Below are 71,795 nucleotides of genomic sequence, written 5' to 3' on the forward strand. Positions count from 1 at the left end.
AACCACCAAGGCATCCACTATCACCTCCGCCATTTCTTTCAGAACCCTCGGATGCATTCCATCCGGTCCTGGGGACTTGTCCACAATCAGCCCCTCCAGTCTGTCGAGCACCACCTCTCTAGTAACAGTAATGTCATCGAGACCCTCCAGTCCTACCACCTTTCCATCTCTAACACCCGGCAAATTATTCACGTCCTCCTCTGTGAAGACCAAAACAAAAAAGTTATTCAAGACCTCAGCCATTTCCCCATCCCCTACCACTAAGTCCCCCTTCTCATCCTCTAAGGGTCCAACGTTCACCCTAGCCAGCCTCTTCCTTTTTATATACTTATAAAAACTCTTGCTATCCTTTTTTATATTAAGCGCTAGCCCAGCTTCATAGTTTATCCTACCCTTCCTTATCAATTTCTCACCCTTATTACATGCTTTTTAAATGGAAAAGCGATTTTCGTTTAGCACCATTTTTGTAGGAATGCATTAGATATGCTAAACGAAGGATTGCTGTTATCTGTTTTTGATGGGAAGAGTTTAATAATCTACTGTTTTGATCTTTGAACAGCTGTGTAAGATGTTCAAGTGGCTTGTTGAACTTTGTGAGAAGTACCTCATGTCCTTTTTCTTCATGAATGTGGATGAAGATGAGGAGTCTACATACGAAGACAACCCCCAGCTCAGACAGATCGTCAGTTTGGGCAGCTCGCTCCGGAAAACTCATCTGCCATTGAGTAGCAGGCTCCAAGCTGCATTATACATGAGCATAATATGTTTTACAGGTCTGTCAGTACCCTGCTACTGTCATTCTTGTCATACTAACTAAATAGATTTCTAATTCTTTTTAATGTTTCTTTTTAATGTTTCCTTGTTCTGAAGTGAATGCGTTTGGCCAAGCTTTCTTATCTGAAGATGATTATTCTCCAGGATCCACATATTACCTGGTCATTGAGTAGAGACCGAAATTGCAAAGGTTCACATGTAGACAGGGGAAAGGACAATCAAGTTGTGTTGTTCGTTCTAGAACCCACAACACACAAGATCATTTTGCACATATTGTCGTTTTGGGTTTCACTTTTCAAATGCAGTTAATGATCCTATGTGACCTATGTATCTAGAACTGGGGTGAGTCAAGCAATAATTTTACATTTAAAAGGATAGAACATTTACAATAGATGGTTAAGTCTGTCAACTGTGAAGAGAGGCAGGTTAGGCTGAGGTTGTTTCTGTGCTGTAAAACTTGATGACCAGGACTTTCCTAGTCCTTTCCCTCATAGGTCAGTTATCAGTGGTTTACATTCACTACTGCAGCTTTCACCATGACACCAAAGGGCAAAGTCACAAACCTTAGTAAGTTTTAAGTTTATTTATTGGCATCACAAGTAGGCTTACATTAACACTGCAATGAAGTTACTATGAAAATCCCCGAGTTGCCACACTCTGGCGCCTGTTCTGAGGTAGAATTTAGCATGACCAATGCACCTGACCAGCACATCTTTCGGACTATGTGACGAAACTGGAGCACGTGGAGGAAACCCATGCAGACACAGACAGTGACCCAAGCCAGGAATCGAACCCAGATCACTGGCGCTGTGAGGCAGCAGTGCTAACCATTGTCCCAACTGTTGATATCATTAAGCAGAGAACAGTTGTCTTTACTATTTCTACAACACTGATGGGTGAAGCATTTTACTGACTGCTTTCTATCAATAGTAACATTTCTATCCATTACATGCATGGGATTCAATTCCAATGGGGTTATATGGCTCCCTTCAGAATAGAGAGGAGTTTCATTTAAGAATGTTAAAGAGGCGAATCTTTCAGATGAGCTTCACTTCTATTTCCTAACATTCAGTTAATTCAGCACGTTACCAAATCTTTTAGAAACAATTGTCCAGCACAAGATTAACAGTCACTTGGAAAAACTCAAAATCAATTAAGGAAAGTTGCATAGATTTCTGAGGCACATGGCGTTTAACTTAAGTTGAGTTTTTTTGATGAGGAAATGAGGTTGATGAGTACAAAGTTAATTTATTTATTAGAGTCATAACTGGCATTAACACTGCAATGAAGTTACTGTGAAAATCCCCTAGTCGCCACACTCTGGCACCTGTTCAGGTACACTGAGGGAAAAGTTAGCATGGCCAATGCACCTAACCAGCACATCTGTCAGACTGTGGGAGGAAACCAGAGGATTTGAGAGAAACTCGCATAGACATGGGCTGGACATGCACACTTCACTGGAAATTGGGATGAGAATTGATAGCTGCTTGATAAAGCAGACATGATGGGCTGAAGGGCCTCTTTCTGTGCTGTTAGGTTTTGTGATTGTTTGTGACTTTGATCTTTGGAATGAAAGCTGTGGTAGTTCAATAAGCAGTGAACATAAACCACTGATGACTATAATTTTCGTAGCAAAGCAGTCATCAGTGGTTTATTTTCACAGCTTATTGAACTGCCACAGCTTTCATTCCAAAGATCAAATTTACAAGCAATCACAAAACCTAAGTGACCCAAGCTGGGAATTGAACCCAGGTCCCTAGTGCTGTTAGGCAGTAGTGTTAACCACTGTGTCATCCTAATCATGGAGTGTAATATTATTGATATTTGTGGTATACATAAACTTTAAAAAGGCATTTGAAAATGTGCCACATAATAAGCTTGCCAGCAAAATGGAAGTCATTGAAACAAAAAGGGAAGCAAGAATATAAAATTGGCTGAATAACAGGAAACAGAAGGGAGGGCTTTTTGGACTGGAATAAGTGGGGAATCTCCAGGGTACTGGACCACTGCTTTCCTTGATACATATTAATGATTTATCTTGGATACTCAGTGCACAATCTCAGAATTTGCAGATGACACAAAACGTGGAAGTATTTTGAATTGTGAGGAAGATAACTGCAACAGACAGGTGGCAGACGAAGGGTGAAGTTGTACATTTTAGTGGAAGGATTATGTTGAGGCTATAGGAATAAATGAGTATGATTCAAAAAGATGTGTGAGACCAGAGTCCTGGGAGTAGATGTGCACAAATCATAGAAAGTAATAGGGCAAGTTGGGAATTTGGTTAAAAAAAAGCTTACAGATCCTGGCGCTTTATAAATGGAGGCATAGACTACAAAAGGAAGAAACTCATAATGAGCCCTTATAAAACTTGGTTTGGGATATCCAAAATCATGAAGAGTCTGGACAGAGTAAATCGAGAAAAACTGTTCCCCATAATGGAACAAGATTTCAAGTAAGTTGCAAAAAAAGACATGAGGAGAAACTGTTTTTTGCAGCAAGTGGTTAGGATATGGTATGTGCTGTCTGAGAGCATGGTGGATACAGTTTCAATTAAGGCCTTCGAGAGGGAATTGGATTATTATCGGAAAAGGAAAAATGCACAGAGTTACGGGGAGAAGGTGGGCGAAAGCCCTGAGGTGCATTACTCTTTCAAGATTGATGACACAGACATGACAGGCTGAATGGCCTCCTCTGCTGCAACAGTTGTTATTCTGTGAATTTTCTTTGGACTCAATTAGTATACCGTGCCCAATGTGGGACACTGCGCTTCAGGAGAAATGTGAAGGCTTTAGTGAGGCAAGACAGGTTGAGAGATTGCTTAACTGAGCATACTATATCCTAGGCTTTATTAATAGAGTAAAGAGTACAAGAGAAAGGAGATTATATTGAATTTGCATAAGGCACTAGTTCAGCCTCAGCTGGAGCATTTCATCTGGGCTCTGTGCTTTACGATGTGGAAGTATTGGAGAGGGGACAGAAAAAGTTTATTAGGCTGATTACAGGGATGAGGCGTTTAAGCTATGGAGGTAGAAAGGAGATTGTGTAACTGCTTTTCTTGGAGAAGGGGAGGTTGAGAGGAGATTTGATAGAGGTGTTCAATGTTATGAGGGGCTTGGACAGAGTAGATAGAGGAGTGCTGGAAAGATTCAACAGAATGACTCCTGCATTTCAGTTGCTTGGAATAGATTGGAGAAACAGGGATTGTTCTGCTTCGAGACGAGAAGGCTGGGAGGAAATGAATGTTCCAGGTAGAGTAAAGAGAAATAGTCCCCACTGGCAGATGGGACATAAACCATATACAACATAAAACAGCATCAAGGGGAAATAATGTTCTGCCCAGTGAGTGCTTAGGATATGGAATTCACCACTTGATGCGATGGGAGGCAGATATATAATTGAGGGAGGGAATCGGATAAGCATCAGAGAGAATTTGTAGAGCTAAGCATAAAGGGCGGGAATTTTGCAGGGGGCACACATGGATATGGTGGGCCAGATGGTCTGCTCCAGTATGCTACCCATTCCGTTTCATAGAGATAGAAGAAAGGACCACCCCCAGTGTGCCAAGCATTCCTTATTTACTTTCCAACATGGCACTAATAGAGGGAGGAATGATTTAGATTGGACCAATTATTCTTTCTAACAGGTGGACCTGAGGCAGCAGTTTTCGCGCAAGACTACATTGAAGATCTCATCCGCTTCCTGAATCGAACATTGTTTCTGGATAAGGATAGAATCATAGTCCTGCAAAGCTTGGCTGGAATTTGCTACAATAATACCGCCAACCAAAACCTTGCAATAGATTTGCATATTCTGATCACGTTGGTTGCTATCCTTAACGCTCGAACCACCACCCAAATGAAAATAAAGGTGAAATATTGGACGTGCTACTTGTTGAATATATTGTGTTGCAACAATATTCCTGTAGCTCGCCGCCTCAATAGAGCCAAGCATCTACAAACCAGCCTCATATATTTAGCAGAGAGCACTTGGTTTGGGTGGCCGAAGAATTATGCTCAAGTTCTGATTTACCTATTAGGGTTTGAAAAGTTAAACAGAGCTTTGTAACCAAAGGTGTCTTTGCGATCACTAAAATTTTATTTAAAGTAATGCAATGTTTATGATAAATAAAATTATTTGTCAGCTATGAGCAATTGCTGTTGTTTTGTGGAATCGTTTCAGCATCCCATCTGAACACTCCATTGAGGAATAGATTGCTGGATTACTTTGACATCCTTTGCATAGGGTTTTCCAGAGTCTGCTGGGGCAGGCACCGATCAGCTCCATGGCATCTGCTCCTTTTACATGAATCACACCAGCTTCAGGATTTATCCATTTAGTAGCAACTTAGGAAAAGTGTAGTTGAATTGTTGATCTGAATTTTTAAGAGAAGAATGATGCATAGCACGTAAATTCAATGAGGCATCAATTTAAGAACAGATTATTCTTCCTTCCCCTAGGAGCGTCCATACAAATGGTATTATACATTAATTTTACAGCCTAAAATGGAAAAATATTAAATAAACAACCACAACAGCATAAGTGATACCCACACTCCACGACATCCTAATCTCCTCTTCCAAGCCCCCCACCTCTCCAAATGCACCCCCCATCAATCCAATCTCCCTAACACCGCAAACCTCCAATACCCTCCAGTCTCCCATGGCCTCTTCAACACCCCACAACTTCCCCTAACCCTACACCCCTCCAATTATCAGAATGATCAGTGGTCAGTCCTACTGACCATCCTCCATGTTCTGTGGCACCTCCACCAAGCAACCATAATGCATTGGGGGTCATCAGCAGCAGCATAATTGCACTCGACCATCTACGAGGCACAAATCAGGAGTGCGATGAAAAATTCTCCATTTGCCTGGATAAGTGCATTTCTAATATCACAAGCTTCATACCATCAAGGACAAAGCAGCTGCTTGATTGGCACGCCATTTATTCTTTCTATCCTGATGCAAAATGGCGGCAGTGTGCGACATCTACAAGATGTGCTGCAGGAACTCACAAAGGCTCCTTGGACAACACCTTCCAAATTCACGATCACAGCCATCTAGGAGAATAAGGGCAGTAGTCACATGAGTACACAACCACCTGGAATTTATCCCTCCAAGCCACTTGCTATCCTGACTTGGGAATACATCACCATTCTTTCACTATCAGTGCTGGGTCCACAGTTATTTGTCAGTTATATTGATTATTTGGATGAGAATATAGGGGGCATGGTTAGTAAGTTTGCAGATGACACCAAGATTGGTAGCATAATGGTCAGTGAAGAAAGTTATCTCCAATTGCAATGGGATCTTGATCAATTGGGCCAGTGGGCTGACAATTGGCAGATGGAGTTTAGTTTTGACAAATGCGAGGTGATGCATTTTGGTAGATTTAACCCGGGGGGGGGGCAGAACTTACTCAGTTAATGGTAGGGCCTTGGGGTTTGTTTCGGTCTTCATGGAGGAGGACGTGAATAATTTGCCGGGTGTTAGAGATGGAAAGGTGGTAGGACTGGAGGGTCTCGATGACATTACTGTTACTTGAGAGGTGGTGCTCGACGGACTGGAGGGGCTGATTGTGGACAAGTCCCCAGGACCGGATGGAATGCATCCGAGGGTCCTGAAAGAAATGGCGGAGGTGATAGTGGATGCCTTGGTGGTTATTTTCCAGACGTCGCTGGATTCCGGGGAAGTGCCGGAAGATTGGAAAACGGCTAATGTTACGCCGTTGTTTAAGAAGGGTGCCAGGCAAAAGGCGGGGAATTATAGGCCTGTTAGTTTGACGTCTGTTGTAGGTAAAATGTTAGAATCCGTCATCGAGGAGGAAATAGCGAGGCATCTTGAGGGGAATTGCTTGATAGAGCAGACGCAACACGGTTTCCTTAAAGGGAAGTCGTGTCTGACAAATTTACTGGAATTCTATGAGGATGTGTCTAGGGCGGTGGATAGAGGAGAGCCGGTGGATGTGGTCTTTCTGGATTTTCAGAAGGCGTTTGACAAGGTACCTCACAAGAGGTTATTACAGAAGGTCAAGGGACATGGAGTTGGGGGTAGGGTGTTAGCGTGGTTAGAGGACTGGTTGTCAAATAGGAGGCAGAGAGTGGGGGTCAATGGGTGCTATTCGGATTGGCGGATGGTGACTAGTGGAGTGCCCCAGGGGTCGGTGCTGGGGCCTCAGCTATTTACCATTTATATAGATGATCTGGAGGAGGGAACCGAGCGTAGGGTGTCGAAATTTGCTGATGACACCAAGATTGGTGGAAAGGCAAATTGTGCAGAGGGTGGGGAGAGTCTACAGAAGGATCTAGATAGGCTGGGCGAATGGGCCAGGAAATGGCAAATGGAATTTAATGTTGGCAAGTGCGAGGTGGTCCACTTTGGTAGGAATAATGGTAGGAAGGATTATTACTTACGTGGAGAAAAACTGCAGCAGGTGACGGTGCAGAGGGACCTTGGGGTCCTTGTGCATGAGTCGCAAAAACCCAGCTTGCAGGTGCAGCAAGTGGTCAGGAAGGCGAATGGGATGCTGGCCTTCATAGTGAGGGGGATTGAATATAAAAGTAGGGAGGTTTTGCTGCGGCTGTATAGGGCATTGGTGAGGCCGCAGCTGGAGTACTGTGTGCAGTTTTGGGCGCCGTACTTACGCAAGGATATTTTGGCCTTGGAGGGAGTGCAGAGGAGGTTTACTAGGCTGATGCCGGAGTTGAGGGGGTTGAGCTATGAGGAGAGGCTGAATAGATTAGGCTTGTACTCGTTAGAGTTTAGAAGAATGAGGGGAGATCTCATTGAGACGTATAACATGATGAATGGGATGGATAGGATAGAGGTGGAGAGACTCTTCCTGCTCAGAAAGGATAGTAGGACTAGGGGGCACAGCCTCAAGATAAAGGGGGGGCAGTTTAGAACAGAGTTGAGGAGGAACTTCTTCACTCAAAGGGTGGTGAATCTCTGGAATTCTCTGCCCGTTGAAGTGGTGGAGGCTGCCTCGCTAAATATTTTTAAGACGCGGGTTGATGGGTTTTTGATAAGCGAGGGGATTAAGGGTTATGGGGAGAGGGCGGGAATGTGGAACTGAGCCACGACAGATCAGCCATGATCTTATTGAATGGCGGGGCAGGCTCGAAGGGCTAGTTGGCCTACTCCTGCTCCTATTTCTTATGTTCTTATGAAAGTTACAGAACAAAGATCTAGGGGTACATGTTCAGAGCTCCTTGAAAACGGAGTCACAGGTGGACAGAGTGGTGAAGGCGGCATTGGGCATGCTTGGTTTCATTGGTCAGAACACTGAATACAGAAATTAGAACGTCTTGTTGAAGTTGTACAAGATATTGGTAAGGCCACATTTGGAATACTGTGTGCAATTCTGGTCACTCTTTATGGAAAGGATATTATTGAACTAGAAAGAGTGCAGAAAAGATTTATTAGGATGCTAGCAGGACTTGATGGTTTGAGCTATAAGGGAGGGGCCTTTATAGCTTCCTCCAGTTGCTGTTCTTAAAATAACTTTTTTGATTCAGAATTTTGCTTTTGTGGTAGCTTTACAAAAAACTGTTCAAATGTTGACAGCAGCCCAGCAACAGGAACTGTTCCTCTTACACAATAGTAAGTTCTATTTGAATGTCAACTGGATGGGGAGGGTGCACGAGGAGAGGGAGTTTGGTATGGTGTGGGGGCGTGGGGTGGGGGGGGGAACAAGGGGAGGGGCGGAGGGGGTGGTTAGGTGTGGGGGCAGGGGGGGGAAGGTACTGGGACTTTTTCTCTGGAGCATAGGAGGCTGAGGGGTGATCTTATAGAGATCTATAAAATAATAAGAGACACAGATCAGCTAATCAATATTTTTTCCCCAAAGGTAGGGGAGTCTAAAACCAGAGGGCATAAGTTTAAGTTGAAAGAGGAGAGATACAAAAGTCCAGAAGGGCAATTTCTTCACACAGAGGGTGGTGAGTGCCTGGAACAAGTTGCCAGAGATAGCAGTGGAGGTGGGTACAATTTTGTTTTTTAAAAAACATTTAGACAGGTACATGGATAAGATGCAAATAGGGGCCAAATGCGAGTAATTGGGATTAGAGGTTCAAAGAAAAAGGGCGGCTTGGACAAATTGGGCCAAAGGGCTTGTTTCCATGCTGTAAACATCTACAATTATATCATTGGGTCTACACCACATGGACTGCAGTTGTTCAATAAGGAAGCTCTCTCCCACATTCTTAAGGGAATTTAGGGATAGGCAATAAATATTGTTCAAACAGCAATACCCAGTTCCCATGAATGGATCAAAAACACCCCCCCTCAACGTAACTGTCCCTCCAAAACCCTGAATGTACCCAACTCCCTCTAATCTCTCCCCAATCCTCTACCCATCCAACACCACACAAAACCAACACGCCAACATCCCACTTTCGCACTCTTCCCAAAAGTCCCCAACCTCCCCTGACCAACTTTCCTCCACCCCCTGCCCCCCCAGCACACCACCCCTCCATGCACCCACCCCCATGCACCTAACCCCCTCCCAAACCCACCCCCGCACCTAACCCCCTCCCCTTCCCCCCTCTCCTTCTCCCCACCGTACCTAACTCCCTCTCCTCGTGCACCCTCACCGTCCTGTTGACATTCAAATAGAACTTACTATTGTGTAAGAGGAACAGTTCCTGTTGCTGGGCTGCTGTCAACATTTGAACAGTTTTTGGTAAAGCTACCACAAAAGCAAATTTCAGAATCAAAAAAGTTATTTTAAGAACAGCAACTGGAGGAAGACCTGAAAGACAGTCTTTTAAAAATTAGCACTCTCAAATTGATAGTTGCAATTTTTTAAAACTTTGTCTTTCAGCTCTGAAGTTATGCCTCTGACTGCTCAGGTTGGGGAGAAGAAACTCTTTAAAAAAACAAATCCAACCCACCCCTAAATCCCTGACCCTACTGATTGCTATTATCTGCATCCCTCCCCTGGTAAATAGTGGGATGTCAATCATCTCAGTTCTATAACATCCTTAGGGTAGTGTCCTAGGCCCAAAATCTTCAGCTCTTTTTTTAAAAGTTTATTTACTAGTGTCACAAGTAGGCTTACATTAATCACTGCAATGAAGTTACTATCAAAATCCTCTAGTTGCCACCTGTTTGGGTACACTGAGGGGAAAATTTAGCATGGCTAATGAATCTAACCAGCATGTCTTTTTGGACTGTGGGAGGAAACCAGAGCTCCTGGAGGAATTCCACGCAGACACAAGGAGAACATGCAGACACTGCACAGACAGACAGTGACCCAAGCTGGGAATTGAACCCAGATCCCTGGCACGGTGAAGCAGCAATGCTAACCACTGTGCCAATTTCATCAATGACATTCCTTCTATCATAAAGTTGGAAGTGAGGATGTTTGCACCATGTTCAGTACCGTTCAAGACTCCTCAGATACTGAAGCAATCTGTCTCCTTGTGGAACAAGATCTGGGCAATATCCAGACATGGGCTAAGTGGCAAGTAACCTTCAAACCGCACAAGTGCCAAACAAGGAGGGTCTCCAACAAGAAAGAATCTACCCATCCATCGCCTCCTGACATTCAATGACATGACCATTGCTGAATCCCTCTCCACCAACGTCCTGGTGATTATTATCGACTGGAAACTGTGCTACAAAAGCAGGCTGGAGGCTAAGAATTCTGTAGCGAGTAACCCACCTACTTACTTCCTAAAACCTGTCCACCATTTACAAGGCTTAAGCAAGGAGATTGGTGGAATAATCTCCACTTGCCTGGATGTGTGCCGCTCCAGCGGCTTGAGAACACTTTGAACAAAGCATCCTGTCTGATTGGCACTCCAGCTAGTACCTTGAGCATTCACTTCCTTGGCAGCAGTATGTAACATCTACAAGATGTACTGCAGCAACTCACCAACAGTCTTTTGGCAACACCTTCAAACACCTAAAGGAACAAGGGCAGCAGATGCACGGGCATACCACAGTCTGCAAGTTGCCCCTCAAGTCACTCACCATCTGGACCTGAAACTACCTTGCTATTTCTTCACTAATGTTGGGTCAGAATTCTGGATCACTTTGCCAAACAGCATTGTAGGTGTGCCTACACTGCATGGACCACAGTAGTTTAAGACAGCAGCATGGGGAAATTAGGGATGGGCAAGAAATATTGCCCTTGCTAGCAGTGTCCACATCACATGGAATTAAAGAGGCCTGAGGTTTAATAAATTCTAAAATTATGAAGGACTTCAATGGGCACAAAGGAATGGCAATATGTTCTGGTCAAGGAGTAATCAGTATGGGATTGTCACCAAGAGTGAGAAAAGGGGTGAGGAGAGTTTTAACAATAGTCCTCCCAAACAGCCAACCTGTATCCAGCAGGTTTAGAACCCCAGCCTACACAGGGCCATGGGAAAAGGGAAAAAAAAATGAGAGAGACATGGATAACTGGCTTAGTTTTTTACTGCTGTCACAATCCAATATAGACTAAAGGCCATTTTGTGCTGGAAACTTAGATGGGGTTTTCCAGCTGCCCTCAGCCCAAAATCCCATTCGAGGTCAGACCTTGGCATGGTCTGTCCCCCAACCCCCCACCTGCTACGATTCCCTTTGCAGACAGGAAAATCCACCCCCACCCCCCCACCACCTCTCTTGTCCAAGACACTCTGGAGCAAGTTACATTAAGGAGTTAGACTAGGCCCCCAACAATTTTCCTTTTTTGGTAGACATGTGCAGATAAGATATTTCTTTTCAGGCATGATTCCACTGACAAAGTATGGATCTTTTATAGTGAAAGAAAATTTATTTAATAACAGAAGTTTAAATATAACTTTGACAAATGAAGCAGCTTAACAGTTGAACACTGTTTAAAAGGTGACAGACAGACAGGAACAGTCTGCACATGCCATTGACATTGGCAAACCTGCAATTCATGAGTTTTTCCCTGCTATAGACCCAAATCCACTCATCACATCAGCACCTGATTTGAAAGGTCATGACCTTTCAATCAGCCTAATCAAAAACCCCATGAAAAATCTCCATCTATAAGCAAAAACCCATTAAGTCTATCCTAAATAGGCAAGTGACTAAAATGAATAATTATTCTGCTCTCCCAGCATCTGAGCTGCATTCCTACCAGACATACCAACTGCCTGTAGAATAAAGCTGAATTTTTAAATATTCCCCTTAAATAAAACATATCAATTGCACTACTATCATAATATGCTTTTTAATCTTTCGTAAATATTCCAAAAAAAAGTTGGACTTCAACCTTGTGTTGAGAGACTTCTTACTATAGTATTCAACATTGTGCAGAAGAAAACAACTCCGAATGTAAATATTTCTTGTGCTATTTCAAACAAATTCAACTCTTCTCTTGTCACGTATCTTCATGTTCTCTGATAGATCCAAGAAAGACAAAACAAACAGGATATAGTTGCATTTTATTTAAGGATTTTCTTAGACCTGTGAAACCATCAATTTTGCAAGGTTTTACAAGGATTTAATTATAATATGCATGGCTGATCCTTGGCCTGGGTTTGTCATTACATAGTGTCATTAGCAACACAGGTTAGAAAGTTCCTCTTGTCATTCAAATCACTGAAGCCTGTTTTATTTGTTCCAACATAATGGTTTAGGAAATAGATTGTGCTCCACCATTTTATAGGCAACAAACTTTTCAGATTCATGTCCCAAATGGCTACAACCATTAGGTGGCAGAATGGTTAGCGCTGCTGTCTGATAGTGCCAGGGACACTATTTCGATTCCGGCCTCGTGTGACTGTGAAAAGAGGAGGATTCTCTGTTAGCAACATACAATGAATTGAATGAAATAAAATCACATGCCTGGTGAGGAGTCACTGGAAGGCATCCAAGGAATTCCAATGCTGCACCCCACAAATTTTGTTCAAAATGACTAGCTAGAAACTCACGGAGCAAAATGGACTCTTCAGTTCCAGATACTAAGTTTTCATGTTCTCTCCATGTCTACGTGGATTGCCTCTAGGTGTTCTGGTTTCCTCCAGTGTGCAAAGATGAGCCGGTTAGGTGGATTGGCCTTGCTAAATTGTCACAAGATGTGTCGGTTAGGCAAATGAGCAATGGTAAACACACGCAGCCACAGTGATAGAGTATGATGTTCTTTTGGAGAATTGATGCAGACTTGATGGTCAAATGGCCTCCTTCTGCACTGTAGGGATTTATTGGAACAGGGTGTTAAGCTTGAAAATAAGAGGGCCTAATATGGGCATCCGGTTTATTTTGAAACTTGACATTCCTGGCACAATGCCAACAGCTTCTCCAGGCAGAGTGTTCTGGATCAAGCTCAGGTTTGGGCCTAGTCTGAATTTTAGGCCAGTGTACCTGTCATTTTCAAATTTTATCCCCAATTTGTTTCATTCCTTGGTTAATGACCCTCAGATGCGTGGTAACCTACTGGTTATAGACGTAGACCTGTAATCATAAGAATCACCACAGTACAGGAGACCATTTGGCCCTCTGTACCACCCACAATTCCACCTAGGCCCTATACCTGTAACCCTTCCATAATTAATCTGCTGGTCCCACTGACGCTAGGGTCGATTGAACATGGTCAATCAACCCAACCCACGCATCTTTGGACTGGAGGAAACCCATGCAGACACAGGGAGAAAGTGCAAACTCTGCCCTTGTCTAGTAATCATAGGATTAAATGCATCTAGAGACATTGAGTTATTCTGCAATGGCCTGATTTGCATTTCCTGTGGCCAGACAATTTGCTACTATTCACCAACTTGCTGGTGAATTTCAAATAAAGTAGTGAATAGAGGAGAATTGAATGAAATAATAAAAAAAAAATCACAGGTAAGTCTCTCTGGAAGACATCCCAGGAATTCCAAAGCTACAGCCCACAATTTTGTCCAAACTGACTGGCTAGAAACTTATGGAGAAAGTGGACATGTCCCCACATTTGATCATCCCTACTAGGATGGAGATATTATCAAAACTGTTTTTCTACCAGTCTGAACTGGTTATTCATAGTATTGGTCATTAGCACAGAATTAAATGTCTGAAATTATCTGTTTTTGAAACACTTTAGATAAAGAAAATGTCAAGGCTCAAGATTAAGTCAAACTCACCAATGTATGCAGATAACCAGAATTATTAAAAATGCTAAAACCCCAAAGGACATGGCACTACCTAAAAAAGGTAAAGAATGAAAGATTAGAATAAAACAAGCCATTTGTTCTTGTGCCACACAATCTCTTCATCTACATGTGTCCCTTCTCTCATATACACAAGCAAAGAAACATGATGGCACCAAAGAACTCACTCAGTATCTTTATCTTTCAAACCCATTTTTTTGGAGTGATATCACTGTCATGGCACTAAATAACCTTCAAGTAGAAAGCTATTATACTGACTAAATCTGGCATACACATGACCCCAGTTAAATCAATTTCATGTTTTCAGAACAAGAATAGGGGGACTGTCTTATACTTAATATTGTCTTATCGATAGCGCTTGTCTCAAGAGCAAAAAGGCAGCCAAATCCTATAAGGCATTTTTAACTGATTGTTTTAATATAACATTGAAGTGAACCTAAGTTGTTCGTGTGGTAGCCCTGGAAAAATTGATATAAAATCCATAGAATCCCTACAGTGCACATGGAGGCCATTCAGCCCATTGAGCCTGCACAGTCAGCAATCTTACCCAGGTCCTATTGCTGTAACCCCACTAATCCCCCTAACCTACACACCTTGGGACACTAAAGGGCAATTTAGCAAGGCCAATTCACCTAACCCACACATCTAAAGTTAAAAAGTAGTTTATTTATTAATCACAGGTAGGATTACATTAATACTGCAATGAAGTTACTGCGAAAATTCCCTAGGTGCCACACTCCAGTGCCTGTAATGGCACAAGAGAATTTAGCATGGCAATGTACCTATCCAGCATGTCTTTCAGACAGTGGGTGAAAACCCATGCAGACACAGACAGTGACCCAAGCTGGGAATTTGAACCCAAGTCCCTGGTGCTGTGAGGCAGCAGTGCTAACTACGATGCCACCATGCTGCCCATTGCAGCTCTTTTATTGCTAACATCAAACTGTCTTATACAGGCATTGATATGACAATTAGTAATAACACAGAACACCTTCATTTGCCTTCTTTTATTACTTACATATATGATTCCGCCCCTCCATTTTTGGTGTTTGTTGTCTATTGTGACACAGAACCACAAAGAAAAGTGCATGATTAAACATGAATGGAGATCACACTATGGAAGCATAAAAAGGAATTCAGTTGTTTGTCCAGAAATAATTATAAAGAGCTTACCTGTTGTCTGGTTTGGAAACGAAAGTACCTGCTCCATTAGAAAGAAGATAAACATTGAGAATTAATAATGAGAATTAATAATTAATAAATTAATGACCAATTAAGGAATTCAGAAGAAACTAATTATTTCTTTGTAGATGCACATTAAGTATTTTACTTGACTCAACGGGAGGGATGTTCTGCTGCACTGCACCCCCATTCCATCCCCCCCCCACCTCCAACAGGTTTTATGGGGATGGAAGCAACTCACTGTCAACAGCTTTTCTCATTATTTGGGAGGGAGCCCACAGGCAGGATGGAGAGGGTCCTGTCTTCCTTCTCAGGTGGGTATCAAAGATCCCGCAGCAATATTCTGAAAGGAACATGGAACTTCTCCTAGTGTCTGACCAACATCTCAAACAGATCGTCTGCCCATGATTAACTTACTGTTTTAGGACTTGCTAGTTTATTAGTAGAATATATGCTCAATATTAAACAGTCCTGCATGCCCAAAGTATGCAATTGTTGAGCAGGCTATGCAAGTGCCAGGCATACAATTTTCTTTTAAATACACCTCCAGGTTCTCCTCATTAAATAAATGATTTCTGAAGTGAAGTGCATTTAATATTGATACAGGTACACAGCAAGATCCCAAAATAGTGGACTTGAATGGTCACGCAACTCCTGAATTGGTTCTAGAATATATTCAGATCTAATTTAGGTGCTACAACAAAGTCATCCTAAAACTATAGAAAGGGCAAAAGCAATAATTGAGCCTTTAAATAAGTAGGATGGTTAACTAATTCCAACTGGCATTCAGCAGCGAAGTAAAGACATTAAGTTTTAGCAGATGAGGAGAGAGATGCTTTGCTTGTGGTGACAGTAAGAAGTCTCACAACACCAGGTTAAGGTCCAGCTTTATTTGGAATCACGAGCTTTTGGAGTGCTGCTCCTTCATCAGGTGCGGTCAGTCATCGCTCACCTGATGAAGGAGCAGCACTCCAAAAGCTTGTGATTCTAACCAAACTTGTTGGACCTTAACCTGGTGTTGAGAGACTTCTTACAGTGCCCACCCAAGTCCAACACCAGCATCTCCACATCATTGCTTGTGGTGGACTGCACACACCTGCCATTACTCACACAGCCTGTTTATCCAGAAATGGCTGAGGCGAAGCTTCACTTCTGGTGCCACCAGTTAACAGTCTCTATCACAGTCCCTGCACAGCACTGCCAGTGACAGTCAAGACCAGGACACTACCCACTCAATAGTTTCCACGTCACTGAAATGATATTTGCAGTATTAGCCGTACACAGGCCTACTTGATGTATCTGTGCCTTATTTAGCAGAGAACCCAAGTTTATCACTTTCCTGACAGTAACGGCATTAACAGAACACGAGGGAATTACAATCTTTTCCTGTCAGGGAATTGCAAAGGATTCCAATCTATCAATATCCAAGAGGTCAGTGAAGAGCAAGTTCAGATCCTGCAGCTTAATAGACACTTCCCAAATGCCAATCAGAACGTATTTATTTTACTGCAACCCCTGTGTCGGGTTTATCTGAAGGGGAAAATAGACTGGATAAAAAGTCACAGAGAACTCTCGTAAATGCCTTGCAATAACCACAGTAAAAGGATCATGCATTCATGATATAGCAATATAGAAGAGAGTATTAGTATCTTCAGATGTTTGTACATTATTCCATGGACGAGCAGCACAGCATCACCAGGTCTCTGCAGCATTTTATAGATGTTTGCTAAAAACATTAATTATGGATGTCAAGGTTCACCAACGGCAAATAAGGACTATGAGAACACCATTACAGCTTGAAGAGCTACCTGCCAAAGGAGAGATTCACTTGTGTACCTCAAATCACTCAATGAGTTAACCACCCTGATTCACCGATTACACCATCCCCATTGTTCCTGTGATTCCTTTGTTACTTGTTTTGCAACAAAAAGAAATCTTTCTAGACAAAAAGAACTTACAAAAGCAAAATACTGCAGATGCTGGGAACCTGAAATTGAAAAAAACAAAGTGCTGGAAATAGTCAGCAGATTTGGCAGTATCTGTGGAGGGAAGGAGAGATAACATCTTAGGTCAATGACCTGATTTTCTAAGGAATGTTAATGGTATTTTATCTCTCTATAGGTGACTGACTGATGCCAAATGAATGCATTTGCCTATACGTATAATCTGCACACTATTCCTTTTCCTGCAATCTTCCAGTGACAATGTGCCTCTTCTAGAATCCATTCTGCTACTTGTCCTACATGCTTTCCTTCAAGAAAGTGCATACAGTTTCACTAAATTTACTGGGATGAAAGGACTGTCCTCTCAAAAGGATCGCATAGCCCTGTTGTCCTCGGGTGGGGAGGTTAGTTGTTCTTGGGAGGTTCTTCCCCATGCCCCTCACAGAAGTCCCCACTGAAGGGCAACTGTTCAGTACGTTCAAACATCTGATGCCCTGCAACAAAAACAGAAGATTTTGTCCGACCTGCTGAGACTTTCCAGCATTTTCTGTTTCTGTTTCAGATTCCAGCATCTGCAGTATTTTGCTTTTAATCTGATTCCTTGCACTGAGGTACTCCCAGGTACAAGATCAAAAAAGTGTCCAACATTTAGTACTATGCTATTTAAAATGGTTAGTAATGTAAATCCAAACAGATACTTGCTGTTGAAGTAAGTGATGAATTCATACACCTAGATTTAGAAATAAAAGAATACAAATTAGAACAAAGGAAATTAGTGAATTTTTAAACTTATATTTTTTTCCTCTTCTTTAATCTTACCTTGTTACTTTTTGTGCATCTGCATATATATTTTACCAATGTATAATTTATTGCAGTACAATTAAGCCATATCTCCTGGTCTTGTACCTTTATACAAGGCTCAATACAATTTAATGGTTTGCCTTTTTCCAAAATAGCAATGGGACTATTCTGTGAAAAGAAAAAAATCCATTACCAGGTTACATTTCCTTTTATTGCAGCAAAGTAGAAATAGAATTCAAATTTGCTACAAAAATGGCAACAGTATCACATGTTAGAGAGCCAAAAAAAGGGAAGTTATGAATGCAATAATGTCTACAATTCCTTGCAACTAGAGAGAAGAGGACTGAGGGAGAATAAACGAGAAGAGGCGGCCACAACGTAGCAGGGTGAGAAAGATCATTAGGACAGCAAGGTACAGGATAGAAATGATTGTGGAAGACAGAACAAGAGAGCAGAAGGAGAAGAAAGGGAGAAATGTAGGGCAACAGTGAAAAATTTAGACCAAAGCAGTGAGGATAAAGAAACAGAGACAAGCCTGTGCCAGAATATCACTTTTCAACCCCTCATATCACAAAGTGTTTGTAACCTATACATGCCTTAATTTTGGAAAATTTCAGCAGATCTAGCAGCATTTGTAATGAGCGAAAAGAGCTGATGTTTCAAGTCCAGGTAACTCCTTGTCAAAACTCATCTGGGCTTGAAACGTTAGCTGCTTTCTCTCCTCAGAATTTTCTCTTTTGGTTTCAGATTCCAGCATCCATAGTAATTTGTTTTTATTTAAAGAAGCGTTAGTTACACACACCATTGTACGTCTAAACACACCAACTACTGTGGCATACTACAGGGATCTGTGTCAGGCCCCCTATTATTCATCATTGATATAAATGACAGATGACTACAAGATTAGTAAATTTGGCCAGGTGGTTAACAGTGAGATGGAGTGTCTTGGGCAACAAGATGATATAGACAGAATGGTCAAATGGAATTTAACATTGAAAAAAGTGAGGTGGTAAGCTTTGGAAAGAGTGATTTGACAAGGAAGTATTCAATGAATAGTAGGACACTATTCATTGTCCTACTATGAACAATAGTAGACAATAGGAAATACTGTGGAATAAAAAGGACCTTGGCATGTTTGTCCACAGCCCTCTGAAAGCAGAAGGGCATGTTATTAGGGTGGTGAAAAAGGCATATGGGACACTTGTCTTTATCAATCAAGGCATAGATTACAAAAACAGGGAAGTCATTTTGGATTTGTATAGAACTTTGGCAAGGCCAAAGAGAATACTGTGTGCAGTTATGATTGATACATTAGCAAAAGGATGTGATTGCACTGGAGGGGGTCCAGAGGAGATTCACCAGGATGCTGCCTAGGATGGAACATTTGAGAGGTTGTCGGTCTGCCTTGTTGTCCAACGAGGGGCATACACACGATGGGTCATACTTGGGCTGCTCTTGGTTGTTCGAGATTGGCCTAGTGCTTCATGTCATTAGTGTGTGCTTAAGCTAGACCAGGTGCTGGGCAAGACGACAGCTCAGTGACTATCAGTTTGCTGTGCAGACACATGGATTTGGGCCAGTGTCTGTGGGAGTTTGCGCATTCTCCCTGTGCTTGCGTGGGTTTTCTCCGGGTGCTCCGGTTTCCTCCCACACCCCAAAGATGTGCTATTAGGCTGATTGCCAGTAATAAATTGTTCCTAAATTAGATTCCCTCAATGTGGATGGCCATAAAACAATAGATAAGGGTCATGGGTGGAGGGTGGGACGGGTAGTGTTAAAATGGCAGCGTGGGCTCGTTGGGCCGAAGGGCCTGTTTCCGTTCTTTGTTCTTTGATTGTTTTCTTTGGAGCTGAGAAGGTTGAGGGGGCGACCTGATCAAGGTGTACAAGATTACAAGGGACATGGACAGGGTAAATAAGGAGCTGCTGTCTCCTTAGTTGAAGGGTCAGTCACAAGGGGACATAGGTTCAAGTTGAGGGGACAGGACGTTTAATGTAGGAAAACCTTTTTTTAAAAAACCCAGAGGGTGGTGATGGTCTGAAATGCACTGTCTGGGAGGGTGGTAGAGGTGGGTCACCTCACATCCTTTTAAAAAAGTATCTGGATGAGCACTTGGCACATCGTAACATTCAGGGCAGATGGGATTAGATGGGAGTTCAGGTGTTTCAGTGCAGACACGATGGGCCAAAGGGCCTTTGTGCTGTGTGATTCACTAATTACACAAGCTGATACAGACTTCAAACTAAAGAATCACCAGATAATTGTTTTCGATGTTGATTGAGAAAGAAATCTTTGCTGGGATACTGAAAGAACTCCTTTGCCTTGCATAGAAGGATGCGCTCCTAGGATCGGAATCTTCTCCAATGGGACTTCTATTAAATTTAAAACCCCAAGAGCTCCATGGACACAAACACTGCAAACAAATAGGCCAAACCTCAACTGTGCTGCAAGGGATTAATCTTCAAAGCATGCTGATATCGAAACCAAGGCAGTGGGACATCATCATCTCAAATACAACACGACAGTCAGACAATCCAATTGAAGAAACTGGGAGACCATCACAGGCTGATGACCCCAGACAACTGTCATTATACAAACAAGCATCAACAGCAACCAAGGAGAAATTAATGGACTTATCATATACACATCAACTTTGGAAGCCAGAGACATCACACCTGAATGAGTTCCACTGTTTCAGTCAAGGAAACATCACAGAACAAGACAGAAACCAGGCTAAAGGAGATTAAAAGATGCTAAGCACTGATCATTGAAACAGAGTATACATTGATATTTTTGTATCAGAGAAAAGACAATGTATACTCTTGGAGACTGATACTTTTGTATCAGAGAAAAGACAGTCTCCAAGAGTATACATTGCCTTTTCTCTGATACAAAAATATCAGTCTCCCGCTGCAGTCAAGGAGGAGGGGGGGGGGGGGGGGGGGGGGCGTGGCAGGAACAGTCACCCTGATTCATGGCCTACAGCTCCAACTAGAGGGACCATCTCTATGGGAAGTTGTAAGAATCAGCCAGATCCATGGGATATTGGGGCAAAGGATAATTAAGATAATTTAAGGGTAGTATTTAATTCCTGAAGAGCTTTGAGTGGAAATGTGAGGTCTTGCATATAGTTTACAATAAGTCTTGTTTTGATTATTTTGCAGCATCATTACAATTGTCTAAAACTCTAGTATTATGAGTATTTTTCTGCTAATAATGTGTGGTTGAGCCCAAAAGCCTGTGTTTTGTATAAGTTTGTCTTTTTATAAAATCCTAAAATCAAGAACCCAACAGTAAGGGTTGTAACAGGAGTGTGCACCTCTGACAGGCTCTTGTAAATCTGCTGGAACAGGCAGACAGACCTAGCCTAATCTCAGGCTCAGGAGGAGCAGAAAAGGCTGGATAAGCTCTGCTGTGGGCACAAACTCACCAAATGAGAAACCTGAACTCAAAGTGCATCTTAGCCTCCTGTTAAGACATTGTTAGAGGTCTCTACAGTGGGAATTCAAGTTGCAAAACTTACATTCACATTCCATTCTTTTTCTTCCTGCCAACCAATGTGGCAACCAGCAGATATATTTACAGTGTTAATTCTACATTCATTTCCAATACGAATGATTGGGCGAGTTTCCTCTTGAACCATTGCTTCTGCAGCAATAACTGTAAAGTGAAAGCACTCTGTAAGAATGGCGAGCAGTGTACAGATTCTTTGCCAACTCCAGGGGTTAACTGTTTTGTTTCCGTGCTGCAACATGTCATTTCTTATCTTTACTATGCATGCTGAACAGTGATATAAAATATATGCATCCTGATCATTTTCACTATGTTTGCATTATTCTGTTTTAAGCTTCATACTTGTATAAATGTCAGTGGACACAACTGCACTATTACTGCATCCCATCAATGGGAAACTTTGGTCTTGAATTTTCTCTGTTATTACATCAAGAATCTAGTCTAATTTGGACAGCAAGTACTGCTCCTTCTCCACTCATGCCATAAGTGGCAGGCATATGATCACAATAAGCAAAGGAGGAAACTGCACAATTCCACACATTCCTCCATCAATAGCACCTTGATGAATGTTGACTGTAAAGGATATCCATATGGCCTTAGTGTTCAGTGTTGCTAAGGACCTGCAGCAGAGATGATTACTTATATTGAAATTAACACTTATTGAAATGCCTTGAAACCATCAGAGGTGCCCCTTCCCAACTCAGATGGAGTTTCCACATTGTGCCAGAAATGGCCCCATTACTCTGGCAAACTCTGACTGTTCCTGACTCCAGGATAGGAAGGAACTCTGCCCTATTGAAGATTGTCAGCGCAGCAACAGACTGGAAGTTGAGGACCTTTGTATCTTAAAGTTTTAAAGGAGGTGCAGGTGGGATTTTCTGACCCCTATGCCCCACGGGGGAGGGGGAGTCTCTCAGCATGACCTGAAGATCCTCTCACTGGGACCACAGCACCTTGAGAATAAAGGTCCAGTGTATTTTACCTTTCCTCATAGAACAACCCCAATGGGGACGAAGTAGAAAGGGTCGAAAGTTTCAGCTTTTTAGGTGTCCAAATCACCAACAACCTGTCCTGCTCCCCCCATGCTGACACTATAGTTAAGAAAGCCCACCAACGCCTCTACTTTCTCAGAAGACTAAGGAAATGTGGTACGTTGGCTACGACTCTCTCCAACTTTTATAGATGCATTATAGAAAGAATGCTTCCTGGTTGTATCGCAGTTTGGTATGGCTCATGCTCTGCCCAAGACTACAAGGAACTACAAAAGGTCGTGAATGTAGCCCAATCCATCATGCAAACCAGTCTCCCACACATTGACTCTGTCTACACTTCCCTGGTGCCTTGGTAAAGCAGCCAGCATAATTAAGCACCCCACATACCCTGGACATTCTCTCTTCCACCTTCTTCCTTTGGGAAAAAAGATACAAAAGTCTGAGGTCAAGTACCAACTGATTCAAGAACAGCTTCTTCCCAGCTGCCATCAGACTTCTGAATGGGCCTCTCTCATTAAGTTGATCTTTCTCTACACCCTAGCTATGGCTGTAACACCACAATCTGCAGTCTCTCATTTCTTGCTCTATGAACAGTATGCTTTGTCTGTATAGCACCAAGAAACAATACTTTTCACTGTATGTTAATACAGCGACAATAATAAGTCAAATCATTCCAGGAATTGGTGAATCTATGTTGTGCTCCTTCTACATCTTTTCTTAGGTAAGGGGATCAAAAATGTACTGCAGGTGCAGCAAGTGCTCTCATATTTAAGCTGGAAGTGGAACTTTCTTCTGCAGAAACCGATGGAGGTGGCGCCATTGAATATTTTTAAGGGGGAGGAAGATAGATTCTTCTGTAACAAGGAAATCAAAAGATATCAGGATTGGTGAAAGTGTGGAGTTTTGAACACAGAATCATAGAAACTCTACAGTGCAGAAAGAGGCCATTCAGCCCATCGAGTCTGCACCGACCACAATCCCACCCAGGCCCTGCCCCAATTCCCTACACATTTACCCACTAATCCCTCTTAGCTATGCATCTCAGGACACTAAGGGGCAATTTTAGCATAGCCGATCAACCTAACCTGCATATCTTTGGACAGTGGGAGGCATCTGGAGCACCCGGGGGAAACCCCGGGATTAGAGAGCCGTGGATTACAGGGGGTATTGAAGACTTGGTCAGGAAAAAGAGGGAGGCGTATGTTAGGTCAAAACAACTGGGTACGGAGAGTGTGCTGGAGGAATACAGAGAGAGTAGGAGGGAGCTAAAAAGGGGAATTAGAAGGGCGAAGAGAAGGCATGAAATGGCTTTGGCTGGTAGGATTAAGGAAAATCCAAAGGCATTTTATTCCTATATTAGGAGCAAGAGAGTAGTTAGAGGGAAAATTGGTCCTCTTAGGAACAAAAGCGGGGAGTTATGTATTGAGTCGGAGGGAATGGGGGAGCTCCTGAATGAATACTTTGTGTCGGTATTCACGAGGGAGAGGGGGTCGGAATTGTGCAGTCTCTTGGAGGGAGCTGAGGATCAGTTGCAGGAAATATCTATTACGAGGGAGGAAGTGATAGGGCTTTTAGGTAGCGTAAGGACGGATAAAGCTCTGGGACCTGATGGTATTTATCCCAGGCTGCTTAGGGAGGTGAAAGATGAAATTGCTGGGCCTCTGGTGCAAATCTTTGTCTCTTCTTTGGACACAGGTGAGGTCCCAGAAGACTGGAGGGTAGCAAATGTGGTACCGCTGTTTAAAAAAGGTAGTAGGGACAACCCTGGAAATTATAGACCGGTGAGTTTGACATCGGTGGTAGGGAAATTAATGGAAAAAATACTTAGGGGTAGGATGTATGAGCATTTGGAGCGTTGCGATCTGATTAGGGATACGCAACATGGCTTTGTTAGAGGGAGGTCTTGCCTTACGAATCTGGTGGAATTCTTTGAGGAGGTGACAAAAACGGTTGACGATGGGAGAGCAGTTGATGTCATCTATATGGATTTCAGTAAGGCGTTTGACAAAGTCCCTCATGGTAGGCTGGTAGAAAAGGTTAAGGCGCATGGGATACGAGGTCAGGTAGCTAGGTGGATTGAGAACTGGCTGGGCAATAGGAGACAGAGGGTAGTTGTTGAGGGGACCTTTTCAGGCTGGAGGCCAGTGACCAGTGGTGTGCCGCAGGGCTCAGTACTGGGACCTCTCCTCTTTGTAGTATACATAAATGACTTGGAAGAGAGCGTAGGTGGTGTGATCAGCAAGTTTGCAGATGACACCAAGATGGCAGGGTTGGTGGGTACTGAAGTGGAATGTCAGGTGATACAACAGGATATAGATAGGTTGGCGCATTGGGCAGATAGGATTTAATCCTGACAAATGCGAGGTGATGCATTTTGGAAGGAATAATGCAGAGAGGAGCTATGTGATAAAAGGTAGACCGAATAGGAGTATAGAGATACAGAGGGACCTGGGAGTGCAGGTTCACAAATCCATGAAGGTTGCGACATAAGTGGAAAAGGTTGTTAGGAAGGCTTATGGAATGCTAGCCTTTATAGGAAGGGGTATAGAGTATAAAAGCTGCCGTCTAATGTTTCAGTTGTATAGAACGTTGGTTAGACCGCATTTGGAGTACTGCGTCCAGTTCTGGTCACCTTACTACCGGAAGGACGTGGAGTCTCTGTAGAGGGTGCAGAGGAGGTCTACCAGGATGTTGCCTGGGTTACGAGGAAAGGTTGGAGAAACTGGGACTTTTCTCCTTGGAAAGACGGAGATTGAGGGGAGACATGATAGAGGTATATAAGATACTGAAGGGAATAGATAGAGTCAATAGTGAGAGACTGCTCCCTAGACTGGGTACAAACACGAGAGGTCATGATTTAAGGGCGAGGGGGGAAGAGGTATAATTTGGATGTGAGAGGAAGGTTCTTTACGCAGAGAGTTGTGGGGGTCTGGAACGCGCTACTGAGTAGGGTGGTGGGGGCAGGAACGTTGGACTCGTTTAAGGTTCAGTTAGACAGACACATGAGTGAAACGAGGATGGTGGGTTATAGTAGGGGCTATTAAATAAGGTCAGAACCTCGGGAGACACTGGAAATGCAGGCTTGTAAGTTAACATTTTTGTCTTTTTATTCCGCAGGTGGAGGTCCACCTTGTTGTCAAACGAGGGGCATGCACACGGTGGGTCGTGCGTGGGCTGCTCTTGGAGGTTCTGGGAGTGGCCTAGTACTTCGTGTCGGTGTGTGTGCTTGATCCTGGACCAGTAGACGGGCGCCGCAACAGCTCGGTGACTATCACTGCTGGCTGTGCAGATACATGGATTTGGGCCTGTGTCTGTGGGAGTTTGCGCATTCTCCCTGTGGTTGCGTGGGTTTCCTCCAGGCGCTCCGGTTTCCTCCCACACCCTAAAGATGTGCTCTTAGGCTGATTGGTTTACCAAATTGACACTATTCTCCCCTGAATCTGGCTAAGTTAGGGGTTCCATTCGTAGACACGCAGGGTAGAATAGCTGTAGGGTGATGCGGCGGCACGGGCTCGTTGGGCCAAAGGGCCTGTTTCCCGTGCTGGGTTGTTCTTTGTTCTTTGTAAACCCACACATTCGCAAAGAGAATGTGCAAACTCCATACGGTGACCCAAATGGAGTCCCTACAGCAGAATCCCTACAGTGCAGAAAGCTGCCATCCAACCCATCAAATCTGCAACCTCCTGTCTGCCTTATTCCCATAACCCTGTACATTTACCATGATTAATCTACACATCTTTGGAGTGTGGGAAGAAACCAGAGCACGTGGGGAAAGCTATGCAGACACAGGGAGTATGTGGAAACTCCACACAGACAGGAATCAACCCTGGGTCCCTGATGCTGTGAAACAGCAGTGCCAACTCCAGTGCCACCACAATCAAATCAGCCCTGATATTATAGATTAAGGGAACAGGCTCCAGAGGCTGAATGGCCTACCCCTGCTCTAATTTGTATGTTCAAAACATGTAACGTTGCTTCACCTCCTTGTATTGCAATTATGAGAATGAAAATAGGCTCCTGGTTCTGATGCATAATAATTGGATCAAACTCCTCCAGTAAACAGAGCAAGCTAGAATCACTCCATCTGAAAAAAAAACAAAGATTTTAAAAATATGAAAGGAAAATAGTTAAGACATTGATACAACTTAGAATTAAAACTGGGTTATCAGTTGTGGCTGAACCTTCTGAGTCTCAGTTAACAATCTAACACGACGCTAAGGGAAGGGGCACTGTAGAAGATGTTGTTTTATGATTAGACAATAAACTGTGGCTCTGTCTACACTCCCAGGTAGATGCAAAAATAAAATTACAGCGTGATTTAAAGACCAGGAATTCCCCACGTAGGGGCCAATATTCTTCCTTCAAATATCACCACAAAACACTCAAAATAATCAGCAGGGCAAGGCAGCATCAGGGGAGAGGGGGACAGAACAAAACTCACGGCATGGTGGCAGAGCCGTTAGCACTGTTGCCTCACAGCACCAGGGACTCAAGTTCAATTCTGGCCTTGGGTCACTGTCTGTGTGGAGTTTGCACATTCTCCCTGTGTCAGCGTGGGTTTCCTCCAGGTGCTCCAGTTTCCTCACACAGTCCAAAGACGTACAGGTTAGGTTGATTAGACATTCTAAATTGATCTTTAGTGTCAGAGGGAATTAGCAGGGTAAATGAGGATTACAGGGATAAGGCCTGGGTGGGATTGTTTTCAGGACAAACTTGATGGGCCGAATGGCCTCCTTCTATACTGTCAGGATTGTATCACTCAAATTGGAGATCAACCCAAGACATTAACTTTGGTTATGCTGCACAAATGCTGCCTGATCTGCTGACTATTTCCAGAGTTTCCTGTTCTTGCTTCAGAATTGTAACACCTTTTGCCTGGACATTATCACACTGCTCCTTGTGTGACCATACTGTGAACAAGTTGTCTGCTGTGTTTTCAACATTACAAAACCTGTTACACTGTAAACTGATGTTTACTCTGCCTACCCCAGTCCAACACCGGCATCCCCGCATCATGGTTTCCAAACATCACAGCAGTGACTACATTTCAACAGTAGCTCGTTGGTAAATTTTTTTAAAACGGTTCTGAAGATATATAAAATGTGCAAAAGACTTGTGTTTCCTCTTACATAAAGATAAGGTGTTGACGCTAGACAATGGATTGACAATAGGTCATGATGTGGGTATGCCGGCGTTGGACTGGTGTAAACACAGTAAAAAGTCTGACAACACCAGGTTTTAGTCCAACCTATTTATTTGATAATATACTCGCAAGCTTTCGGGTTAGCCCCTTCGTCAGGTGAATGGAGAGTTGGACTAAAACCTGGTGTTGTCAGACTTTTTACTGTGTTGACAATAGGTCACAGAGATCAACAGTTGGAGTTGGGAGTTGTCGCTTTCTCGGATCAACACCGGTAAGTGTGCAGAGAGCGCTGTGGGCAGACAGCCCCGGAATCACAGCACTAATTCCCTTTAAGCTTAAGAAGACACTTCCAGCGGCGAGGGATGAGCCGGGTGGTTGTGTGTCGCGGGCAGTGAGCCTGCTGTAACACTCCTCACTCAGGATAGTGACTCTGTTTGCAGGCAACGAGACTGAGGTTGGAGGAACGTGGAAATTCCCAGTCTCCAACAGGAGCAGAGAGAGAGAAAAAGAGCAAGAGCCGAATGAACGAGGTACACGGAGAGAGCGAACACATCCATACCCAGAGAACTGACCCATGTAACCAGCCTGTGCACAATCCGAACGAGTAGTTTGGTTGTGGAGACGCCGGCGTTGAACTGGGGTAAGGACAGTAAGAAGTCTTACAACACCAGGTTAAATCCAACAGGTTTATTTGGTAGCAAACACCACTAGCTTTAAAAAAAAAAGCCACTTAAAAAAGCTAATAGCGTTTGCTACCAAATAAACCTTTTGGATTTTAACCTGGTGTGAGAAGACTTTTATACTGAATGGGGGTTTAACAGAATGACTCACACTGGAATTGCAGACCTCTGTCAGACAACTGGATCCGCCACAGCCCAGGGATAACTCGCTCTCCGACAGAAGTCCTGATGCAATCTCCTACCGACTCACACAGAATAGAAGTCAGGCAGCCGGCTCCTTATATACCCTACAGGCGGACCAACAAGACCTCACCCGCGCGGACACTTTTTCCTGCACGGCTGCCGTGTGAGTAACCCATATATGGCAGTTATAAAAAAAACCGGAAGCTTTATCAGGCAGCTCCTCACATGGTAGTAAGTTCTTCTGATCGGTCGGGCTTCCAATTGGGGAGGTACTGCTAGGTGCTCCGTTCCTATATTCCGGACACTGAAGCAGCCAACTTGCAGCAAGAGTTGGCAAGTGACCAAAAAGCGGGGCGGGGCGGGGTGTTGTCGTGAAAGTGCCAAATTGGTGTGAAAGCTGTTTTTTTTTTCTGTGCAGCATCACACTCCAGACTCCTCACTCTGTGCACTGTAAAGGTCACGATCATGAATCTTATTAACCCCCCCGGGGTGGGGTTGAGCCCAAAGTCTGACAATTCTGGAACTCTGGCTCCGATCTGTTAGTTTCCCCCTCTGCTGGTCTGCTCATTCTGTCGCCGGCCCGGGACCCCCCCCCACAATGACCATCTCTAACAAGAGAGAATTTAACCATTGCCCCTCGACATTCACTCAATGATATTACTATCCCTTAACTCCCCCACTCCTGGGGGTTACCGTTGAACAGGAACGCAACTGGAGTAACCATATCAATGCTAAATGGGCTGTGACTGCTAGATTGAAGATACCCTAAAGGTGCGCTGAGAAACTCTTCTCAAAGCTTCACAGGCATCACAATGGCACAGTGGTTAGCACTGCTGCCTCACAGCACCAGAGACTGGGTTCACGGTGCCATAGTGGTTAGCACTGCCAGCTCACAGTGCCAGGAATCCAGGTCCCTGGCACTGTTCTCCCTGTGTCTGCATGGGTTTCCTCCCACAATCCAAAAGATGTGCTGGTTAGGTGCATTGACCACATTAAATTCTCCCTCTGTATACCTGAACAGGTCCCAGAGTATGACAATGAGGGGATTTTCATAGTAACTTCATTGTAGTGTTGATGTAAGCCTGCTCGTAACTGTAATAAATAATCAAGTGTTTCTGTTGTTTGCATCCACATACTTCTTAAAGCTGCAATTCCTTTCTGGACTGTGACAATGTTGAAATAAAATTAAGACTGTGACCTTTGAACACTAATGTGTACATAACCACAGGACTACCTGCATCCAGCACTTATGTTGTGGTTAGTGAATAAAAAAACTATGGAACAGACAAAAAAAACAGACTTTGAGGTCCAAATGGTTAGCTTAGCTTAAGAAAAAGTGGAACTGAAACAATAAGTTTTGTTAACGGTTATTTTTGAAGGAAGGTGATTGGGGGACATAATTGGCTAATGCATGTAACCACCCAAAGCTAGTGATGAGATAACCGCTGATGTCTCTATGATTAAAGGGAATAAAAAATGAGTAGCTTCAACTCCGAATCGAGAAGGTGACTGCAAGCAGTGTGGAGTCGTAAGTGCTTCTCACTTTGTTCAATAAACTGCATGTTGAATCTTTAAGTCTGACTCTGAGCGGTGCTATCCCACAACAATCTATGAAGAAAATGAATCATGGAGTTCCGATAAAGAGCATTTTCAGTACTTTCGACAAGTGAATGAAACTGTAATCATATTGTCGTACCAGTTTCTTTCAGTACAGTAGGAAGTGAAATCTACAAATTGCTCCAGAACTTGGTTCATCCAGCAAACACAGTAAAAAGTCTGACAACACCAGGTTTTAGTCCAACCGATTGATCAGTTGGACTAAAACCTGGTGTTGTCAGACTTTTTACTGTGTTTACGCCAGTCCAACACCGGCATTCCCACATCATCCAGCAAAGGCAGGAACCAAAACTTGCGATGGCTTAACAAAAATCCTTGAAGAAATCAAAACAGCGTGGCTTCTCAAGTGTGTCAGAACTACCACAAGGACTGTTGAGGTGTTGTTGGTGTTCATCCTCGATTTGGGAAACAGAAGTTCACTGTCACAAAACAGCCTCCCAGATTTTGCAAAACTGAAACCAGGATTGTGAAGCTTGTGTTAACAAGTGGATTCACCTGGAATTCACTGCCTCCGACCTCTATCCTTTCTCTGGAAGGAAGACAAGGGGAAGGAGGGATATCACCGTCCGGCCTGTCTGTGGCCTGTCTGCTGGTCTGTCAGCCGTCCGGCCTGCCTACCCGCCTGCCTGTCAGCCGTCCGGCCTGCCAACCCGCCTGCCTGTCGGCCGTCCGGCCTGCCTACCCGCCTGCCTGTCGGCCGTCCGGCCTGCCTACTCACCTGCCTGTCAGCCGTCCGGCCTGCCTACCCTCCTGCCTGTCAGCCGTCCGGCCTGCCTACCCGCCTGCCTGTCAGCCGTCCGGCCTGCCTACCCGCCTGCCTGTCGGCCGTCCGGCCTGCCTACCCGCCTGCCTGTCGGCCGTCCGGCCTGCCTACCCGCCTGCCTGTCAGCCGTCCGGCCTGCCAACCCGCCTGCCTGTCGGCCGTCCGGCCTGCCTACCCGCCTGCCTGTCGGCCGTCCGGCCTGCCTACTCACCTGCCTGTCAGCCGTCCGGCCTGCCTACCCTCCTGCCTGTCAGCCGTCCGGCCTGCCTACCCGCCTGCCTGTCAGCCGTCCGGCCTGCCTACCCGCCTGCCTGTCGGCCGTCCGGCCCGCCTACCCGCCTGCCTGTCGGCCGTCCGGCCTGCCTACCCGCCTGCCTGTCGGCCGTCCGGCCTGCCTACCCGCCTGCCTTATACGCGCCCTGCCGTGCAATCTGTGCAGTCTCGGGTTGGGCGTAGCACTGCCCCAATAGCATGGCGACCTCACCAACGTCGCCGGTGGCGGGGCCTTCGCGTCCCACCTATGCGGCTGTGGCGGCGGCCAAGGACCCCGCCGCTCCCAAGGACCCCTCCACCGTTTACACTTCTTACAAGTCGGCTCGGGGTCAAGTGCTACGCCCACCCCGACAAGTTGATAGAGGCCTGCGTGAGGGCAATGGCTGGGGTTGTCGGCCCCTCAGCCATTGTCGCCGCCTCTAAAATGTACGGCAGGGCCGTATTCTTTCTGAGGGCCGAGCGGGCGGTCCACCTTGCCCTGGAGAAGGGGCTCACGGTGGGCGGGACGGTCTTGGCGGTGGACCCCCTCGAGGCCACCGCCCATAAGATCGTTCTATCCAACGTCCCGCCCTTCCTCCCCGTGGAGCTCCTCCTCCCCCACCTCCGTCTACTGGGGGAGGTCAGGCCCGAGGTGGTACCGATCCCGCTCGGCCTTCAAGATCCCGCCCTGCGCCATGTCTACTCCTTCCGGCGCCAGCTCTTTAACCGCCTGGCCCGGGAGGAGGTCCTGGATGGCAGTTTTAATGTCCTCCTCGAGGGAAATACCTACCGGGTCTTCTGGTCCGCGGATGGTGGGCGGTGCCATGTCATATTAGAAAGAACTGCCTCGCCTCCAAGGCCGCCGACCCCCAACCCAAGGTGGCCGCAGCTGGCACCGCAACCCCCTCTCCCCCCAGGCAAGTACCACCTGCCCCCCCTGGAGGGGAGGCCGCGCTGGCAGCAGCTGCCACCTCAGCTGCCAGCGGTGGGGGGGGGGTGGAGTGGAGCCTCCGCACGGCCAGAAGACCCCGAGGAAAGGAAAGGGTAAAAAGAGAGGGGGGAGCGGGACCCCGACCCCCACCACTCCAGTCACCCCGGCTGCCGGCTCGGGGAACCGAGTAAAGAACGCCTGCCCCCCTCCAAAACCGTCTACCGGGCCCGTGGGCACCTCAGCGCCCAGTGCTGGGCCCGGCGTCGTTGCCGCGCGCAATCCCGGGTCCGGGTGTGGGAGGGGTACGCGATCCCGAGCCGGCAGCGGTCACACCTCCCGGGGAGGGAGAAGGAAGGGCCGAGGGGCGGGGCAGGAAGGGGAGGGGCAGAGTGCGAGGGGCATCCCCTGCCGAGGGGTTGCCCCTCAAGAAGAGACGCCACGCCTCAAGAGGGAGGGAGAAGCTGAGATGGGTGGGACTCCCCACACCCCCTCCCCCAGCTCAGGGGTTGTGGTGCCCGCACCCCTCCCCCAATTTGTCCCATCGCCTGCCCCCACCCCCTCCTGTCTTTGCCCCTTGCCCCCAAGTTGGGGGCAAGAGAAAAAGGAAGAATGTGCTGCCGCAGTCCCCCAGGTGGAGCTCCCCCGGGGCCGGGTGGGAGCGGGACCCCCGCGGTCTCCTTCCACCCGCTCTCCTACGCCAACACCCAGGAGTTCCTCCTCCAGCTCCTGGGGGACTGTGGGGGCACCCAGTTGTTTGGGTCCCTGGACGGCGGCGGTGAGGAGGGCCCCTCCCCTCTGTCCCGACCTCTGATGCTGGGCACCCCCGACCTCATACCGGGAGACCCTCCGGACCCGTGGGGTGCCCAGGCGTCTGGGGCAGAGGAGGGGGGGCACTGAGCCGCCGTCGCCCACGGGCCCAAAAACTCCAAATAGAGAGCCCGGGGGGGAGCCCCTCCTCCGCCGATCCTGGGGGTGGGATCGGGGAGGAGCCGGGGTTAGTCGGCGGCCCCGTGTCGCCCCCCCCCCCCCCATACGCCCTGCGGCGGGGGACCCGGGGTCGAGGGGCGACGGCCCCGAGGAGGTGGGCTGCTCGGTGGGGGGCACGGGGACCGTTTCGGAGTCCACCCTGAGCGAGGTGGGGGACTCCCTCGTGCCCCTCACCGAGTCGCCCCTCACCCCCACTGGGGAACTCGAGGCCTTTCTCGAAGACCGTTCAGGTCGTCCTGCCAGTGCCCGACTGGCCCTCGACCGTCGGCCGGACCCGGCGCTGCTCGTCCGGTCCGCTCAGGCCTGCTCCCAGGCCGCCTCGGGCCTGACTGAAACAGAGCGGCGTCGGGAACAGGAGCTCCTCGACGGGCTCAGCGGGGAGCGGACTGGCGTGTCTTGCGCCGGCGCCCCCTTAGATAATTGGATAAGTGGTGACGGTGGCACGGTGCTTCTGCCATGAAGGTGACCATAGCCAGCCTCAACGTCAACGGCAGCAGTGAGCCAGGCCGCAGGTTCCAGAACTTCTCGGTCCTCCGTGACGGGAAGTATGCAGTCTGTTTCCTGCAGGAAACCCATACTGTTCTGCGGGATGAAGCCCTGTGGCTCCTGGAATGGCGAGGGGGGGTTCTACATGAGCCACCTCACGCTCGCTTCCAGCGGGGTGGCGATCCTGTTGGCCCCACGTTTTCAGCCGGACATCTTGGGGGTCAAGGGGCCGGTGCCAGGCCGGTTGCTGCACTTGATGGTCCGTGAGGGGGGTGTGGTCCTTCACTTGGTGAACGTCTACGCCCCGACTGCCGGACTGCAGCAAGCCACTTTCTACCAGAAAGTGTCCGCTCATCTGGACACCATCGCGGGGGGGGGGGAGGCGAGTGCATCATCCTCGGGGGGGATTTCAACTGTACCCTCGAGGCACGGGACCGCGCCAGTCCCTGGTGGCGTACCCCGGCGATGGGGAAGTTGCGGGACCTGCTCGGGACCCACGACTTGGTGGACGTCTGGAGACATCTCCATCCCGGCTCCAGGGCCTTCACTTACGTGAGGCCTGGGGCCGGAGCGTCTAGAATCGACCGCCTGTACGTCTGGAGGGCGTACGTGTCCGGCGTCTCCTCGGCCTCCGTGCGGCAGGTGCCGAGCACGGACCACCACCTGGTGTGGGCGGATTTGGTCCTGTCCCGTGTCCGGCAGGGGTCCGCGTGTTGGCACTTTAACAACTCACTGCTGGAGGACGAGCGCTTCCTGGACTCATTCCGTCGATTCTGGGCCGGCTGGAGAAGGAAACGGGGAGGCTTCCCCTCCTTGAGGCTATGGTGGGACGTGGGCAAGACTCACGTCCGTACCTTCTGTCAGGAGTACGTGAGGGGGTCGACGAGGAGGTGGAAATCCAGGTTTGAGGAGTTGGAGAAGGAGCTGTTCGACCTGGAGGCACGTCTCGGTCGGCCCGATGCGGACCCGGCCCTGCGTCTGGAGTACAGGGAGAAGATGGACACGCTGCGGGACCTGCAACTCGTCGGGTCCCGTGGCGCGTATGTGAGGTCGCGGCTCCAGTTCCGAGTGGACCTGGACCGCGGCTCTCCCTTCTTCTACTCACTGGAAAAAGGGCGGGCTGACCGTCAGCAGCTCCTTACGCTGCTGGCCCACGACGGTTCCCCCGTCTCGGATCCGGAGGGCGTCCGGGCCGTCGCCCGGGATTATTACACCTCCCTCTTCTCTCCGGATCCGTCCAGCGAGGATGCCCGCAGAGTTCTGTGGGAGGGCCTCCCGCAGGTCAGCCCAGAGGGTGTGGGTCGGCTGGAGGCCGATATCACCCTGGCCGAGCTGACCGGCGCCCTGAACGGCCTCCGACGGGGTAAGGCCCCGGGAATGGACGGGCTGACCGTGGAGTTCTTCAGGGCGTTCTGGGACGTCCTGGGGAGCGACTACGCGGGGGTCCTGGGGGAGAGCATTGCGACTGGGGAGATGCCCCTCTCGTGGCGCAGGGCCGTCATTGCCCTGCTGCCCAAGAAGGGGGATCTCCGGTTGCTGAAAAACTGGCGCCCAGTCTCCCTCCTCAGCACGGATTACAAAATCTTCGCCAGGGCCTTGTCTTTGCGCCTCGGATCCGTGCTGGACCACACAATCCACCCTGACCAGTCCTACACGGTCCCGGGCCGCTCCATCCACGATAATATCCATCTGGTCCGGGACCTGATCCACTGTTCCCAGAGGGCTGGTCTGTCCAGCGCTGCCTTGTCCTTAGATCAGGAGAAGGTGTTCGACAGGGTGGAGCATGAGTATTTACTCGGGACTCTGCGGGCATTCGGGTTCAGGACGCAGTGTGTGGCCCGGATCCGATGACTGTACTCTGCGGCAGAGTGTCTGATTAAGGTTAACGGGTCGCTGACGGCGCCCCTTCGCTTCGGGAGAGGAGTACGGCAGGGCTGCCCCTTGTCCGGCCAACTCTATTCCGTGTGCGTGGAGCCCTTCCTGCACCTCTTATGGAGGAGGTTTTCGGGTTTGACTCTGCGCGGCCTGGACGTAGGGGTGGTCCTGTCGGCCTACGCCGATGACGTGCTCCTCGTGTTCACGGACCCGGCTGACCTGCGGAGGATGTGAGATGGTGTACTCCCCCGCCTCCTCCGCCAGGATCAACTGGGCCAAGTGTTCCGGACTCCTGGTCGGTCCTTGGGAGACAGACCCCCTTCCGGAGGAGCTCAGGCCTTTCACCTGGAGCGGGACCCACCTCCTCTACCTGGGGGTCCATCTCTGCCCAGCCGAGGTATCCTGGCCAGAGAACTGGCGGGAGCTGGAGGCCTAAGTCACCGGCCGCCTGGCCCGCTGGACAGGACTGCTCCGAGTGCTGTCCTACAGGACGCGAGTCCTGGTCATAAACCAGCTGGTCACCTCCATGTTGTGGTACCGGCTGGTCGCTTTGACCCCTCCCCCAGCTTGGTCGCCAACATCCAGAGAACCCTTGTGCGTTTCTTCTGGAATAACCGACTGCACTGGGTCTCTGCCGAGGTTCTGCATCTCCCGACTGAGGAGGGCCGCCAAGGTCTGGTGTGTCTCTGCACACAGATAGCGACCTTCCGCCTCCAGACCCTGCAGAGATACCTTTACGTCAAGCCTCCCCCACGATGGTGCGCCCTGGCCACGTATTTCTTCCGCCATTGGCGTGGCCTCAATTACGATGTGCAGCTCCTGCACGTCAATCTGGGGCACGTTCCGACCTCGTTGCGGGAGCTGCCCGTCTTTTACCAGGACCTCCTCACCGTCTGGAACGCGGTCGCCTCGCGCCGCAGTTCTCCCCCGTCAGGAGTAGCGGCCCTCGTGCGAGAGCCGTTGCTCAGGAATCCGCACCTCCAGCGGTGTAACTTCAGGTGGCTGACGGAGAGGGAGGCTGTGGAGGCCAGGGTGACCAGGATCGGGGACGTGCTGGACGGCGGAGGAGTGGGCTGGATGAACCCTGGTGTGCTGGCTGAGCATGCGGGGGTGTCCGTCCGGCGCGCGGCCAAAGCCACCCAAGACCTTAAGACGGTCGTGCTGGGCCCCGAAAGCACACGCCAGCTCGAGGCAGCTCAGGTGTGCGGTGGGATCCCGTCCGAGCGTTCCCCTGTTCGGACAGAATTCCACATTGGCCCGAAGCCGAGACCCCCCTCCCCGGGTCAGGTGCCCCACAGCGCGAGCCGCCTCGCGGGAATGTCCTCCGTGCCCTTTTCCAGCACGCGGGGGCGTTTCCTGTACGGGCTCCTGCTGCACACCTTCCACTACTGCGGCCTTGCCCATCGCCCGGACACACCTTGGCGGGCCTTGTTGCGGCTGGGCGGCGGAGGGCCCCGATGGAGGTCCCTCTACGGAGGGATCCCCCCCAATGACCTCGGGGACCTGGGGTGGAGGGTGTTTCACGCGGCGGTGCCACACAACAGTAGGATTCACTGGCTCACGGGCTCCCGAGACTGCTCTTTCTGTGGCCTTGTGGAATCCGTGGACCACGTCTACGTTTTGTGTTATAGATCGCACTCCCTTTTTTGATTTTCGGAAGAACCTTTTATTGATGTTCTGTTTGCATTTCAGTCCCACGCTCCTGATCTACGGACACCCGGTGCGGAGAGGGGAGGGGAGGGACACCGACCTCCTCGTCAACCTGCTCCTGGGCCTGGCGAAACGCGCCATCAGCAGGTCCAGGCAGCGGGCGATCGACGGGGCCGTCTGTCCCGACTGCCTGCCCCTCTACCGCGGCTACGTTCGCGGCCGGGTGTCCCTGGAGAGGGAGCACGCGGTGTCCGCGGGCACTGTCGAGGCCTTCCGTGCCCGTTGGGCACCGCAGGGGCTGAGGTGCCTTAAAGACCCCGATAATCACATTTTGATTTGACGTGTTTTAAGTTTCCTTTGTACCTTTTGTTTCTGTTCGGGCCGTTCCCCCTCCTTTTGGGGAGCTGCCCCCTTTTTCTTTGTCCGGACGTAATTTAAGTTTGTTTACTTGGTTTGACCCGAAAGATCATGGGGGATTTTGGAGTGAGGGGTTTTCTTCCCAGTGCTGGTGTTAGTTGGAGCTGTTTGTTGCTCTGATACGTGGCAACAGTTTCCATGGGGAATAGTCAAAGCCACCCCTCGGCCTCAGACACTCCGTCCTCCTGGGCCTCCCTTTGATTCCCATTTGTGTGTGTCTGAGGGTCAAGGTGTGTCTCCCGTGCAGAGTGTGAGGGTGCAGTGTGGAGAGGATAAGCTGCTGGTCAGGGTCCAGCTGGATTTATTTGGAACCAGGCACCTGGTTAAAGCTGCTGATCTGACCCTGGGGACAGCAGGTTGTCGGCCCACCAGGATCTACTCTCAGAACCACACTGTCCTCTTTGACTATGGGATCCATGAGTGTGGCAGCAGATTGCAGATAAGAACATAATAAGAACATAAGAAATAGGAGCAGGAGTAGGCCATCCAGCCCTTCGAGCCTGCCCCGCCATTCAATAAGATCATGGCTGATCTGTCGCTGCTCAGTTCCACTTTCCCGCCCTCTCCCCATAACCCTTAATCCCCTCTCCTATCAAAAACCCATCAACCCGCGTCTTAAAAATATTTAGCGAGGCAGCCTCCACCACTTCAACGGGCAGAGAATTCCAGAGATTCACCACCCTTTGAGTGAAGAAGTTCCTCCTCAACTCCGTTCTAAACCGCCCCCCCTTTATCTTGAGGCTGTACCCCCTAGTCCTATTGTCTTTTTTGAGCGGGAAGAGTCTTTCCACCTCTATCCTATCCATCCCATTCATCATCTTATACGTCTCAATGAGATCTCCCCTCATTCTTCTAAACTCTAACGAGTACAAGCCCAGTTTATTCAGCCTCTCCTCATAGCTCAACCCCCTCAACTCCAGTATCAGCCTAGTAAACCTCCTCTGCACTCCCTCCAAGGCCAAAATATCTTTGCGCAGGTGCGGCGCCCAAAAATGCACACAGTACTCCAGTTGCGGCCTCACCAATGCCCTATACAGCTGCAGCAAGACCTCCCCACTTTTATATTCAATCCCCTTCGCTATGAAGGCCAGCATCCCATTCGCGTTCCTGACCACCTGCTGCACCTGCAAGCTGGGTTTTCCTGATTTCCTGATCTACAGCACCCACCTGAGCCACAGCCCACAGTATCATGGATCTGTTATTGTGAGAACCAATGGAGCTGTTGTTCCCATTGAGTGTCGTTATTTTAGAAAAGGCAATGTGAGCAGTAACCCCATCAAGCCCACTTGGATCCCATTCAGCTCCACCAGGTCTGGAGAAGGGCATCTGTCATTCTGACTGTGCCTAATGAATGGTGACTGGCTTACAGAGCGCACTTCGACTGTCTACTACCTGGGTGAGCTCATTCACATTGAGGCCTGTGTTTCAATGAGCAACCACATGGCCCTGAAGCTCTACATTGACTGCTGTGTAGCTACATTGAGGCCAGGCCAGGACTCGCAGCCGAGTTACAGCATCATTGACTACAATGGTTGCCTCCTGGACAGCAAAGCTGAGGACTCCTTTTCAACCTTCGTGTTGCCAGGAAACGAGCGGGAGACGGACAAGCTTCGCTTTGACCTGGATGCCTTCCGTTTCTTTGGAGATGACCGTTCCTTGATTTTTCATCACCTGTCACCTGAAAGTAGTTCCAGTGGATCAGAAAGATTCCGGGAATAAAGCTTGTACTTGGCAGAAGGTGCAGAATGTTTGGACTCCATTGGAGGAATCTCACTTTGATGTTTGTGCCTGTTGCCATGTGGGGAACTGTGGGGCCATGAGAGATTCGGGAATTGGATCCAGAGGAGGGAGAGATCTTGCTGCTGAAGCAGAAAGTGAAGCTGGATTGAAGTGGGAGGCTGAGGCCTCACTTGGACCCCTGCTCATTCTGGATACTGATGGGACCAGCCTGGCAGCAGCCTCCCTGAATGAGGCCGAGGGAAGGATACAGGAGAGGTCTTTGGGGGGTGTGGAGTCTGAGGTGGTCCTGATGGTGACCCTGACTGTGTCAGCTGTCCCTCTGATCTCTGCTTCATTGATCACCTTGTTCCTGTACGGGAAACACAAACTCTGTTCAACCAGTCATCAAATAATCAATAAAGCATTGACTCCTTCAAAATAAAAAGACATGAGGGGTGTGGCTGGGCAGAAGAATTGCTGTCAGCTGAGTGTGGGCTGTGTGTATAAAAGGTGTTACTTGGTGCCTGAAGGGATGGTTGAGCTGTTTGCTATGATGGGGGATTTTGGAGTGAGGGGTTTCTTCCCAGTGACCTTGTTGTTGTGTGACTCTAATTCTCAGTGAAGAAGGCTTCCCAAGTGTGCCAGAACTACCACAAGGACTGTTGAGGTGTTGTTGGTGTTTATCCTCGATTTGGGAAACAGAAGTTCGCTGTCACAAAACAGCCTCCCAGATTTTGCAAAACTGAAACCAGGATTGTGAAGCTTGTGTTAACAAGTGGATTCACCTGGAATTCACTGCCTCCGACCGCTATCCTTTCTCTGGAAGGAAGGAAGACAAGGGGAAGGAGGGATATCGCCGTCCGGCCTGTCTGCGGCCAGTCTGCTGGTCTGTCAGCCGTCCAGCCTGCCTACCCGCCTGCCTGTCAGCCGTCCGGCCTGCCTACCCACCTGCCTATCAGCCGTCCGGCCTGCCTACCCACCTGCCTATCAGCCGTCCGGCCTGCCTACCCTCCTGCCTGTCAGCCGTCCGGCCTGCCTACCCGCCTGCCTGTCAGCCGTCCAGCCTGCCTACCCACCTGCCTGTCAGCCGTCCGGCCTGCCTACCCGCCTGCCTGTCAGCTGTCCGGCCTGCCTACCCTCCTGCCTGTCAGCCGTCCGGCCTGCCTACCCGCCTGCCTGTCAGCCGTCCAGCCTGCCTACCCACCTGCCTGTCAGCCGTCCGGCCTGCCTACCCTCCTGCCTATCAGCCGTCCGGCCTGCCTACCCACCTGCCTGTCAGCCGTCCGGCCTGCCTACCCTCCCGCCTGTCGGCCGTCCGGCCTGCCTACCCTCCTGCCTGTCAGCCGTCCGGCCTGCCTACCCTCCTGCCTGTCAGCCGTCCGGCCTGCCTACCCGTCTGCCTGTCAGCTGTCCGGCCTGCCTACCCGCCTGCCTGTCAGCCGTCCGGCCTGCCTACCCTCCTGCCTGTCGGCCGTCCGGCCTGCCTACCCGCCTGCCTGTCAGCTGTCCGGCCTGCCTACCCTCCTGCCTGTCAGCCGTCCGGCCTGCCTACCCTCCTGCCTGTCAGCCGTCCGGCCTGCCTACCCACCTGCCTGTCAGCCGTCCGGCCTGCCTACCCTCCTGCCTGCCAGCCGTCCGGCCTGCCTACCCGCCTGCCTGTCAGCCGTCCGGCCTGCCTACCCGCCTGCCTTATACGCGCCCTGCCGTGCAATCTGTGCAGTCTCGGGTTGGGTGTAGCACTGCCCCAATAGCATGGCGACCTCACCAGCGTCCCCGCCACTCCCAAGGCCCCGCCACCGTTTACACTCGTGCGAGAGCAGCTGCTCAGTAATCCGTTCCTCCAGCCGTATAACCTCAGGTGGCTGGTAGAGAGGGGGGCCGTGGACGCCGGGGTGACCAGGATCGGGGACGTGCTGGATGGAGGAGGGGCGAGATGGATGAGCCCCCACGTGCTGGCTGAGCACACGGGAGCGACCATCTGGCGTGCGGCCAAAGCCATCCAAGACGTTAGGACGGCCGTGCTCAGCCCCGAGTGCACACGTGGTCTTGAAGTGGCGCAGGCGTGCGGTGTGATCCCGCACGAGTGTTCCCCTGCTTGGACGGAATTTCACATTGGACCAAAACCTCGACCCTCCCCCGGGTCAGGTGCCCCGCTGCATGAGCCGCCTCAAGGAAATGTCCTCCCTGCCTTTTTCCACCACTCGGATGCATTTCCTGTACCACTACCACGTCCTCACCTGTCGCCCGGATACACCTTGGTGGGCCTTGTTGCTGCCGGGTGGCGGAGGTCCCCAGTGGAAGTCCCTCTACAGAAGGATCTCCCCCAATTATCTTGGGGACCTGGGGTGGAGGGTGCTGCATGCAGCAGTCACGTACAACCGTAGCTTCTTTAGGTTCATGGACTCCCAAGCTTGCCCCTTCTGTGGTATTGTGGAGTCTGTGGACCATGTCTATGTTTTGTGTCTTAGGTTTCTCTTTTGTTTGTTTTTCTCAAAAACCAGTTGTGAATGTTTTGTTTGCACTTCAGCCCCACACTCCTGATCTATGGGCCTGGTCAGGAGGGCGACCTCCTCATGAACCCGCTCCTGGGCCTGGCGAGGTGAGCTATTAACAGGTCCAGGCAGCGGGCGATCGATGGGGTCGTCCATCCTGACTGCCTGACTCTCTACCGCAGCTACATTCGCGGCCAGGTGTCCCTGGAGAGGGAGCATGTGGTGTCCATGGGTGTATTATTGACCCAGATAATCACCTTTTGATTTAATGTTTTAAGTTTCGATTGTGATTTGATTTTTGGTTTGGGGTGCTCCCCCTCCTTTTGGGGGGCTGCCCCTTTTAACTTGTCCCTAAGTTAATTTGAGTTAATTTATTAAGTTGGTACCTAAAAAGAGCTACCTGATGAGTCCTAACTGATGGTTACATCAGGGAGCCTCATGCTCCCTATTTAAAGCAGGTATGTCAGACTCTCAGCCTGCATTCAGCAGGGAGCTCCTGTTTGCGCTGTCTGCGTATGTGTATGTGCACAGAGTTCACCGTTGCTGATAACAGGAAAGAAGCTAGATGGAAGGGCCTTTCACATCTGTGGAAAGAACTTCACCAAAAAGAAGAAGGATGAAGGAAGGAAGAGCCATGTAACCCCCTGCACACCCAGCCTTTGGAAGGTGCTCTCTCCTTGGAAGAAGAGAGGGAGAGACAAAGAGAGACTTTCATCTGCAGGGCAACACTCTACACGGAGAAGAATATAAATCATCAAAGGATTGGGCTGGTGCCCCCAGCCATAAAAGGTCTGTGCCTCAAAGAGAGGGGTGGGGGAGTGGCGGGGGGAAAGAAAACAGAAGATCATCTTTCTATCTGCAGGGGTGAAGACACCACAGACTTTTCATTGTTGGCTCAAAAGGGCTGAAGGTTTGAAGTCCCCCCACCCACTGCTGCTGCCCCTAACACTGGCAACCAACCCCCCCTCCTCCTCCGCCTGACCTGGGGCACCGGCCCACCTCAGTGCCCTGTTTTTGTCCTCCCCCCTGCACCTTCATCCTCCTCTCTCCCTCTGACACCCAAGAGAGAGCACCTGGAGCCGTACCCACCCCCAACCCTCCCTCATTCCCTCTCTGGCCCCCAACACCAGGACAGAGACCCCACCCCCGTCACCACACCCACACTCCCTTCCTCTTTACCCCCCCCTCTCTACGCCTATCATAAAGGCCAGAGAGGCCCCCCCCCCCCCCAACCCAACTCTCCCTGCACCCACCCCCCACGGAAAACAAAACCCAATACGCCCTACCATACATCAGGGCAGTCTCTGGGTGGGCGTAGCCCGCAATATAACCATGGCGACCGCACCATCATCGACGGTGGCAGGACCTTCCAGGCCCACCTATTGCAGGTGTGGCGGCGGCTCCCAAGGCCTCGCCACCATTTTGTTTAATTACAAAACAGTTGGGTGTAAAGTGCTACACCCATCCTGACATGACCGTTGAGGCCTGTGTAAGGCCAATGGCTGGAGTTGTCGGCCCCTCAGCCATTGAGGCGGCCTGTAAGAGGTACGGCATCCTTTCTGAAGGCTGAGCGGGCGGTACACCTCACCCTGAAAAGAGGGGCTCACAGTGTGCGGGACGCTTGAGGCACCGCCCACAAAATAGTTCTATCAAACGTCCTGCCCTCCATCACTGTTGAGCTCCTCCTCCCCCATTTCCGTCTACTGGGGGAGGTCGGGTCCGGGGTGGCATTGATCCCACTCGACCTTCATGACCCCAGTCTGAGGCATTTCTGCTCCTTCCGGCGCCAGGTCCTTGTCCGCCTAGCCCGGGAGGAGTGCCTCGAGGGAGGGCTTTAATGTCCCCTTTGAGGGGACAAATTACAGGATCTTTTGGTCCGCATGCGGTGCCACGCCTGTAAGGAGGTGGGGCATATTAAAAAGAACTGCCCCGCCTCCGAGGCCGCCGACCCCCCCCCCCCCCAACAAGATGGCCACAGCTGGCACCGCAGCCTGCTCTCCCCCCAGCCAAGTACCGCCTGCCCCCCCACAAGGCCCCATCTTGGCTGCCGAGGGGAGGGAGTGGAGCCTCCGTGCGGCCAGAAGACCCCCAGGTGGTAAAAAGCAGGAGAAACAGAACCCCGACCCCACTACTCCAGTTACTCCAGCGGCGGCTCGGGGAAAAGGTTCACCTCTGGCTCCCTTCCAAAATCATCTACTGGGCCAGTGGGCGCCTAGTGTTGGGCCCGGTGCCGGCGTCGTGGGTGTGTGGGTTCCCGAGTCCAGGTGTGGGGGGGCATGTGACCCCGAGCCGGCAGATGTGACACGTCCCGGGGAGGGGAAAGACCAAGGGATGCCACAGGGAGGGGAGGGGCAGGGTGCAAGGGGCATCCTCTGCCAGAGGGATGTCCCTCAAGAAGAGGCGCTACACCAGTGGGTTCCCCACACTCCTTCCCCCAGTGTTGAGGAAGTGGCACCCATGCCCCTCTCCCAATTTGTACCATCCCTGCCCCACCCCCACCCATTTTCGTGCCTTGTCCCCAGAATAAGAACATAAGAACATAAGAAATAGGAGCAGGAGTAGGCCATCTAGCCCTTCGAGCCTGCCCCGCCATTCAATAAGATCATGGCTGATCTGTCGTGGCTCAGTTCCACATTCCCGCCCTCTCCCCATAACCCTTAATCCCCTCTCTTATCAAAAACCCATCAACCCGCGTCTTAAAAATATTTAGCGAGGTAGCCTCCACCACTTCAACGGGCAGAGAATTCCAGAGATTCACCACCCTTTGAGTGAAGAAGTTCCTCCTCAACTCCGTTCTAAACCGCCCCCCCTTTATCTTGAGGCTGTGCCCCCTAGTCCTACTGTCCTTTCTGAGCGGGAAGAGTCTCTCCACCTCTATCCTATCCATCCCATTCATCATCTTATACGTCTCAATGAGATCTCCCCTCATTCTTCTAAACTCTAACGAGTACAAGCCTAGTTTATTCAGCCTCTCCTCATAGCTCAACCCCCTCAACTCCGGCATCAGCCTAGTAAACCTCCTCTGCACTCCCTCCAAGGCCAAAATATCCTTGGGGGAAAAGAAACGAGAAAAGAGAAAAAGAAACACATGTGGTGCCACATCCTCCAAGTGGGACTCCCCAAGACTGGGTAAGAATGCGCCCCCATAGTCCCGTTCCACCCGGTGCAATTTAGCACCCCAGAGGAGTTCCTATTTAACTTGCTGGAGGACTGCGGCAGCACCCCACTGATTGGGTCCTTGGGTAGGGGTGGCGAGGAAGGCCCCCCCAGTCTCTGTCCAGACTTCTGATGCTGAGCACCCCCAACCTCAGGCCTAAGGGTTCTCCAGACCTGTGGGGTGGCCAGGCATCTGGGGCAGGACGAGGGACTGATCCGCCGCCACGCTTGGGCCCAGAAACCAAGGAGGAGCCCAGGGGGAGCCCATCTTCAGCCTATCCTAGGGGTGGGATCGTGGTGGGGGGTGGGGGGCTGGGTGGAGTTAGGACTGGTTGGTGGCTCCGTGCCACCTGCCGCACGCACTGAGGTGGGAGACTCGCAGTCGAGAGGCGACTGTCCTGGGAAGGTAAGCTGCTCAGTGGTGGGCACGGAGTCGATTTGGAGTCTGCCTGGAGCGAGGCGGGGACTCCCTCGGGCCCCCCATCGAGTTGCCCCTCATCACCTCTGGGGAACTCAGGGACTTGCTGCAAGACCAGTCTGGTTGCCCTGACAGTATCCAGCTAGCCCTTGGCCGTTGGTCAGATCTGACGCTGCTTGTCTGGTCTGTGCAGGCCTGCTCACAGGCCGCACTGGACCTGGATGAAAAGAGCGGCTCTGGGTACGGGAGTTCCTCGATGGGCACATGGGGGAGGGGACTGGCGCATCTTGCAGCAGCGCTTCCTCACACAATTAGATAAGTGGTGATGGTAGCACAAAGCTACTGACATGGTGATTATAGCCAGCCCCAACGTCAATGGCAGCAGTGAGCCACTCTGCAGATTCCAGAGCTTCTCAGTCCTCTGAGATGGGGAGTATGCGATGCGCTGACTGCAAGAAACCTGTAGTGCTCCGGCAGACAAAGCCCATTGGCTCCTGAAGTGGCAAAGTGGAGTCTACCTCACTCTCGCTTCCAGCGGGGTGGCTATCTCGTTGTTTTTAGCTGGAGATCTTGGGGGTCAAGGAGCCTGTGCCAGGCCGGTTGCTGCACTTGACAGTCCATGAGGCGGACGTGGTCATTCACTTTCTGAACACCTACGCCCCGATCGCTGGGCCACAGCAGATGACTTTCTATGAGAAATTGTCCGCTCATCTTGACACCATCGTGAGGGAGGGATGTCAACTGTACCCTCGAGGCACGGGTCTGCACCGGCCTCTGGCTGCGCACCCTGGCGGTGGTGAAGTCACGTGACCTGCTCAGGACCCACGACTTGGTGGATGTCTGGAGACATCTCCATCCTGGCTCTAGAGCTTTCACTTACGTGAGGCCTGGAGGCAGAGCATCCAGAATCGACCACCTTTACCTTTCGAGAGCGCACGTATCCGGCGCCTCCTCGACCTCCGTGCGGCAGGTACTGTGCACGGACCATCACGTTCGGCGGGGGTCCGCATACTGGCACTTCAACAACCTGCTGCTGGAGGATGAGTGCTTCCTGGACTCGTTTTGTCGATTCTAGGCCGACTAGAGAAGGAAACAGGGAGGCTTCCCCTCCTTGAGTCTATGGTGGGACGTGGGCAAGACTCACATCTGTATCTTCGGTCAGGAGTACACGAGGGGGTCAACAAAGAGGCAGAAATCCGGGCTTGAGGAGTTGGAGAAGGAGGTGTCTGACCTGGAGGCATGTCTCAGTCAACCCGACGTGGACCCGGCCCTGCGAATGGAGTACAGGGAGAAGAAAGGCGCCGTGGCACATACATATGGTGACGGCTTCAGTTCCAATGGAATTGACGTCCAGGCTCAACTGCCTTTACCTTTTGAGTGCGCACGTGTCCGGTGCATCCTCGGCCTCCGTGTGACAGGCGCTGTGCACGGACCATCACCTGATGTGGGCCCGGAGGGTGTCGGCAGGCCTGAGGGCCCTATAAGCCTGGGGGAACTGACTGGCACCCTTGACAGTCTCCAACGGGGCAAGGCCCCGGGGCTGGATGGGTTCACCGTGGGGTTCTTCAGGGCGTTCTGGGACATCCTGGGAACGACTATGCGGGGGTCCTGGGGGAAAGCATTGGTACCGGGGAGATGCCCCTTTCGTGATGCAGGGCCATCATTGCCCCTGCTGCCCAAGAACGTAGGGGTGGTCCTGTCGGCTTACGCTGATGACATGCTCCTCATGTTCACGGGGCCAGCTGACCTGCGGAGGATGTGAGAATGCCAGGCGGTGTATTCTGCTGCATCTTCAAGTGCTTGAGTGACATTTCACACTGGGACGAAGGAGTATAATATCAAGGGTAAGACTCTTAGCAGTGTAGAGGATCAGAAGGACCTTGGGGTCGAGGTCCATAGGACTCTTAAATTGGCCTCGCAGGTAGGGGATGTGGTTAAGAAGGCGTATGGTGTAATGGCCTTCATCAATCGAGGGATTGAGTTTAGGAGTCGGGAGATAATGTTGCAGCTGTATAAGACCCTAGTGAGATCTCCCTCGGAATACTGTGCTCAGTTCTGGTCACCTCATTACAGGAAGGATGTGGAAGCTATTGAAAGGGTGCAGAGGAGAGTTACAAGGATGTTGCCTGGATTGGGTGGCATGCCTTATAAGAATAGGTTGAGGGAGCTCGGTCTTTTCTCCTTGGAGAGACGAAGGATGAGAGGTGACCTGATAGAAGTGTATAAGATGTTGAGAGCTATAGATCGGGTGGATTCTCAGAGGCTTTCTCCAAGGGCTGGAATGGTTGCTACGTGAGGACACAGGTTTAAGGTGCTGGGGAGTAGGTACAGAAGAGATATCAGTGGGTGGTGGGTCAGTGGAATTGGCTGCCATCGGTGGTGGTGGAGGCAAATTCGATAGGGTCTTTCAAGATACTTCTGGGTGAGTACATGGGACTTAATAGAATTGAAGGTTATAGGTAAGCCTAGTAGATATTGATATCATTGGCACAACTTGTGGGCCGAAGGGCCTGTTTGTGCTGTAGTTTTTCTATGTTCTATGTTCTATGAACACTGCCTCACTCCTGATTGGCCCGGCTTCCTGCACTTAGGGTCCATTGGATTCGGCCCAATCAATTGGCTTGTGCAGGATGAACCCTTAAAGGGGTCACATTGGAAATAATGCCAGAAAATTGTTCTGAGGAATGCTGTGATAAATTGGAAGACACTGTGCTCTACATCTGTCCGATACCTGACATGGGGGATCTAATGCTGCTTAAAATGGAAAGTATCCCAATTATTGGGAGGACATACACATATTGATGAGTTTCAAATAAAAGGATAAGAACAAAGGGGACAAATTGATGAACAATTAAAAGGGCATTTGTTTGGGTGAGTAGTATATGTCTAAGTACTGCATTGTTTCTTCATGTTTGTTATTTTCTTGATTTGATGCTTAATTCTATTTACGGTGCTTGAAATGCTACAATGTCTTCAGAGCGATAGGGGCGGCATGGTGGCACAGTGGTTAGCACTTACGCCTCTCAGACCCGAGTTCGATTCCTGGCTTGGGTCATGGCCTGTGTGGAGTTTACACATTCTCCCTCTGTCTGTATGGATTTCCTCCGGGTGCTCTGGTTTCCTCCCATGTGCGGGTTAGGTTGATTGGCCATGCTAAATTGACCGTAGTGTCAGATGATTAGTAGGGTAAATAAGTAGGGTTATGGAGATTGTGGTCAGTGCAGACTCAATGAGCCAAATGGCCCCCTGCAGTGTACAGATTTTATGATTCACTTGTCAGGGAAAATACAGGAATTCTTTTTGAAAAACTTATAAAGTCCGTTCGGTCAATCTAATAGATAATGACAGGAATCTGAGAATGTTATTGGGACAGATTTCATAGTGACACTGCTGCTGACACTGAGTAAATCTACACATGAGCCTACTGCAATCCCACTGGCGAGAATTTCAATTCCTTGAATTGCACCGCAGTGTCGCCTGCAGCAAAGCCCAGCAGCACTGCTTAACATAGGAAGTAGTGACTCATGACCTGTAGAACATAGTGGGGAATCACCCTGGTGAAATTCTCTTATGTACTCTGAACCTTCTTGGGAACTGATTGCACATGAGTGCAGAGGCTATAAGCCTCTGTCTAATTGTGGGTGTGTGGCTTACAGACATTACCGGGGGGGCGGTTTAGAACGGAGTTGAGGAGGAACTTCTTCACTCAAAAGGTAGTGAATCTCTGGAATTCTCTGCCCGTTGAAGTGGTGGAGGCTGCCTCGCTAAATATTTTTAAGATGCGGGTTGATGGGTTTTTGATAAGCGAGGGGATTAAAGGTTATGGGGAGAGGGTGGGAATGTGGAACTGAGCCACGACAGATCAGCCATGATCTTATTGAATGGCGGGGCAGGCTCGAGGGGCTAGATGGCCTACTCCTGCTCCTATTTCTTATGTTCTTATGTTCTTATTACACCACAAACATTACACTGTTTGAAGCAGGATGCTGTATTGGAAAGTCAGATTTAGTATACATGATTAATTTTATGAAATTAAAAATTCAAACATTTTTATTAAGTGCATTTTGTGATAAATTGTTTTAAAAAGTGATATTTACTGATGATCCAGGCTAAAAAGTCATAGATTTTACTTTTTAAACAAGATTTATCAGACATTTAGAAGGTTCCACATTCAAAAATTGATCCATTTTAACTTTTAAAAGATCTTTTCTACTGTGGGCCTCCTCATTAACTATTTGCAAATTATAAGGTGGCCCCGGTGATGATCGCCCATTTAAGGATCAATCCTTACCGTACAACTGTAGGTTTTTCCGGTTCACGGGCTCCCAAGCTTGCCTCTTCTGTGGCCTTGTGGAATCCGTAGATCATGTCTACGTTTTATGTCTTGGATTGCACAGCCTTTTCAGTTTGCACTTCGGTCCCACGCTCCTGATCTACAGGCACCTGGTGCGAGGGGAGGGCGGGTCGGGAGGGCGACCTCCTGGTGAACCTGTTCCAGGGCCTGCCGACGCGTGCCATCAACACGTCCAGACAGCGGGCGATCGACGGGCTTGACCGTCCTGACTGTCTGCCCCTCTACCGCAGCTATATTCGCGGCCAGATGTCCTTAGAGAGGAAGCATGTGGTGTCCACTGGCGCAGGTGATGCCTTCCCTGCCCGCTGGGCACCACAGAGGCTGGGGTGCATTATCTACCCTGATAATCACCTTTTGATTTAATGTTTTGAGTTTCCTTTGGGCTTTGGTTTCTGTTCGGGCCGTCCCCCCTTCCTTTTGGGGGGCTGCCCTTCTTAATTTGTCCCTAAGTTAATTTGAGTTTGTTTACTTGTTGGGTACATGAAAGAACTACCAGATGAGCCCTAACTGATGGTTAAATCAGGGAGCCTCATGCTCCCTATTTAAAGCAGGTATGTCAGACTCCCAGCCTGCATTCAGCAGGGAGCTCCTGTTCGAGCTGCCTGTGTGTGCCCACAGAAGTTCATTGTTGCTGCAACAGGGAAGAAAGAAGCTGGGTGGAACGATCCTTTCAACTTTGAGAGATTTTCACCAGAAGGAAGGAGGAAGAGCCATTGCGCACCCCGCACCCCCCCCCCCACCCCCCACCCACCTAATTAACCACTGGAAGGTGCTCTCTCCTTGGGAGAGGAGACGGAGAGACTAAGAGAGATTTCCAGCTGTAGGAGGGAGGAACAACACTCATCAAAGAAGAAGATATGCCATCAAAGGACTGAGTTGAAGGGCTGATGCCCCAGCCATCAAAGGCCTGTGCCTCAGAAGGAGGGGGAGGGGGGTGGGGAGGTTGGGTGGGGGGGACCAAAAGAGCTGAAGATTTAAAGTCCCCCCAGTCACTCTGCTGCCCCTAACACCAGCACCGCCCCCTTCCTCTCCTCCTGACTGGGGCACTGGCCCACCTCTCTCGTCCTTCCTCTGGCTTCTCTGTCCCCCTCTCTCTCTCTCTGAACCAGGGAGAGAGCACCTGGACCCACACCCACCCTATCCTTCGTGATTCTCTCTCTGACCCTCCCCGATACCTGGGCAGGGACCCTACCCACTTCCCCCACCCCACCATACCCACATTTCCTGCTCTCTCTCTCCCTCTCTCTGTGCCTAACATAAAGGCCAGAGAGGCCCCCTTACGTATCCCTCCCTGCACCCCACAGAGAACAAACAATACGCTCTGCTGTGCATCTGGGCAGTCTCGGGATGGGCATAGCACCATCTTAACTATGGTGACCACAACATTGTTGCTGATGGCAGGGCCTTCCAGGCCCATCTATGCAGGTGCGGCAGCGGCCAAAGTCCCCGCCGCTCCCAAGGCCCTGCCGCCTTTCCGCTTGCTAATGAAACAACTGGGTGTTAAGTGTGCTAGGCCCACCCCGACATGACGCTTGGGACCTGCATCAAGGCAATGGCTGGGGTTGTTGGCCCCTCAGCCATTGTTGCGGCCTCAAAGATGTACAGCAAGGCCGTATTCTTTCTGAAGGCTGAGTGGGCGGTCCACCCTGCCCTGGAAAAAGGACTTACGGTGGGCGGGACATTCCTGGCTGTGGACCCATAGACTATTTTTTATTGAGCATCCCACCCCTCAGCCCTGTTGAGCTGCTCCTCCCTATCTTCATTTACTCAGGGAGGTCAGTCCAGGGTGGCAATGATCCCGCTTGGCCTTTGCAACCTTGCCCTCTGGCATGTGTACTCCTTCTGGTGCCAGGTGTTTGTCCGCGTGACTTAGGAGAAGTGCCTTGAGGAGGGGTTTAACATCCCTCTCGAGGGTACAAATTATCGGGTCTTCTGGTCCGCGGACAGTGTGCGGTGCCGTGCCTGTCAGGAGGCAGGACACATTAAAAAGGACTGCCCTGCCTCCAAGGCTGTCCCCCCACCCCCCCCCACCCCAAGGCAGCCGCAGCTGGCATCGCAGGCCACGCTCCTCCCAACCAAGTATCACCTGGCCCCCTGCAAGGGGAGACCATGCCAGCAGCTGCTGCCACCTTGGCTGCCAGCAATGGGGGTGTGAGTGGAGCATCCACGAGGCCAAAAGACCTTGGGCAACAGGAAGCACAGTGGGGCGGCACGGTAGCACAGTGGTTGGGTGGCACGGTAGCACAGTGGTTGGGTGGCACGGTAGCACAGTGGTTGGGCGGCACGGTAGCACAGTGATTAGCACTGCTGCTTCACAGCTCCAAGGTCCTGGACTCGATTCCCGGCTCAGGTCACTGTGTGTGTGGAGTTTGCACATTCTCCTCGTGTCTGCATGGGTTTCCTCCGGGTACTCTGGTTTCCCCCCACAGTCCAAAGATGTGCGGGTTAAGTTGATTAGCCATACTAAGAAATTGCCCCTTAGTGTCCAGGGATGTGTAGGTTTGAGGGATTAGTGGGTATAACGTGTAGGGGTGTGGGGGTAGGGCTGGGGTGGGATTGTGTTCGGTGCAGACTCGATGGGCCGAAGGGCCTCTTTCTGCACAGTAGGATTCTATGATTCTGTGGAGGGCTAAAAGAAGGGGGGGAAACGGAACTCTGATCCTCACTAGCCCAGTCACCCCAGCAGCTGGCTCGGGGAAAACCAACACCTCTGGCCCCCCTCCCAAGCCATCCACCGGGCCCGTGGGCATCTCAGCGTCCTGTGCTGGACCCGGCATTGAGAGTGTGTGGGTTTCTGGGTCCAGGCGTGGGGAGGCGTGTGACCCCGAGCCAGCAACATGTACCGGGAAGGGAAAGGGAAGGCCAAGGGATGGGGCTCCCCAGGCTGGACTCCCCGGGCCCCCATTGTCCTGTTCCAGCCAGTGCTCTCTGGAGGAGTTCCTCTTTAGCTGCTGGGGGACTACGGCAGCACCCCGCTGTTTGAGTCCTTGGGTGGTGGTGGCGAGGAATACCCCACCCTCTCTGTCCCAACCTCTGATGCTGACCGCCTCCGACCTCAGAGGTTCTCTGAACCCGTGGGGTGCCCAGACGTCTGGGGCAGAGTGGGGGACGGAGCTGCTTTCACCCTTGGGCCCAGAAGCCAGAGAGGAGCCCAGGCGGAGCCAATCCTGGGGGTGGGATCAGGGTGGGGGGAGAGTTAGGACTGGTTGGTGGTTCCATGCCATCCACTATACGCACTGTGGCAGGAGACTTGGAGTCGAAGGGTGACTGCCGTGAGTAGGTGAGCTGCTCAGTGGTGGGCACGGGGATGGTTTTGGAGTCTACCTGGAACAAGGCAGGGGATTCCCTCATGCCCCCTTCCGAGTGGCTCCACATCCCCCCAGGGGAACTCAAGGTCTTTGGTAACTGCCTCTTTTTAAATTCAAAAACCTTGTTACAAAGGTGAGCCACTCAACCCCTCTTCACTGGGCTGTACAGTGGTTGGCACTGCAGCCTCACAGCACTAGGGACCCCGATTTGATTTGTAGCTTGGGTCACTCTCTGTGTGGAGACTACACGTTCTGCATGTGTTTCCTCCTGGATGCTCTATTTCCTCCTACAACCTGAAAGATGTGCATTAATCATACTAAACTCTCCCTTGGTGATTCTGAACAGTTGCCACAATGTGGTGACTAGGGGATTTCCAAAGTTACTTCATTACGGTGTTAAAGTAAGCCTACTTGTGACACAAATAAATGCATTATAAACATTGACATGTGAATGTGTCAAATAGAGTCAGAAAAGGCCCTTTGGCCCATCAAGTCTGTTCCAACAATAACTGCCACTCAAGTCTGCTTATCCCATTTTGTTGCACTTGTCCCATATCTTGAATATTATTTTGATTTATTATTGTCACATTTATTAACATACAGTGAAAAGTATTGTTTCTTGTGTGCTATACAGACAAAACATACCATTCATAGAGAAGGAAATGAAAGAGTGCAGAATGTAGTGTTCCAGTCATAGCTAGGGTGTAGAGAAAGATCAACTTGATGCAAGGTGAGTCCATTCAAAAGTCTGATGGCAGCAGGGAAGAAGCTGTTCTTGAGTCAGTTGGTTCAGAAATTCAGACTTTTTTGATATTTCAAGTACTCATCCAAACAGTTTTAAAGATTGTCAAGTTTCTGGCCTCAACTATCTTCCTTGGCAGTGCATTCCAGATTAGCATTGCCTTCTGAATGAACAATTTTTCTTTCAAATCCCCTCTGAATCTTCTGCCCTTCGGCCTAAAATTATGCCCCTCATGATTGACCCCTCAACCAAGGGGATCAGCTGCTCCCTACACAACTTGACTATCCACTTCATAATCTCCAGCTGTTTTTCCTCACAGCTGCCAGACAGTTTTGCACTTTTTTAAATTAGCATGTCACACTGCTGGAGTTTAAATAGTGGAGACCTCAGGACAGCACACATATGAAGTGGTTACTGAAATAGGGAAGTGACTCTCAGGCCAATTATGATGGTTTTATATTCAAGTTAAACATTAAGTAATGTGAAGAAAAAATTTACACCCAAAACACAAGAATACCCTCACACATTAGTATCTTAATACATACAAGAATACCTTAACACACTGAAGATGACATTGATGGACCATTTTTATACAGAGATGAGCTGCAAACTTGGAAGGAATGACCGAGGTATAGACATTCTATGCCATATGGATTCCTCGAATGATATGCCCCCCACTAGCAAATATGTCCCCGGTCCTGGTTGCCCCTTCTGCAGCCTATGCTGTGCTAGCTCCCTGCCAAACCACACTACTTCAGTTCACCGTGGTTGCTGTCTGGAGCCAACATTGATCTTCTGCTAATCTACCTGGTGAGTCTTTGCCATTTCCGAGCACCCATCACGGCGGCACAATCATTGGCACTGCTGCCTCACAGCTCCAGGGACCTGGGGTCAATTCCCGACTTGGGTCACTGTCTGTGCGGAGTCTGCACATTTTCCCTGTGTGTGTGTGTGTGTGTGTTTCCTCTGGGTGCTCCAGTTTCCTCCCACAGTCTGAAAGACGTGCTCGTTAGGTGCATTGGCGATGCTAAATTCTCTCTGTGTACCCGAACAGTGTAGCAACTAGGGGGTTTTCACAGTAACTTCATTGCAGCGTTAATGTAAGCCTACATGTTCCACTGATAAATGAGAAAACAGGAGTTGATTTGTCTGCTAAAGGCTGACTTAATGTCCCTTCCAGTGCAAGGTTTTCCTGCCAGTGTAAGGATGGCAGAATTAGTCATGATGTAAATAAAGGCTTCTGGTTACTTTCCTTTCGTCACCTCGCCATGGATGTTCCCGCTTTCCCGGAGGATTGGTTTAAAATCCAAAACATGTTTACAATTAGCAAAGAAGGGGAAAGTGTCCTGTCCTGCGGTCGCCACCATTTAAACTCCAGCAGTGCGACCCGCGAGATCAAAAAAAAAGTTCTGATGGGCGTTTAGAAACGCTTTAAATTAATTCGAAGAGTTTATGGGGCGGGGCAGGATCCTGGACCAATGACTGGGGTTAGGCGGGCTTTGCAATCGCCTCAGTTGGGAAGTGGCTGCCGTGGTGTGCGGACGCGCGAGAATTTCTGCTAAGGATCGGTTTGTTAAATCAGGACTAATTTCAAGGGGTCGAGTTTCTCCTCGGATATAAAGGAATCCAGTAACGTGTAACCGGTATGTAAAGTGTGTGAGCTTTGAGTTTAGTGTCTGTATCTCCCTTCGTTGTGGAGAGTGGGTGAGTGAACCTTCTGCTCTGTGAACAACTTTTAGATCTGCTCGGCGGTGCATCGAAAAGCCCCTTCCCTCCTTCCCTGCAACCGCTGGTTGGAAGTCAATGTCCTGCTGTGTTACATCTTACTTCAGGTGCTGATCGGCCAGAGGGACTGTCGCTTTTCAGCGTTAATCCTCCAACTCCGGGGCCACAAAACTGCCGCGCACGGGTGTGTTTTTAAATGTAGTGTGCACTATCTGACCGCACCTGAGTATATTATGTCATATAGTGAGTATATTTAACATTTTTAGGTCGGTTCAGTTGAAACGTTAATGTTAAATATTGCATCAGTTACTGTACCGTCTCTGAATTATGCGAGGAAGTGTTAGCGGAAGTTTTTCTCAGTGTTTTCAAGTTACACGTGCTTAATGTTTGGCTAACACTACAGTATGGTCCGAGCCCGATGTAACTGTTACGTAGCTGCTCATTGTTTGTCTTCTACCCGCAACCCAACATAACTTCTACTTTTTTGTTTCTGTAAATAGGATTTGCCTCTTCCCTAATTCTGAAGTGTGCTCAATCAGGATTTAACACCCTTTCCTGGGATGCAGTATGTGGCTCCGACCTTGTCCTCCACCGCACCTACCTGACAGCTAGCAACGCATTTTTATCTACATAGATTGGGAAACAACATTTCAATTTGCTATCTTCCCCTCCCTCCTTCACCCTGATTCCAAATACTGCCTGATGCAATTTTTGGTCCCTGGTCCAGTTACCCGTAAAGAAGGGTCCACCAGCTAGGGAGTGCTGGGAGAGGTTGTTAGGATCTAAGACCGGACCTCTTATTTCTTCGGTCCAATTGGTCCCTTTTATTGTTTTTTTTTATATATGGGGTTGCATTTCTTGTCTAGGCATTCTGGTCTTGGCTGCGTATATTTCTGATGAAGGGATATTATGGAAGGGAGTGTACCCCAAGGATACTTCCCGTCTGCATAAAATTGTAAGGATTCTACCGAATATTTTCGCTGGCTCACCAGATCTCCACGTACTACCAGGGAACACAGGTCAGTCTCTACCACCTGTGGTGTAGGGAGATCCAGAACCGTGACTGAGCTTATAGTGTTCCCCTTTTCTTCTAACTCATCTGGGTCATAACCCATGGTTGCAAGAACTCCCTGGGACAAGAGGAAGGAGAGCATTATCAAGATTATCCCTTTCCCATTACCTTTCAGGGGAGAACTTAATTCAAAACAGTTCTTTTCCCGTGCTCACGTCGCTACTAAAAATTGGTTACTTAGCGTCTTTTAAATTTCAGCTTCAAAGGTTCTTCAGCCGGCTCGACCACCCACGTGTTGGAGTTGTCTGGGGGTTTTACCGGTCCCTTGATTCTAGTGTGATGTGTCCACCCCTTCTCAGCAGTCCTGATCGCTGTCTCAGTTGTTAGGAGTACAAAGAACAACCCAGCACGGGAAACAGGCCCTTTGGCCCAACGAGCCCGCGCCGCCGCATCACCCTACACCTATTCTACCCTGCGTGTCTACGAATGGAACCCCTAACTTAGCCAGATTCAGTGTCAATTTGGTAAACCAGTCAGCCTAAGAGCACATCTTTGGGGTGTGGGAGGAAACCGGAGTGCCCGGAGGAAACCCACGCAACCACAGGGAGAATGCGCAAACTCCCACAGACACAGGCCCAAATCCATGTATCTGCACAGCCAGCAGTGCTAGTCACCGAGCTGTTGCGAGGCCCGTCTACCAGTCCATGATCAAGCACACACACCGACACGAAGTACTAGGCCACTCCCAGAACCTCCAAGAGCAGCCCACGCACGACCCACCGTGTGCATGCCCCTTGTTTGACACGAGGTGGACCTCCACCTGCGGAATAAAAAGACAAAACGTTAACTTACAAGTCTGCACTTCCGGTGTCTCCTGAGGCGCTGACCTTATTTAATAGCCCCTACTATAACCCTCCATCCTCGTTTCGCTCATGTGTCTGTCTAATTGAACCTTAAACGAGTCGAACGTGCCTGCCTCCACCACCCTACTCGGTAGCGCATTCCATACCCCCACGACTCTCTGCGTAAAGAACCTTCCTCTCACTTCCAAATTATACCTCTCCCCCCTCACCCTTAAATCATGACCTCTCGTATTTGTACCCAGTCTAGGGAGCAGTCTCTCACTATTGACTCTATCTATTCCCTTCAGTATCTTATATACCTCTATCATGTCCTCCCTCAATCTCCGTCTTTCCAAGGAGAAAAGTCCCAGTTTCTCCAACCTTTCCTCGTAACCCAGCCCCAGTACTTGATATGGTCCCTCCCATTCCGGTTGCAGCTTAGATTCTTTCCTTGACTTTACCAGGACCCAATCTCCTGGTCGGATTGTATGTACCGTGAAGTCGAGGGGTGGAGTCTGTGACAACAATCCTTGTTTCCTAAGGGAGGATATAGAGGAAGACAGACCCAGTATATATTTCTATACAAATTGATCATTCATTTCAGGAACTGGTAACTCTCTGGCTGCTCCCATATAAGGCAGTCATAAGAACACAAGAAATAGGAGCAGGAGTAGGCCATCTAGCCCTTTGAGCCTGCCCCGCCATTCAATAAGATCATGGCTGATGTCGTGGCTCAGTTCCACTTTCCTGCCCTCTCCCCATAACCCTTAGTCCCCTCGCTTATCAAAAACCCATCAACCCGCGTCTTAAAAATATGTAGCGAGGTAGCCTCCACCACTTCAACGGGCAGAGAATTCCAGAGATTCACCACCCTTTGAGTGAAGAAGTTCCTCCTCAACTCTGTTCTAAACTGCCCCCCCCCCCTCCTATCTTGAGGCTGTGCCCCCTAGTCCTACTGTCCTTTCTGAGCGGGAAGAGTCTCTCCACCTCTATCTTATCCATCCCATTCATCATCATATACGTCTCAATGAGATCTCCCCTCATTCTTCTAAACTCTAACGAGTACAAGCCTAGTTTATTCAGCCTCTCCTCATAGCTCAACCCCCTCAACTCCGGCATCAGCCTAGTAAACCTCCTCTGCACTCCCTCCAAGGCCAAAATATCCTTGCGTAAGTGCAGCGACCAAAACTGCACACAGTACTCCAGCTGCGGCCTCACCAGTGCCCTATACAACTGCAGCAAGACCTCCTACTTTTATATTCAACCCCCCTTGCTATGAAGGCCAGCATCCCATTAGACTTCCTGACCACCTGCAGGCTGGGTTTTTGTGACTCATGTACAAGGACCCCAAGGTCCCTCTGCACCGTCGCCTGCTGCAGTTTTTCACCACGTAAGTAATAGTCCTTCCTACCATTATTCCTACCAAAGTGGACCACCTCACACTTGCCAACATTAAATTCTATTTGCCAGTTCCAGGCCCATTCGCCCAGCCTATCTAGATCCTTCTGCAGACTCTCCACACCCTCCGCGCAATTTGCCATTCCACCAATCTTGGTGTCATCAGCAAATTTCGACACCATACACTCGGTTCCCTCCTCCAGATCATCTATATAAATGGTAAATAGCTGAGGCCCCAGCACCGACCCCTGGGGCACTCCACTAGTCATCAACCGCCAATCCAAATAGCACCCATTGACCCCCACTCTCTGCCTCCTATTTGACAACCAATCCTCTATCCACGCTAACACCCCAAACAGCATTTCATAGGGGGATAAACCCAAATCCTTTCGAGGAGCTGTATGAATACACAAAAGTGCTATTGGTAAGCACTTGGTCCAAGGGAGTTTAGTTTCTATTATTAGCTTAGATAAATGCTTTTTAAGGGTCTGGTTCATTCGTTCCACCCGTCCAGAGGAAGGTGGATGCCAAGGCGTGTGAAAATCCCATGATGTTCCTAATCCTTTCATTATCCCCTGAAGCACCTTTGATGTAAAATGGCTTCCCTGATCAGAATCTACATTCTCTACCAAACCATATCTAGGCACTATTTGTTCGAGTATAACCTTCAAGACCCCTCCTGAAGTTGCTGAGGCCATTGGGTATGCCTCCACCCATCCGGTCAAGTGATCAACTAGGACCAAGATGTATTTTAACCTTTCCACCAAGGGCAATTCGGTGTAATCTACCTGGATACTCTGGAACGGTCTGAGGCCTGGTTCCCTTCCTCCCAATGGGGGTTTTCGCAGTGCCTTCTTATTAACTTTTTTTACATATTATTCATCCCCCACAGACCTGCTTTGCTATAGTATGGATTCCCTTACAACCATATTTTCTCAATACTATATCGCACATGGCTTGGGCTCCCCAGTGACTTCCCTGACGTGAGTGGGCCATGATTTCCCTCATTACTTGTTTATTTACCATTTCTCTTCCATCTGGCAGTACCCATTTTCCTTCCTCAGTTTCCCTAGCTCAGTCAGCTCCTCTTTTTCTTTTTCTGTAAAGATTGGATTCACTCCACAGGGCATTAGGGGAACAAGGGCCTGCATCCTGATTGGTTGTGGGTTTAGGGCTGCCTCTCTTGCTATTTCATCGGCTAGCCTGTCCACGGGTATCTCCTTGATCCCTTGGGATATTAAATGTCCCAAATATAACACCTGTGTCTTTCCTATTTGGACCTTTTCCAGATTTGCCTTTAACCCTTGATCATCCAAGTGCTTCAAGATCAAGTATAATGCTGTCTAAAGTGAAGTTCCACTTGAGTTTGAGGCTATCAAAATATTGTCTACATACTGTAAGATTGTGCTCCCTTTTGAGAGTTCCAACTGTTCTAGAAGTTATTCATTGTTTGGTGAAATATGGCCAGGCTATTATGGAATCTAGTCCATGTATATTACTTATCACCTACTGTGAAGAAAAACTCATCTTGAGTTTAAGTTCAAGGGGATGGACAAGAACTTCTTAGCTATATCTAAGACTGTAAATACTTTGTGGGACAATGATAATACCAAAATTTGGCATTTGAATTCCAGGGCTGGAGTTTTCCCAGTGACACGAGGATCTGATGTCTTTCCCTGGTGTGAAGGATTTAAATTGGTCAATGGATTATTTACTGTTCCTCCCCTCGTTACTGAAGCAAGGTTGCAGACCTTCTCAGTATCAAAGTCGCCCCCAGGCGCTGTGAGTTTCATGGTCATACTGCCGGGGTAGGGAGGTAATGTCCCCCTGCAGTAGTCTTCTAACGCTTGGTTTTGTTTCACCAGTTCCCATACTCTGAATTCTAATTCCTTAATCTTTTCTTTTATCCTCATTCCACTTCTTAGTGGAAGTGACTACTTGTTCAATTAGTCCAGTTAACTCATGTATTAACAATACTGCTATTTTCTTTTCTAACTCTCTAATCTGTGATTCTGATGTTTTAATTCTCTCCTTGTCGTCAACCCATTTTTTTTACCCAAGACTGAGATGTGTTCAATTAATCTGGTTTAAACCTGTTTAATTCAAACGAAGAGAATTCCAATTTTCTTAGTTCTGTCCTTTTTTTCCAATCACTTCCATTGTTGATCTAGCGGGTTAAATGGATCCCACCCCTAGGTCACTCTTATTAGAGTCTGGTGATACCTATCGGGGTGATTAGTGCCCTCCGTATCACCGCTTACACTTGTGAGCTTACACCCTTAGGCTCATACTATTAAGCCAGCCTTTTCTTCTACTCCGGCGATCACTCAGACAGATTCTTTCTTACTCACTCTGAACATCACATCCCAGGCATCCTTCTCTAGCCTTTACACCCACTTCAAACTCCTGACCTACGCGTAGAGGGGGGCTACCCCTCTTAACAACTGGTCTAAGACTGAAAAAAATAGCCGGGCGCGGTGGTGCGCACCTGTTATCCAGCTACTCGGAGGCTGAGGCTGCCGGATTGCTTATGGTCAGGGGTTCTGGGCTACTTAATGCGATCGGGCATCCGCATTAAGTTCAGCATCTATATGGCGTTCTGGGGGGAACCTCGGGTCACCAGGTGGGATAAAGAGGGGTGTAAAGACAGATGCCTCCTTGCCTGTACGTGCTCAGTTCAGACCTCTCACACACTCTCACACTCTTTCATCACAGATGTGCACCTACTGTACTTTGATTCACTCCTTTAAATTCGGTAATCTATTCTGGAGCTCTGGTTGTGGCCATTCAACCGGACCCGTAAACAGATCCTGGGTTTCGGCACCAACTGTTGTAGGTAAAGATACCTCTGAGACTAATTGTGAGTCAAAGTATAGCAGTTTATTTAACAAAAGCCTGATTCAGAAAATCCAAAATAAGATTTATTTTGATCACCTTTAAAATCCCACTAAATCAAGACCCTTGCACATTCTTACAATTCTGGTACAATAAAACAAAACATCACTTGGAGCACAGATGCACAAAGAAATACTGAAAGCGTTCTAATGTGCAATCTACATGATTAATTATTTCTACAGTTCTGCCTTTGTAACCAACACAGGCAAGTACAAAATCAAATCTACTGTGTGCCTAAATGGTTAACTCTCATTACAACTTTAAGATGCAATGTAATGCCACCTTTCCCACTTGGCAGAACTCAAATCTCTGTCCGATTCCCTACGTAATTTATTAAACTTGAAGCAGTTCACTTTGGCTATATCTATTACATCACATGAGGCTCTCGATTACACAGTTACGCCCTCTCTCTCTGTACCATACAGAGTCAGCCTGCTTGTCTCTTTTTAACCCTTTACTGATGGGAGCTCACTAGCCTGTAATAAATTTGACCATGTTTGATTCGGGTGTCTCATGTCATGACAAATCCCTTTCTCCCTCAAACAGTCATATAGTCATGCACAATTCCAAATACATAACTGCTATTAGCGTTCTCCTGGCACCTCAGTAAAAGCCTATGTCAGGGTTACCAGTTCCGCCACTTGTGCTGACGTACTTCTCTCTACTCTTCCTGCTCGGACCAATTGTAGGTCCATCCCATTCATAGTGATCCATCGATATACTTCGTGACCCATCCACAAACTCCAGTGCCTCTAGGGGCACCTCCCTTATTCTACTTTCCTCTGCTCCCTCATCACATATACGTTAAGGGTCTAGCAGACCCAATCCTCATCCGAACCGTACTTTGGCCAGAAGACGGACAGACTTAACAACAATATTTAATCATAGTTTTCCTATCTTTATCCCTAGTACTAGTGTTATAATCCCAATCTTCCAACGTCCGTCCCAAAGGACTTTCTGGAGGGATGTTCTCCGCGGATTCCTGGCACCTTTCCCGGGGGACTTTGTCCTACTACCCCCCACCCCCTTACTATGGTTTACCTACCACGACCCGGTCGCCAAGGCAATACTTAAAAGTCAATTTTCTTACCTTGGTCCATGCAGAGTTGCCCGACCACGACGGTGCCTATCGTCTCCCCCCTTACTCGTTCGGAACTACCTTCCTAGGATTCTCAACAGTCCGCTGGCGGAGAGGCCCACCGACGAGTACTTGGGACCGTTCAATGAGGAACGGGACGCGTCTTCCCAGTCGCCGCCGGCGACCGTCCCACCAGGGATGTTAGGATCCCGGACGAGCCCCCAGTTGTGAGAAACGCAGCTCACAGTCAAACAATTTAGTCAAGTTCCGAAGGAGCAAGATATTTTATTTAACGTTCTTGCAAGACCGGGTGTCCAAAAAAAAGGCGCACCTTACATCGAGTTTTATACTGTTTTTACAAGCATATTGATCAATTACACAATGTTGTTCTCCCCTAATTGGTGGTCCCTATCCCATTTGTGTTGTCATTCCCCTATTGGCTCAAGGTGCCCCAAGTTCCCATCCCCTCTACTCCCCTTCTAACCATGTCTCCTGTTATCACAAGAGTGCATATTTGTAGTGTTGATTTAATGTCCTTACTTGATTAGTCCTTATGGGTACCCCTCCATCTTATCTAAAACTGTTTACATGTCCAGTTCAGACCAGCTGTAATCAACCTTTTGCCAACTTAATCACTGCTGTCCTGACTATCTCAGTGACCTTTTTCCCCTTTAGGGAGTATGCTCAGTTGTAGAAACAACACATCTTGCATACCATTTGTTTTTACGATCTGGACCTTATACATTCCGACAGGAAGTGGTGTATGCCTCACTGCACACTACACATCTGGTATTATTCCTATATCACAGACAGTCTCTTTATTGTCCCTGACTATTGCTCTGTTAGCATCAGCGAATTTTATGCCCTGTGTTTGTGACTAAAATCACAGTTGTTCCCATAATGTGGGTTATCAATGTGCTTGACTATATCCAGTCTACCTGACTTTAGGCTATTTCTCTATGGTGTGCAGATATGTGTTAACAGCATCTTTACCTGTTGTTCACAATGGGCATTCGGCCTCTGATCTTTGGGTAAGCGTTTTTCAAGGCGGCCTTCATGACACACAGCGCAGAGTTGCTGAGCAGAGATTGATGGTCAAGTTCCACGCACACGAGGAGGGCCTCAGCTGGGATCTTAGGTTCACGTCACACTATCTGTAACCCCCTGGGCTTGCAAAATCTCACTAACGGTCCTGTCTGGAGACGATACATATCTCTTTAACCTGTGCTTAACACTCTCTCCACTCGCATTGACTGTACCTTTAAGGCTTGATTACCTGTAAAGACTCACATTTCAATCATTTATTTTGTAAATTGAGTTTGTGTCTTTGCCCTGTTTGTGAATGAAATCCCACTTGCCTGCCAAAGGAGCCGTGAGCACTCTGAAAACTAGTGGCTTTTGCTACCAAATAAACCTGTTGGACTTGAACCTGGTGTAACACTTCTTACTGTGTTTACCCCAGTCCAATGCTGGCATCTCCACATCATAATTCACAATCTCTATAGTGCAGAAAGAAGCCATTTGGCCCATCAAACCTGTACCAACAACTATCCCAGTAATCCCATGTATTTACCTTACTGGTGCTCTGACACTGACAATTTGGCATAGTCAACCCACTTAATCTGCCCACCTTTTGAAGTGTGGAAGGAAACCCATGCAGACATTGGCAGAACATGCAAACTCCACACAGACAGTTACCCAAGGCTGAACCCAGGTCCCTGGTGCTGTGAGGCAGCAATGTTAACCACTATGCGAATGTGCTGTTCATGTTGAATGGAAAATGATTGGGTTTTGGGCTATAATAACTTCCATTGTAAAGTTTGAATGTCTCTATTCAATATATAAAAGGTCTGGTTTCAGGTCCTTATGACTTCCCTATTGTTAAGGTGAAGTACCCCTGTTCAATATGCGAGACAGTTCTAGTATGTGTCCCTGTTGGCTTTTGATCTGTAGTGATCTCGTAGAAACAGCTTTCAGCTGTGCTAATTTGAAATGTCTAGTTTAATGTTGGGCCTCACTTCTCAAGCCTTGTCCATTTGACCACAAAAGCCAAGCCTACATTTCTATGATGGTAAAGATGGTCAACTTTGCAATCTGCTTGGCCAGTTCCACATTTGTTCCCATCAGACAATGTGATAGAAAAATCAGCTGATTGACATGGCTGCAGCATAGGCCATGAGTCCAATATCAGTGGCATGGCCTTGTCTGGCAGATTCTGTTCTTTGTCCTAGTAGAGACTTCTTGAATCTCAGTCTTGAGAGAATGGGGATGTGGTCTGAACTGTGTGTGTGACCAGCAGCCATTATATCAGACCCAGCAAGTGGTCTCTTCTGAAAAACAGGATTTAAATAAAAGCATGGAAGAGGGACAGATTTTTTAAAAAAAACTTTCTTGATTTTAATGAATTTTATGAGCAGCCTTTTTTTTTTGCCCCCCTCAGCCCTGGGGTTTAAGTTGCCCCTGGTTACCTTGCTGCTGGCTCACTGCCTATAATATGGCCTTGCTCTCATTACCCAATGCTTCTCAGCCCTGGCCTGGGGGTTGAGAGTTGCCCTGTTTTTCTCCTTTAATGATTGCTGGCCATTGCCTGCCTACTGTGGCAGGCTCACCTCTGTGAGGCAAGCTTACTGACCTTGTTGGCTCATACTCCCTGTCTGTGTATCTGACTTCCTCAGTCTGGGCCAATTAATTACTCTTAACTCTGGATTGTTATTTATCCCTTTGCATTGCAAACCCAAGCCTTATGACACAATGAGTGCTGTTCCTTAAGTGTTTCCCTACTGTCACTTGGTCTTGGGCCAATTCTTTCCCAGGAACAATTTCAAGCAATGTCCTTCCTTTCTGGGCTAGAAATACACTGACATCGAAAATGTTCTTGAAAACACTCCCTAGGAACTCTCATTTCTAGCCTCACCATTACCGCAATCTTGATTTGGTTAACTAAAGTCTTCTGTTTAACTACTCTTGTAAACTTTTGCATTTCTCTAATTTCCTGATGAATTTGTTCCTCTAGATTTTTCCCACTAGTCTAGGCTGAGCCAGATTGAATGGTCAAGTACAGAATCTGTGTCACCTTGCAAGCACCAGTATTCTGATTAATCAATGCTGCAACCCATCCTCCTTCCCTACTGTTTCAAGAATACCTGTTTCCAAAAATACCCAGTCCTGGCCTCCGACACTATGATGCGGAGATGTCGGCATTGGACTGAAGTAAGCACAATAAGAAGTCTCAACAGCAGGCTAAGGTCCAACAGGTTTATTTGGTAGCACAAGCTTTTGAAGCACGGATCCTTCAGGTGGGTGAAAAGTTGTGTTCACAAATGGCATATATAGACAGTCTCAATTTATAAGATAATGGTTGGAATGCAAATTGAGAGGGGGTTAAACACAAAGGTGTGAATTTTCTCCAGCCAGGTCAGTTAGTGAGATTTTACAAGCCCAGGCAAGTCATGGGGGTTACAGATAGTGTGACATAAACCCAGATCCCGGTGGAGGCTGTCCTCGTGTGCGGAACTTGGCTTTCGGTTTCTGCTCAGCGATTCTGCGTTATTGTGAAGGCTGCCTTGGAGAATGCTTACTCGAAGATCAGAGATTCAATGCCTGTGACTGCTGAAGTGTTCCCTGACAGGAAGAGAATGCTTGACCAATCACCAGGCAGGAGTGGTGTTTGTTCATCCGTTGTCATAGTGTCTGCATGGTCTCACCAAATCGGATGGTGATGGCTAACACGAGGGGACATAGCTTTAATTTGAGGGATGGTAATTATAGGACGGATGTCAGAGGTGGGCCCTTTACTCAGAGGGTAGTAAGGGCGTGGAATGCCCTGCCTGCAGCAGTTGTGGACTCGCCAACTTTAAGGGCGTTCAAATGGTCAGTGGATAGGCATGTGGATAACATTGGAATAGTTTAGGTTAGAGGGCCATTAGATTGGTTCCACTGGTCTGTGCAACATTGAGGGCCGAAGGGCCTGTACTGCGCTGTAATGTTCTATGTTCTAATGTACTATGCCTCGCGACATTCTTTTCTGCAGCATATAAGGTAGACGATGCTGGCTGAGTTGCCAAAGTATGTACCATGTACCTGGTGGATGGTGTTATCATGTGAGATGATGGCATTTATGCCAATGATCCAGCACATCCTGTAGTAGGGTTGTGTGGTGTTGTAGTCACTGGTCTCCTAAAGACTGGGTAATTTGCTGTGGGTAGTGCTCTGTTTTGAGGTTGTGCAATTGTTTGAAGGCCAGAAGTGGAGTGTGGGGATGGCCTTGGCAAGATGTTCATCTTCATTGACATGTTGAAGGCTTTGGAGAAGATGTCGTCATAGTTTCTCTGCTCTGGGAAGTCATGGACAATGGAGGGTACTCTGTCTGCCACGTCCCACGTTTCCTCCTCTGAGGAGGTCGGTGTGGTTTTTTTACCCTGGTGTGTCAGAACTGAGTCGAGTGCCATATCCTCTTCTCGTGAGGGCACCTTTCAGCATCGGTAGGCGTCTGTTGCAATCCTGTGTATACGGAAGGCTTATCTGTAGGGGTTGGCGTCTTTAACTGTTTAGGGTGGAAGCTGGAGAAGTGGAGGTTATCAGTGGGCTTGCAGTATAGTGAAGTGCTGAGGTGACCATCACTATAACTCATACACCTGGCTATCTGTGCCTGCAACTTGACAATGTTTATCAGATTGCACACATACGCACTAACCCTAATTTGGACTTTGTTAATTTCCTCCTTCTTTGGAACCAAGTTAATACCCGTCACAATACAGAAGAAAATTGGCCTTTGCTTTGTTCAGGTGAAATCTGTCAGTTCTGGCAGTATCCAGAAGTTATGTTGGAGGTTATGCTTTGCAGTAGTTAGCACCTCCCAGCTCTAGGGACCTAGGTTCGAATCCCAGCTTGGGTTATTGTCTGTGCGGAGTTTGCACGTTTTCCTCGTATGTGCGTGGGTTTCCGTTGGGTGCTCAGGTTTCCTCCCACAGTCCGAAAGACGTGCTGGTTAGATGCAGCAGCCATGCTAAATTTTCCCTCGGTGTACCCGAACAGGCACTGAAGTGCAGTGACTAGGGGATTTTTCACAGTAACTTCATTGCAATGTTAATGTAAACCTACTTGTGGCACTAATAATAAAATAAACTTAATTTCCTACTCATTCCACTAAATTCTGATTGCAGGATCAAATTGTCGTCTTACCTATACCAATGTGGACCATGACTGCTCGGTGTACACTGTTTTCCCCTTCGGGGTGTTCTGTGGTCATTCTGTGATATCCTTGACCCTGGTACCAGGAAGGCAAAATACAGTTGATCCACTTGTGCAGTATGGATTTCTGAAGAGTATTTTGTTCCCTCACTCAGACAGATGTGAGGCCAGCAGAGACGCATTCTTCATGGGATTTTCCCAAATATTTCCAGGGCTCTGCGCACAGATTCTTGTTTTTTTTCCCATTAAAGATAAATTATAAAATCTCCCTCTCTTTCTCTCACACACAGGGAGTCTCTGGCCATTTGGAGAGCAGGGGAGCAGCAGGGTTTCCATGGCTTCTTTGTCAGGGTTGCAGTGGCGGCACCTCAGGCTGCTCCTAGATTAAAATTTTTATTTTTAAATATAAATGTCTATATACATAGCAAAACGAAAGAGAAAAAATAATAATTAGATTATAGAAACTATAAGCTGTGGGATTTTCACTGTGGAAACCATTTTTTTTCCTCTCTCTCTCAATGTCTTGGAGGCATTTAATTCAGATAAATTTACATTTTTGTTTTCCCTGGAGGGGTTTTTTAACTTATTAGAAATCCTCGGATTAGATATGGAAGACAGGTCAATTTCAACTTTTTTGTTGACGGTGCTGGGCTGTGGAAGTGATAAAGAGATTTATTTGGGTGCAAGTATGTGTGGGAGGAGGGGGGACTGTTTTTTCTTAAGAGGGAGAATTTAGCACAGCCAATGCATCTAACCACGTCTTTTGGACTGTGGGAGAAAATCCACACAGACACGGAGAATGTGCGGACTCTGCACAGAAGGTGACCCAAGCTGGGAATCAAAACCAGGGTCCCTAGCACTGAAGTAGCAGTGCTAACCACTGTGCCACCGTACCACCCAAGCACAACCTCAAACAAAATGGAGTTGAGGTCAAATGACCTTTTTCTTTCTTGCTAATGAACATGGGGCCATTGGATCCCTGAGAGAACCTTGTCTGGCCAAACTACTAAAGTGCAAGTAATCTGTCTTTGAGAAATTATTAAAACGTAAAAGAGCTTGCTAATGGTTAATGGTTGGCAGGCTTTGAGTTGAAATTCTGGAGTGGATGTGAAGATGCCTTTTCTGTCACAATGGTATTGAATGGGTAAAGCACAGTCCCTGTTGTTTGACGTGTCAAGCAGTTTGAGGAAAATTGGCTGAAATCCTCTGCATGAGAAAATAGACCCTAATTTTATGTTTAGGGCAGGTGCACACCCCACCTGGAAGCGTATGAAATCATGTAAGAAGACATCAGAAGCAGTGTCCTGACATTCTGTATTTGTGTGATATTGTGATTGGTGAGTATGAACTCTAGCTCTGCACAAATCCCTCCGTGGTGTTGTTGCAACAATGTCCAGCTGTGCTTTCTGCTGGCTAGCCAGCTTGGAATAAAATTGTTCCTTTGTTTACAGCTGGAAGCAGACCCTGCGGCCACTTCTGAGGCCTGCTGTCCCCGTGCGGATGTCAAGGGCAAAATCCAAGCACAAGTTCTGGGGTTTAATAGGGCACATTCCTGGAGTTGAGAAAGGAGAAGCATTCAAATCAGTGAAGGAACAAAGTGACTAAGAGACATTGCATTAGCCTCGGCCACTCGAGCTGAATCGAAGTTTCACTACAGGGCTTTGATTGCACTGAAACTGTTGTGGAAAAGGGAAATCTGCTAGACTGTGCAGTAAACCATGTGCTGGCGCTGCCCCTGCCCCTGCCCCCTTTTTCTTTTTAAAATTTGTGCCACAAGTTCTTTTAATCATCCTCCACAGGAACTGGGGCAGACTGTTGACCTCGGGCAGGATTTTCTGGTTTCGGGGCGAGCGAGGCTGGAAAATCCTACCCCGTAATCTTTGAGTCTGGTAGCGGAATCATCTTTAACATTGCTCTCCTGTCCATAACAATATCCCAGATGCTGCCAGAAAATGTTAGTTTGTTCTCCTAACTATTGAATCTCCTTTCACTATTACTGTTCCAGTCTCCTTCGTGCCCCGCTGTGTGGCTGAATTAGCTGTGATGAATCGTCACTTTCATCAACTTTCAGAACTGTTATGGTTAGTCAGTGCAAGGCACTTGCCCTGCATACCTGCTCATTTCTTGACTGCCAGGATGATCGCTCCTTCCTCCTCTCCCTGCATAGCCTTAAGCTGCGGGGTGACTAACTAAGCACTGAGACTCCACCATAGAACACAAACTTATTAGAGTTGTACTGCAGCTAGCACTCCTCATGTCCCTTTTTCCAAAAGGGTTCCACCCACTGAGTCCCACTTGGTATCTCGGGCCATTGCTGTGTTTTGAGGATTTTTCTGTTTGTATAATGGTGTAATTTTGTGGCCTGAGATGGTATAACAGGTACCTCTTCTGGCACAGGCGATTCATCACTAGTTGCTTCCACAGAAATATCAGTTATGTTGATATCAGGTCGCTTACAGGGTCTGAAACATTTTCTTGATGGCAAACCGACTGCTGGAGCGTCTCTGTACTCAAGTGATCCACATTTTTGAGTAATCTCCCCCCCCCCCCCCCCCCCCCACCCCGCCATGTCCAGTTGGCACAGCAGTGGTCTGATCTTGTGACAATTCCAAAGATCCAATTTGATCCACTAGCCAAGTTTTCATTGTCACACCATGTTTAATTATGTACTTAATATGGATTTTTATGTTGCGGTGGTGATGATTCATAAGATCTTGAGGCTTCTGTGTTTAAACAGGAAACACTTTTTATTGGTAGATTTTAACTATATATGGTTTGAATATAGAATTTCTACAATACAGAAGGAGGCCATTTGGCCCATTGAGTCTGCTCTAACTCCACATCTGACCCAAGCCCATTCAGTCCCCATAACCCTGTATATTTATCCTGCTAACCCCCCTAATTTACACATCTTGGGACACTAAGGGACAATTTTTAGCATGGCCAATCCACCTAATCCGCACATCTTTTGGAGTGTGGGAGGAAACCGCAGCACTCGGAGGAAACCCACGCACGTGGTGAGAAGGCTGGAATCGAACCCAGGTCCCTGGTGATGTGAAGCAGCAGTATGTTGCCACTGTCCTGCCCAATACGTATTGATCGGGTGGATGCTCGGAGGCTTTATCCCAGGGCTGAAATGGCTGCCACAAGAGGACACAGGTTTAGGGTGCTGGGGAGTAGGTACAGAGGAGATGTTGGGTAAGTTTTTCACTCGGAGGGCGGTGGGTGCGTGGAATCGGCTGCAGGTGGTGGTGGCGGAGGCAGATTCAATAGGGTCTTTTAAGAGACTTCTGGATGAATACATGGGACTTAATAGGGTTGAGGGTTATAGGTAAGCCTAGTCGGTACAGATATGATGGTGCAACTTGTGGGCCGAAGTGTCTGTTTGTGCTGTAGTTTTTCTATGTTCTATATGGTCTTGCATGGAGCTGTTCCATGCAGTTCAGTTCTTGACTGTTCCCTGACCATGTGACTGCATTCAGTAGTGTCAATTTGCATGTTAACCTTTGCTCTGGTGAGTACCATCTTGTGTGTTGACAGTCTTGGTCTGTTACGTGTGAAGGAATAGTTGTGGTACTCCGTTTCTGGTACTAAGGCTGTGAGATAATGTTCTTTTTCCAGCATCTTTTTCATCGATCTTTTTATCGTATTGGTTTGTGTGCTTTTCTATTCATGGGACCATTCCAGCAGTCTTGTTCTGGCACATAATCCCAGTTTCTTCCTGTCTATCTGAATTGTTGATTCCACTTAATTTTGATGCTTTTAGCTCCTCAGTTAATTTCTTGAGTTGTCAAGCCCTTATCCTCCTGATTCAATTCTTCCTTGCACTTGTTCTTCTTTTTCAAGTTGCTTTTTCATGGAGTTCAGCTTATTCTACATTACTTCATTCATTTCTCCTCATCGTCAACTTCATTTTGTAAATTTTGGCAACACATTTTTGTTACGGTCAGGTGATATCATCTTGGTGTTTTACTATCTTTAGGACTTGAATTTTTTTGCTGATTCTTCTTCACGTTCAGTAGTTTCTGGTTCCTCTTGAAGGCCGGAACTTGCTGGCTGTTCACTCTGGCGGGATTATATTGTTGTGCTCTTGCCTGTGAAATATTTCATACAAACTCTTGACCAGTTTATTATGTTGATCTCAAGTGCCTTTACTTTGTGAGACAGAC

The 71,795-nt window shown here is 48.5% G+C and overlaps 1 protein-coding gene, 1 long non-coding RNA gene and 1 pseudogene across 2 annotated transcripts; 2 read left to right on the forward strand and 1 right to left on the reverse strand.

The window, feature by feature from the left end:
- Positions 1 to 568: 568 nt before the first annotated feature.
- Positions 569 to 4,842, forward strand: LOC145360529 (armadillo-like helical domain-containing protein 2). Its single transcript, XM_080215799.1, has 2 exons — positions 569 to 773; positions 4,421 to 4,842. Exons 1-2 carry the CDS (start codon positions 569 to 571, stop codon positions 4,840 to 4,842), a joined length of 627 nt encoding a protein of 208 aa, XP_080071925.1.
- Positions 4,843 to 17,842: 13,000 nt separating this feature from the next.
- On the reverse strand, positions 17,843 to 26,391 carry LOC145360537 (uncharacterized). Its single transcript, XR_013889735.1, has 3 exons — positions 26,294 to 26,391; positions 21,332 to 21,468; positions 17,843 to 17,976 (listed from the first exon to the last, which is right to left on the reverse strand). It is a non-coding gene; the product is annotated as an uncharacterized LOC145360537 (long non-coding RNA).
- Positions 26,392 to 36,307: 9,916 nt separating this feature from the next.
- On the forward strand, positions 36,308 to 39,436 carry LOC145359679 (zona pellucida sperm-binding protein 3-like; annotated as a pseudogene).
- The last annotated feature ends 32,359 nt before the right edge of the window (positions 39,437 to 71,795 follow it).

This window comes from Carcharhinus amblyrhynchos, chromosome 2 (assembly GCF_965287045.1).
Source record: "Carcharhinus amblyrhynchos chromosome 2, sCarAmb.v2.hapA, whole genome shotgun sequence".
Taxonomy (NCBI): Eukaryota; Metazoa; Chordata; class Chondrichthyes; order Carcharhiniformes; family Carcharhinidae; genus Carcharhinus; species Carcharhinus amblyrhynchos.

Coding starts and splice junctions, on each gene's coding strand:
- LOC145360529 (XM_080215799.1), top strand. CDS start 569: ATGTTCAAGTGGCTTGTTGAACTTTGTGAGAAGTACCTCATGTCCTTT. Junction 774..4,420: donor GAGCATAATATGTTTTACAG/GTCTGTCAGTAC, acceptor TCTTTCTAACAG/GTGGACCTGAGGCAGCAGTT.